General features: G+C 45.0%; 1 protein-coding gene and 1 pseudogene across 2 annotated transcripts; one reads left to right on the top strand and one right to left on the bottom strand.

The window, feature by feature from the left end:
* Positions 1-28593: 28593 nt before the first annotated feature.
* On the bottom strand, positions 28594-42195 carry CHIT1 (chitinase 1). Of its 2 annotated transcripts, XM_055234077.1 has the most exons (11): positions 42134-42195; positions 41055-41084; positions 38190-38391; positions 37561-37617; positions 36013-36178; positions 35653-35777; positions 34716-34839; positions 32177-32362; positions 31731-31844; positions 30252-30378; positions 28594-29646 (listed from the first exon to the last, which is right to left on the bottom strand). In XM_055234077.1, exons 1-11 carry the CDS (start codon positions 42186-42188, stop codon positions 29402-29404), a joined length of 1431 nt encoding a protein of 476 aa, XP_055090052.1. In that variant the 5' UTR covers positions 42189-42195; the 3' UTR covers positions 28594-29401. The 2 variants fall into 2 exon arrangements, with proteins under 2 accessions (XP_055090052.1, XP_055090053.1); XM_055234078.1 differs by lacking the exon at positions 37561-37617.
* A 25959-nt stretch (positions 42196-68154) lies between these two features.
* LOC129458372 (nucleophosmin-like) lies at positions 68155-70018 on the top strand (annotated as a pseudogene).
* The last annotated feature ends 1504 nt before the right edge of the window (positions 70019-71522 follow it).

Here is a 71522-nt window from a genome sequence, read left to right as displayed (position 1 = left end):
AGAACATACAGGCCCTGCGAGGCGGCTGCACTGAGCATCTCACATCAGTCAGCTCCCCTGCTCTCTCAGTGAGGCTTTGGAACCCAAGCCTGATGATACAGCCCCTCTCTAAATCCTTCAGTGATCTCTCATCACTCCTAGGATAAGAACAAAACTTCTTAACGAGGCTCTCTGCTTGATTACGTCCCTGTTTGTGGATACTTTTTTTTTTTTTTGGCCAAATATCCAGGACAACTCCATTCTTTGCAGGCTTAACATTAATTAATAGGCAGTGAGTGAAAAGTTCAGAACTCCAAGAGCCAGAATGGGTCCGAGGGCTTCTCAAGAAAGTACCTTTATTTTTCACTAACGTTAGGTAATACTCGAATTTTTCCAGGCTGGTTTTGCAGCTCTCTCTTGGTGAGGTCTCTCTCCTCTCTCCCTCTTCTCTCCCTCTCTTCCTTTCTCTTCCTTTAAAACTCAGCCAGTGCCTTCCCTTCATTGTAAGAGGGGTGGACAAAAAGTGGCTTGTCCAGAATCATGCTCGGTGAATACTAAAGGGGCATCACTTTTCCTTTTTAAGATGACTGCCTCCATTTGTACCCAAGATGATTGACAGCAATGACAGTCAATGATAGCTTCTTCTTGTTCATTTGGGGCACTGAGAGGAGGACTTCTAATTTCTAATAGTGATATTATGAAGTGGCATGCAGATGCAAAATTTTTCATCACAGAGCACAGGATGTTAAGAAAACACCTCCTATTTTCACTGTCTCCCTTTGTTAAAAATTATTTCATAGGCTTAGATTGGCCCAAGCCTTGTTGTCCTATGCTCCCTCAAGCTCAGTTTATTAATTCCACATGTTCTGCCTCAAGGCAGCTTTGTAACAACAAATGGCCAAGATATCCCCTGGGCCTGTGTTAGCAGGATTGGCCAAGGGTCTCATAGGCTTACCACCTCCCAGCCTTATCTCAGGCCATGACCCCCACACTCCCTATATTCCACTGATGCTTGTATGTCTTCTTTTAAATCCTTATATTTGCTCTACTGACTCCCGCCACAGGGCCTTTATATATGACATCCACTTGCCTGTAAATAACGATGAAAGATCTGAGATTTTATGCTACTTGCAAATTAATGAGATAGCTACAGTTTCGTGGATGTTGGTAGAAGACACGAGACTCCTAGGTCAGAGACAAAGGACTTTATTATCCATGGCACAGCAAGGAGCATGAACTTCATGTTTGGATCAGTTCCCCTTAGCCCCCAAGTCTCACAAGAGCAGTGTTGGAGGAGCCCAGGTAGATGCCGTGAATTCAATGAGTTACATCACAGCAGAGGAATCCCTAGTTTAAGGAATCCAAATCTTTCATGATGAGCAGTAAGCCTTCTCACCTTGGCCAGCCCAAGATAAGGGAGACATTATCTTTATTACTGGACAGTAAACAAATCTGCATTTTGGTCTGGAGGCGGACACTATTTCTATCTTCCAACGCTGTTTGCTGTACAAACATCACTAAAAAGATTGCCTAGAACAAAGAAGCCAGTGCCTCTGCCCATAAGCTGTGCAGGAAATGCAAGCAACCCATGGAGAACTGCGGATGGAGAATTGCGGCCTAACACTGCTCTTCTTTGACTGCTTTATTCTTCCTCATCCTTCAGATTGCAGCTCAGCAGCCACCTTGTCTGCAGAAAAGGCAGTCTCCGGGTGATAGAAAACCCGCTATAGGGCTGTCAGAGCACTTTATACCTCTCTCCTTAACACCTGACTCAGTTGTAATTTTATATATTGTGTGTGGGAGTGGATGTTTTATTGTTTGCCTCCCTCACTAGACTATAAACTCAGTAAAGGCAAGGGCTGGGTCATTTCGTCCACCTTTGTATCTATCCCCAGTGCTTGAGACATAGTAGATGCTCAGTAAAGTACTTGTTGAATAAATGAACAAATGAGCTCAAAATGGTGCATAACTTCACACTCTTATATGTTGAGTTTAAACCTTGATGTTCTCAAAATTTCATCTCATTCAATCGTTTTTGTTACCCTGTGAAGAACTGACTCAGGAGGTGCCATAAAACCACAAAACAAGCTTCCTGACTTAATTTGCCTAATCAAACATTTCAGGCCCCACAGTACACTGATAGCGTTCAACCAATGCTTATTAAGCAAGTGTACTAGACTAGTTGCCTTCCACTGAGGTAGACAGTAGAGACCGAAAGGTGAATGGGAACAGAGAGGCAGTCCCTGTCCTCATGAAGCATACAGTCTGGCAAAGAAGATGGACATTAAACAAAGAAAAACAAGTAATATATTACAAAGGAAGGGCAGGTGTTAGCCTGCCCCCCGCCCACCGTCCCCTACACACAAAAATTTGTGCAAAAACCTGGGGCAGGAAGAGGCTGTTATGTTCAGGAACCAGAAGAATTCAAGAGTGGTTGAGGCATGGAATTAGCAGGAGGGAGCTCGGGGGAGGCACAAGATGAGGCTGGATCAGGAGCCAGAGGGTGGACATTACCACCGTTCAGAAAACAAGTTCCTGGGAGCTTGGGCTGGCCCCTTGGGCACAGTGGTTTTGAGGATTCCTTCATTTTGCATGGCGTGTCAGAGCAAACAGAGGTGGTGTTGATGCCCCACCAAATACTTGAGGAGAATTCTCTCTTTTACAAGTAGTCTCTTCCTCCAGAGGGTGGACTTCTGCCAGGCAGGAATTCAAATCATCTCCAAATCCTCAGCTCGGTGGTGGTGCTGGCAGACAGTAGAAGCTGTCGAAGACTCAGAGGCAGAAACACTTAGAGAAGAAAACAGTTGCTTGTGAAAAGCGGAAGCGAGTCAGATTTCAGAATGACTGGCTCGTCAAATACAAAACGCAACAAGTATTTGAAGGGGGAAAAAATGACCCAAGGTTATCACGTTTGGTGGAGATCAGCATCATTTTTACAACACATCTTCACTTATCAGCATAGCAAAAATCAGGGATGAAATTGTTTTTTTCGGGGAATTTTTTTTTCTTTTTGAGACAGAGTCTCACTCTGTCACCCAGGCTGGAGTGCCGTGGCGTGATCTGGGCTCACTGCAGCTTCGACCTTCTGGGCTCAAGCCATCCTCCTGCCTCAGCCTCCCAAAGTGCTGGGATCAATGGTGTGTGCAACCATACCCAGCTGGGAATACAAATTTATGGGAAATAGCCAAGGCTTATTATTTTGGTGTCTTAAACCAGTCAGGATAATCTATTATTTTCGGCTTATCTCCAGATGCAAATTATTCCCATCCCCACCCCGCAGTGGTACTTGGTCATGAATGAAGCCAGCAGAGTGAAGAGTTGGGCTTTGCGTCTACGGATTTTCCTTCCTTGTGGGCAAGTCCTTGCCATTGAGGCATGAGTTTAACCGTATATGTTGCTTAATAACTTCTTGATGCAGCATTGTCAAATAGATATGTTGTTTTATTTGACCAAAATTTATTTATATTGACATAACAGGAGATGTTGATGAATAAATAAATACTTTCTTTTTGCTTGGCTAGCGAAACCAGAGCCACATTATATTAATGCTTTACAGTGAGCTTCTGTCTGGAGGCTTTGTAAAGCCCCTAGGGCTGGGAAGAAATTATTTTATGTGTGAAGTATTATATCAGCACCATTTTCTCTAAGATTCCCATATGTGTAAATATTCCCAGACTGCCAGGAAACGTAGGTTTTATTTATTTATTTATTTTACTACCTCTAAGGCTGGAATTTCATCAGTTCTAAAGCCATACCAGAGTTTTCTAGAGGACTTCATAGGTGTCATTTCCACATGTAAAATGTAGTCTTTATTCCTTAATAGTGGCTTATCATATAACAAAAATTCTTTGCTTGGCCAAATTTCAGTCGGGCTTCTGAATCTTCTCCTAGGCCCATCTGTGCACTTCCTTGTAAAATCCAGTTTTAGCAAAGAGCCCTGCTAAGTCAATTTAGCAAGAACCCTGTACTCTCAACATCTGAATACCCTTGACATCTGACCAGGTTTCTTGTCCTTCATGATGCCCCAGGGGATGTCTGACCACCCTGGCCTGTCTGCAGCAAGAATCCTGTTAGGTCTGTTTAGCCAGAATCCCCCTTACTCCTGTTTCCTCTTAGTAACTTCTGTCCACTGACCCCCAAGTCCTTAGCTACTGGTTTCCATTTGCCCATGCTGTATTCAGAGTTGAGCCCAATCTCTCCCCACAACTGCAAGATCCCACTGCCCTGGTTCCTGTACCTATCATGAAGATCTCGGATAAAGACGTCCTTACATACTTCAACAAGTGGCATTGGATAATTTTTTTCTTTAACACATACCTAATTAAATGGAATTTTGGCATGATCAGTATCCAATTATTTTCTGGCAAGAAAAAGGACAGATTCTCATTGGATCTATATAAATAACATGATCATAAACATTCATTCTATCTAGAAGTGAATAAGCTATATTAATTTGTTTGGTTCCAATTTTCCCCCCTCAAATTTATAACATAGGATATTTGATCATAAAAAGTAAAGGAACTTGTAAAAGCACTGATAACAGGAAAAAACATAAACTGTGCTTGTTCTGTCCTCTCACTCAATACAATGACCACCATCAACACAGGAGACTTCTGCCACCAAATATGTGGGTCTCTCCCCATCACCAAGCAAGCATTTGCAATGGATACCAGCTGGGTGTCCTCCAGTTCAATTCTGATGCTCTCGGCCTGCAAAGAGCATCAGATCCCAGAGGTTGAGGGCTCAGTCCTACAAGACTGCCGCCCCTTCAGGCACCAACCACAAGTCTGGGCCTCTGGAACTTTTGACCGATCAGCTTCAAGTTGGGGTTCCCACATTCACCTCTTTAGGTTTAATTTGTTAGAGTGGTTCACAGAACTCAGGGAAACACATTTATCGGTGCATTATAAAAGATATTACAAAGTACGAAGATGCTGAGATACACAGGGCGAGGTATGGGGAAGGGGCTTGGAGCGTTCATGCCCTCCCTGGGGGTGCCGCTCTCCAGGAACCTCCACATGCTCAGCTACCTGGAAGTGCTCTGTACCCAGTCATCGTGGGTCTTTATGGAGACTTCACTGGGTAGTCATTATTGACAACCATGTAGAAATGTGATTGGACAAGAAGGGTGTGGTCTAATACTAATAGACGCAATAGGGAAACCCAGCAAGGGCTGTCTGTTCAGCTTCTTATTGGCCTCTGTGCGGCATTCCTTCCTCCAGGGAACTGGGCAGACTCTCTTTTGAAACAGGGGTCTTAGGACCTACAGTCTGACAAGGTAGGTCAGGGAATTTCTTTATGATCAGAGAAGGGGAAAGGTTAGAGTATATTTTTATTGTCTAAGGCCTGCTTCTGAGGCCTAAGACACCCCAATATTAAACACAAGATTGTAACAAGAGCTGCGGGAGTTATGAATACTCTTCTGTAGACAAGTCCAATCAATACAGGTCATTATAATCTGATTAGGCTGTACAGTGAACTTCTGTCCGGAGGCTTTGTAAAGCCCTTAGGGCTAGGAAGAAATTGCTTTTATGTGTGAAGTATTATATCAGTGCTATTTTCTTTAAGATTGCCGCATTTGTTAATATTCCTAGCCTGCCAGGAAATGCAGATTTTTTTCTTATTTTAAAATTGTCCTGATGATATATTAGTTTATAATCTATATTAAGATTTCCCATGGGATTTCTTTCCTTTTGAAATTTGAAAGTTCAATTGGGACGAAGTGACATTTAAAGAATGCTCCCATGTGCTGTATGTATAAAAACCAACACCGGATTTGAAGACATAGGTTAGAAAAAAAAAGGTTAGCTATCTCATTAATAATTTGTAGATTGATTACGTGTTGAAATGTTAATATTGTGGGTATATTGGGTCAAATAAAATATATTATTAAAATCTTTTAAAAGAGTGCCTTACTCCAGTTTGTGTAGGTATAATATGTTAAATTGAGAATGAGAGAGTAAGCAGATTTTTTTCTGATCTTAATTAAAATAAAATATCGATCATAATGAAACCAATTCTTATTCCACTTAGTTCTAGGTAATTCATTTTTGTTTTGTTGGTCTTGGGTTAGGTAGACCCAACCTTCTTCTATAAAATTGTATGCTTTCTGATCAGCTGCTCTCACGCTGTATGCAACTACTCAACATGGCCCATGTAGCAGGAAAGCAGCCGTGAGAATATTGACCTAAGGAGCATGACTGTGTTCCAGTGAAACTTTATTTAAGGCCGGGCGCGGTGGCTCAAGCCTGTAATTCCAGCACTTTGGGAGGCCGAGACGGGCGGATCACGAGGTCAGGAGATCGAGACCATCCTGGCTAACACAGTGAAACCCTGTCTCTACTAAAAATACAAAAAATTAGCCGAGAGTGGTGGCGGGCGCCTGTAGTCCCAGCTACTCGCGAGGCTGAGGCAGGAGAACGGCGTGAACCCGGGGGGCGGAGCTTGCAGTGAGCCGAGATTGTGCCACTGCACTCCAGCCTGGGCGACAGAGTGAGACTCCGTCTCAAAGACAAAAAAACAAACAAAAAAACAACTTTATTAAAAAAAAAACGTGACAGCCAGTTTTCTGACCCCTATTCTAGAGTCTAGACCAAAACCACTCTAGGGAATCTGAGTTAGTCCCTTGGTTCAGTCTAACAGGTCCAATGCCAGCTTATAGACGGAAGCCCGTATCCATGGGTGTTTATGTCCTGTGATATCAATAGTCCTGATCTTTAGCTTGTAGCAGGAACCTTTAATATATGGAAAGAAAACGGAAACATCACCCATGTGTAATAAAATTAAATGGTTCTGGTTAATCAGCTAGAATGGAGTCTTTTATTAAGGTATAATGTGCAATCCATTTGTATGAGAGTGGGACATTAACAAATCTCCAGGGCCTTAATTTTATCTTTATGGGTAAGAATGTCACCAATTGACAAGGATATTTAAACCTAGAGACAACATTTGAAATAAATGACATATGATAAGACACATAATTAAGTCCCATTAGGTCTTTTAAGAAGAAGCATCATTGTTGAAAATCTGAGTAATTTGGAGATCTCCTTCTGAATTTAGCAGCACAATCTCTCTCTTTTTATGTCCATATCCTTGCAATAATGCTCCCTTTTTAACCTCATATAAAAATTTCTGAAGACATTATTTTTAAATCATTTAATTGATTTATTATTATTATTATTATTATTATTATTATTATTATTATTATTATTTTGAGACAGAGTCTTGCTCTGTCACCCAGGCTGGAATTCAGTGGTGTGATCTCGCATTACTGCAGCCTCCACCTCCCAGGCTCAAGCAATTCTTGTGCCTCAGCTTCTTGAATAGCCAGGATTATAGGTGTGCACCACCACACCTGGCTATTTTTTTTTTTTTTTTGTATTTTTATTAGAGACAGGGTTTTGCCATGTTGGTCAGGCTGGTCTTGAACTCCTCCTGGTCTCAAGTGCTCAACTCACGTCAGCCTCCCAAAGTGCTGGGCTTACAGGAGTGAGCCACCATGCCTGGCCTAATTAATTTTTGGGACAGAGTCTTATTCTGATGCTTGGCTAGAGTGCAGTGACACGATCACTGTTCACAGCACCCTCAACCTCCCAGGCTCAAGCGATCCTCCCAACTCAGCCTCCTGACTGGCTGGGATTACAGATGCACCGCCCCCCCCTGCCGCCTGGATAATTTTTAAAACATTTTTTTGTAGAGAGGGGATCTCACTATGTTACCCAGACTAGTCTTGAACTCCTGAGCTCAAGCAATCCTCCTGCCTCAGCCTCCTAAAGTGCTGGGATTACAGGCGTGAGCCACTGCACCCAGCATCATTTAATTATTTAGAGAAATTAATGAAAGCTGATTTTCCTTTTATCTTAGCTATAGGAATTTTACCTTTGTAGCTATCAAGAGCTATTTGGACCATAATAACTTTAAAAGCCAGAACTTAGGGATGAGGAAGGAAGCTCTGAGCTTGGAATGAAAAGAACCTACTGACGCCAACATGAAACACATACCACAGAGAATTCCAACAGTCACAGAGATTTCAAACAACTTCTTCAACCCTGTATTTTCAAACTCCAAGAAATCTCAGAATCCTTGGACAAACACATTCACCCAGAAAATACTACCAGGGGAGTCAGATTCCAGAAACCCCATCTGCTGCACCTGACAGAAATCATGTCATGGTCAGGCCATATCATCAAACCCAGATTCCACTCCTGCTGCTACCAATGCGGGCACAATTGGCCATGCACCATCAGAACCAGAACCAGAAACAGACTTGGCAAGAATCAATTTAGCTCTATTGTTGCACAGGAGACATTTCAGAGGAGCCAGAGGAGGGTAGGCTGCAGATCAGATCCAAGGGGTAAGGTGCACTGTGAGCTCTACCTCTCTACCTGCTCCCTTGGTAGGAGGCAGGCAGCCAATAGCTTTGTAGAAACTCCAGGAATAAGCTGTCAAAGGAGGACCAGAGACTAATACATTTAGGAAAGAGAAGAAAACAATAAACACTTCAAATCAACTCTTCTAGCTGTTTGGAAATATACAATAAATTATTGTTAGCTACAAAAAAACAAGAGAGAAGAAAACAAACTTTCACTCGCAAAGACGGGAAGGGAGTCAGCTTTCAAACAAAACTGGCTCACCAAATACAAAGCACAAATGTTTAAAGGAAAAAGTCCCAAATGGCCTAGATGACCGTGTTTACATTGGTACCATTTCTTTACGGTGGAAAACAGCAACTTTCTCACATGGTCATCAGAGTCACAACGTATCCTCAGACTTCAGCAGAGCAAAACTCAGGGATCAAGTGGTTTTTGTTAGAGAGGCCAAGTTTCTGGGAAATAGTCAAGCCTTCTTTTGGGGACCAGAACCAGTCAGGGCGACCCTCTTGGTTTTTTTTTCCTACTGTGGTATGTGAAGTGCTTAGTCATGTTGGAAACAGGGCAGAGTGTCAGCAATGCTCAACGCACATTTGTTAAGCTAAACTGAACTGAAGTTGACAGTCCCTCACGGGGCCATGAAAACCTGGTCTCTCTGGAGAAGCCACATGAAGATAATAGACAAGTGATTGTACAAGGGTCCCCTTAGCCAGCCTGAAATCAGTTTCCTGGTTAGCAGACAGAGTGGAACGTGGTGCTGTGCACCATTTCTGCCTGGATGTGGGACAGCTGTGCTCAGGCGGCCTCTCCTGTAAGGGAGCAGTGGCTCCGAGGGTCTGTGCTTTCTGGCACACAGCACCCATGGGCAGGGGACTGGGAGTGAAAGCGGGGTAAGGAACCACTCTAGAAGTCGGGGCCGGCAGTCTTCACCCCTCTGAAGGCACCTGGAGCAGCCATGTGAGTATTTATTTTCCGGATCCTGGTTTTGGCCCATCTTGTTAAAGAAGTGATGGCCACTCAAGCTGACCTGGGTGTCCCCCATCCCAGGGATTGACTGGCTTGCTCCCGACTTCACAGAGTACCTCCCATTCTGGTGCCCACTCCTCACTTCAGTGATTCCTCTTTCTATTCCAGACTCATCTTCTGGAACCTTCCCTCTTTCACAGGCTCACATCTAATTGCTCTATCCTCTGACTGTGTACTTACAACCATAGGTTCTGTGAGTTTGGGGAACACCTGTGTCTATGGTGGTGTTTTAGTGCCCGTGTGTCTCATCTTACCTCTCAGACTGGAAGCTCCCTGAAGGCAGGACTATCTCTTTTCCATCTGCCACACACTTTAGGATCTCCCTGAAGGTAGGGGCTCTCGCCTCCTTTTCTTTTCAGATCTGGTGCCTCCTGAGGGCAGGGGTTGTGTCTCTTTCTGCTGGACTTTCCCATAGCCATGTTTGGGTAAGGGCCTGACTCTCTCAACAGATCTCTTCCACCCAAGGACCCAGGTCTCTAACACATCTCTCTGGATGGTGATTGTGATTTCAAACCACTGTTTTGAGGGATGCTTTGCACTTATCCATAGGGCATGCAAAAGATGTTCCTACTGATGTCTTGTTGACAATCTTAAACTCCAATCCACTGGATGATCCTCCTTCTCCTCTCCATTCAGTATCCAGAAGTAAGTGGAGATTAATGACACACACACACACACACACACACACACACATACTCCTTCTCCATACATTCTAAATCTCATCTACAAATGTACACCTCTAACCTCTCTAAATAGCCCTGTTCACCATAAACAACCAACCTCTCCTTAGAGTTGCTTTTGATGCCAGGAGAAAAGAAACACTGGCAATGTACAAAGCCAGAGCCTAGGTGACCCCAACCCCACGCGGTGCTGTGGTAGAATCAGAAAAAGTCCCCAACCGCCATTCAGCTCTGCCACTTACTGGCCTTTTTAGCACGACTCAGCCCCCTTGAGCCTCAGCTCCTCACAGGATTGTGGTAAGAATTCAATGAGGTATGCATGTGAGGGTCTGGCGTGGAGCAGATGCTCTGAGGAGGCCGGTTCCCCTTCTCCAACCCCACCTTCATTTCTGGCTCTCCCATGAGATTTCCACCCTCTGCAGTTGAGATGTTTCTGTGGCTCCCCCACTAAACACTGAATTTGGAAAACGCATACAGCAGAGCTACATGGATCCCTTTGGCCAGAATGGAGATGGGTCAGATAGCAGTTATAACTCCCTTTAAGAGCCTTCAACATTAAAACAGGCAACTAGCCTGGGCGTGGTGGCTCACACCTGTAATCCCAGCACTTTGGGAGGCCAAGACAGGCGGATCACCTGAGGTCAGGAGTTCGAGACAAGCCTAGCCAACATGGTGAAACCCCGACTTTACTAAAAAGGCTCCGGTGTGGTGGCACACACCTGTAATCCCAGCTATTTGGGAGGCTGAGGCAGAAGAATCCCTTGAACCCAGGAGGCAGAGGTTGCAGCGAGCTGAGATCTTACCATTGCACTCTAGCCCGGGTGCAAAAAAAAAAAAAAAAAGGCAAAACCAACCAACCAAACAAAGAAAACAGGCAAATAAAGGTATCTACAGACTCTCCATCCTTAGGAATACTTAGGAGACCAGGCCTCATCCTTAGGGGACCAGGCCCTTTGGCCTGCGATGAGATGAGAAGGTCCTTCCTGAAGCCTGGAGATGGATGTGATTTGAGAACAGCTTATGTGGTAAGGAGGCTGTGGTAGAGAGAATAATGGCTCCCCAAAGATGTCCATGTCTTAGACCCCAGAACCTGGGAACATGTAACCGCACATGGCAAAAGAGACTTTGAAGATGTATCTAAGTTAAGAGTCTTAGTTGGGGAGGTTATTTTGGATTATCTGGGTGGGCCCAATGTAATCACAAAGGTCCTTATGAGCTGACGATGGAGAATCAGACACAGAAAAGGGGATGTGGCAAGGGCAGCAGAGGTAGGAGTGATGTGCTCTGAAGATGGAGGAAGGAGCCACAAGCCAAGGGATGCGGGCAGCTTCTAGAAGGTTAGAAAGGCAGGGAAATGGATTCTGCTCTGGAGACTCCAGAAGGAACACAGCCCTGTGGACATCTTGATTTTAGCCTCATCAAACTTATTTTAGGCTTGTAACCTCAAAACAACTGTAAGATATTAAATATGTGCTGTTTTAAGCCATTATAATTTGTGGTAATTAGTTACAGCGGCCACAGAAAACTAATACAGAGATTGTTTTCTCCATTGACAATGAGGAAGCAGAGAGCAGGTGACCTTTCCAAGTCACTTGGCTGCTAAATACAAAGCCTGTTCTGGAGCCAAGTCTCTAGGCTTCCTTTAACCAGGCATGGCCCAAGGCAAACCTGAGTGCAGGGAGTGTGAGGACATGCCTGAAAGTGACCTTTCTCCTGCTAGGCAAGGGCCTGGAGGAGGTGAAACCTGCATGGTCTGCAATGCCCCTGACATTTGAAAGAAAGTACCAGCTCCCTCAATAAAAACATGCTTGAGGCAGACCTACCCAGGTTGGCACTGGATGAAGACCTCCCTGGTGGGGAGAAAGAAGCAGCTGGATTGCATGATCGCTACCCTGTCCCTCGGATTCACCAAGATGCACCTTTCCCTTGAGAGGTTGTAGCCAAGGTGGTCTCAGGGGCACTGGTCACCCCTTAACACTCTGGCCCAGGAGGTGGCACAGTCCTCCCCCTGAAAAGCGGAGCCTGAGCCAAGGCATTCAGATAAGACTCAGGGGAGGCTTGAGGGTGAGGCAGGGGAAGTGCACGCTTCGAGGTGGTTCCCGGACAGTCAGACGTTCAAGCTATGCTCGACTCTTGATTCCATACGGAGGGCGCCATCTGTTCAGGGACCCCTGTTGAAAGATGCACCCCTGCTCCCAAGTCGGAGCCCTCTTCCGTCTCCCTAAGGCTTGTTTTCTGAGCTCTGGTTTCCAATAAAGATACAACCTTTCCCCAGGGATTGGAGCTGGGCACCTCCTCTTTATGGAGACAGAGCTCTGTATCTACAGACATGACCTGACTCATCATTCAGGCCACAGCTGAACCAAGAGAATATAACAGTCCCCCAACATCCACATCACTTCCACACTTCCACTGTTTGGGTAAAGCATTGCATTACTCTCTGGAGCCCAGAGTCCTTTGGCTGAAAGACTAATTCACTCCATTATTCATCCTCAGGGGCAAGGGAGACTTACTATGGGTGCCAAGTGCTCAACACATGCTATTCCAGTCACAACCCCCCCTGCCAAATCCTGGAATGGAGCTGTTGGCCTTATCCCTCTCAGTAGGTGAGCAAACAGAAGCTGAGAAAGGATCAGTGCTTTGCCCAAAGTCGTGCAGATTTTATGTGGTTGAGCAAGACTTGAACCGAATTCAGCTCTTTCAACATTGAGTGCGGGGGTTGTTTAAGTAAGGCTGCCCTCATGGGATAAAAGGAGAGTGGGAGGAAAAAGAGAGAGGGCCAATATTGTAGGAAAATTCATGATACACAGTGGGACAACAGGACAGAACAGTTGAAATTGGGACTGTCCTAGATGGCTGGTCTAGATCTTGCCAAGAAAGGAAGTCAGAAGCTAACTATAGACTGAGGACCACGGGTGTAAGAACACGGTCAGTCCCTGGATTCTGCCACTTCTCCCTGTTGGTAATTTTCCATTGTCCCCACTGCTCCCCTGCAATGACTAGCACGTAAACCCTGAAACTGAAAGGGACAGCTAGGAAGTGGATAGCCAGTCTTTGTCCAGTTCTGCAGCTATTTTAGGGGGAGAAAGAAACTCAACAATATGGTGTTTATGAGGGAAGTTTTGAGAAAACTTAAAAATAAGGGGAAAAGAGAGTGAATCCTTGGTGGCTTAGAAGGAGAAACTAAATTGCTCACAGGAGTCTGCCTGGGACTAAGGGCAGCATCTGTTCATTCTTTCAGGAAAGAGTTACTGAGCCTCTATTTGGTGCCAAGTCCTGGGCTACGGTGGGGAGAGTGAGGAGAGGAACCTCCTCTAGTTAGGATAGTCAGGGAGGCTTCTCCGAGGAGGTGATCTTAAACAGAAATCTGAGGGATGAGAGGGAGTCATCTACCTCAAGAAGAGAGAAAATGATTCAGGCAGAGAACACCATATGCAAAGTCCTGGAGGTGAGAAAGAGCTTAGTGTGTTAAAAAAAAAAAAAAAAGAGAAAAGTACAAGCAAGCTGACCAGCTGGCTAGAGTAGATTGGGGATGTGGGGAGAGACAAGAGGCCCAGGGGAGAGAGGCAGGTCTGTGTCCTGGGGCCTGTGGAAACCACAGAGGGGTTTTGTCCTCTGTGCAATGGGACACCACTGGATGTTTAAGCAGGCAGTCCAGGATAGAGTTTATGTTTTGGGAAGTCACTCTAGTGGCTCTGTAGAGAATAGATTTGGGGTGTGGCAAGAGTGGAAGAGGCATGAACATAAGCAGCTGTTAAAGAGGTCCAGGCAAGAGATGCGATGGCCTGCCCTGGGCTGGGGGTGTGGAGGTGTAAAGAAGGGTGGACTATAGACATTCCTTTGAGGGAACATCCATACACCTACTGATGAGCTGGATGTAAAAGGATGAGGGAATAGAGGGACCGGGAACCACCCAGGGGGTCCTACCTTTAGCAAGGTGGACAAGGTTGTGCTAATTGTTTAATGTGAGGAATTTGTGGGGTGGGGACAAGTTTTAGAGTAGGGGGTCTGTCTCAGCCATATTAAAGAACTGTTTATGCCTTATCTGGGTAGAGAGAGCAAGCCGGCTGGTGGATACATGCATCTGGAGCTCAGAGGAGAGGTCTAGGCTGCGGATAGAGTCATTGGTGTCAAGATGCTATTTAAAGCCATGGGAACGGATGAGTTCACGTAGAGCAAGAAGGGCAGAAGCCCATGCCCGAGCCCTGAGGCATCCTGACATTTAGAGATCAGGTGGTGGAAAAGACCCAGAAGGTACAACAGCAACTACATAATTCCGCCCGACATCCACAGGCCCTGCAGGTTCAGCCCCACTCTGCCAGGTGCTAGGGCCAGCAGAGGAGGGGGACAGGGCCCTTGCCCTCAAGGGGCCCAGAGTCTATGTGGGAGGCAGTTGTTTGAGCCAATACTTACAATATAATATGGTAAAGATGGGCCCAGGATAAGGAACTAGAAGAAATGACTGTGGTCCCAGGTCCCAGAAGCTAGGGCTATGACTGAGTCTGGGAGGCGCCATGAGCCTCAGAAAGATGGAAAGAAAAGATGCAGAGGGCTGGGTGTGGTGGCTCACGCCTGTAATCCCGGCACTTTGGGAGGCCAAGGCAGGCGGATCACAAGGTCAAGAGATCAAGACAATCCTGGCCAACATGGTGAAACCCCGTCTCTATTAAAAATTCAAAAATTAGCTGGGCATGGTGGTGGGTGCCTGTAATCCCAGCTACTCAGGAGGCTGAGGCAGGAGAATCGCTTGAACCCGGGAGGCAGAGGTTGCAGTGAGCCGAGACTGCGCCACTGCACTGCAGCCTGGGCGACAGAGCGAGATTCTGTCGAAAAATAAAAAAGAAAAGAGGCAGAGGCTGGGAACTATTCCAGGTCTAGCATCCTTCCCTGAGACCTCCAAGTCCCCTTGAAGCTTGTCGCACCTCCTTCCCTTCCGCTCGTCGCCAGCCTCCCACCCCACCTCCTAGTCCGCCTCCAGTTTCTCCACCCCCCCCATCTTCTTCCAGCAGAGCCCCTACTCTCATGAGTAACAACAGGGAGCCCTGCTCTTTTCTCATTCCCATTCCTACCCCAGGCCTCCAGGTCTCCACCCCTTCCCTCACAGGCCAGCCTCCTCAGGAGAAGTGTTTTCTACAACCAGGATGAACTTGTCAGGAAAATGACCACAGCCTGAAGTCTTGCCCTCCATCAGGGAGGGATGCTGTCTCAAAAACAGTTGCTTCATTTCCTGCTGTTGAGAAATCATGCCTGTTGACCAGCTTACATTTCACATTACTAAGAAAGGAGAGAAATCTGCCCCGCTGAACTTCTCAGACAGGAACTTGGTTAACCCCCTGGGTCTGTTGATGAGGGTCCTGCACGAACCCCTTTCCCTCCCGTCAGCTGCAAGTGCAGCAGCTGGGCTGCTGGTTTACTTTGCTGCCTGGGTCATGGTGCCCACGCAGTTCGCTCTCTCCCATGGCTATGTGCAGTTCACAAACCTGGACAGTTTGGCCTCAGCCTCTCTCCATCCTTATCCCCTCCTTCCTCCCTGGTCTTCGCGTGCCTGGTCGAGTCTGGACATACCCTGGCCCTCAATCTGAGGTCATGGCTCTGAGTCTCATGGCTCACTGCCTGAGACTACAATGAGGTCTGAACCCTCATTCAAAGCTCAAGCTCAGTTCTGTTGTTTCTTTAAGTTAGAGTCCCCACGGATCATCCAACCAGAGGAAATTTCCTCTGAACGTATTTAATTTGTTCTTTTTTAATTGTTTATGACTCATTTAATCTTGAATTATAATACTTTGTGGGCATGCCTTATCCCCTCTATTCTAGACTCTATAAACTTCAGAAGCTCAGGCCTTGAATCTGGAGTCAAATCTCATTTATCTTCATCCACAGTCTCAGCCAAGAGCTTGGACATGCTTGTGGAATGGATGAGTTTTGATTAGAGTTGTAGAAGGAGAACTTGAGCTGATTGATATGGGAAATGCAACCTAGGGATTGATTTGTTGGTTCTGTACAAAAATGCACCACTAACAGCTAACAGCAGAGTCTATAAAGGGGATAGAGAGCAGTTCATTTATTCACTCGTTCATTCAACAAACACATATTAAGCATCTACTATTTGCCAGAAGTAGTATTAGATTCTGGAGATATAGTAACAAACAAGGCTGATAAAGTCCTGGTCACATGGAGTTTCTCTTCTAGCCCAGAAAGATGCATAGTTAACAGCAAACAAACAAACAAAAAACAAAACAAAACAAAAAACACCACGCAGCAGTAAGTGCCATGATAATAAACAATTTGGAGTGATGTGAGAGAGTGACAGGGAGGTGGTTGAAAGGACTCTCTGAAGAAGTGATGCTTAAGGGGAGACCTGAAGGGTAAGCTGGGCAGCTATGGGAAGATCTGGGCATGGAAGTCCAGGAAACGAGAATAGATCAGACCAAGCTTTGAGGTCAGGGCAAGTGGGGAATAGAGATGGGACGAGTTTAATGGGTTCAGAAAACAGAAGGAAGGAAAGAGTAGCTGGATCATTTGTTCATTGCCTCATGGTGATCAAGGGGGCAACGAACAAAGATAATCAACAGTTCAATAGGAAGATAATGGCAAGGTAGACAATATAAATGGTATAGTGTCAACAGCAGAAGCTTTGATCTGCGGATGAATTGCAGTCCTGGCCAATTGTTATGGTGTGTGAGCTTGGGCAACTTTTCTAGGTCTTATTTTTCTCAAGCCTACTTTTTAGAGTTCTTGCAAAGATGAAATGGTCTAATAGAAATGAGCATCTACCAAGTGACTTTGTGTAAATGGTAGCCTACAATCCAGGTAATAATCTGAAAACCAGCCTTACAAGATCAGGGTTGACCAGAAGCATGGAGCAGAAAGTAATGACCCAGCAGCTGGGCCTACAGAGTCCTCCTTGCTGCTCCTAACCTCATCGCCCTCTTTCCCTCTCCTTTCCACTGGCCTGCCCTTTCTCTGCTCTTCACATTTTCCTTATTTTTTTTTTAGTCTTTCTCCTTTTTCTACCACAATTTCTCACTCTTTCTTTCCTCTACATTCTTTTAAGTCACATCATCTCAACTGCCTTAAATTTGGAAAACATATTTTAACATATTGGTCATGTTTATTTTGCATGGTTTTGTCTTCCTTTAAAAATCAGGTGTTCTGAATGTTTTATACATCTTTCAAACAGCAGCAGCCACATCAAACTTCAGTAATTTTATACAGTGATGTGGCCCTTGTATGATTATGATTTTCCACTGAGGTCACTGTCCCTTAATAGAAAATGGCTCCCACCACTGGATTAAGGGATTAGAAAGAGATTGTCTCAAGGCATTTAGGGTCTGGTGTGCCGGCAGATCTCTCCACTGGCAGGGAGGGGAGGTCTGGATGTGTTCAAAGGTCAGTGGCCTCTGAGTCACTGCAGGGATGCTCTGGAGCACAGCCTGGGCATCTGGCTCCACCGCTGGCTGGCTGCAGCTCAGTGGCTGCTGCAGATGTGGAACCCGAAAGGTGGAAGGGCAGGGAAGGCCTGTGGGGTCAGCTAGTGCAGACTGAGACCCTGAGGAATCTGTAAGGACAGGCTCTGGTGTGAAGTGCAGTGTAAGACACCCTCCTTCCCATTGTTGCAGTCCCCTGTGCTTGCCCAAGAAAGGACAAGTTTCCTCTGCAAGCACGTGTGTTGCACAAGGGTGGGGTGTGTGTGTGTGCTCACGCACATGCATACACGTGTATCAGGAGGAGGAAGCCATAGAGCAAGTCCCTCACATTTAGCTCAGGATGATATTGCAAGGAGCCTCCTGGTTGGGGGCTCAGGGTGAAGAAGTGATGCTTGATGCCAAGTGGGGACTCTGACCCTCCCTTGCTTTCCTTATTTTCTGAGAAGAGGTACCCAATGGCTGGCGGTGGCCAGCTGTGGCCAGTAGGTCATCTAGTCCAACCTGCCCACTGTACAATGGGACACGGAGGACTTGGGATGAGAAGTGACTTGCCTAGGGGGTAAAGACCTCGTGCTCTTCCTTCCATACCGAATCACCTTTGCGTCCAGGTGATGGCAGTAGGAAGATGGTGGGGTAACATTCCTTCTGTACTCTGACTTTGGGGGTCCCAGATGTTGACCATGAAGCCCTGCTCTGGCTCATGTTATGGAGCCAAGTCCCTTCATACTCCAGGGTTGAGTGAAGTAGCTCTGCGTTGTGCAGCAGAAGGCAGCCTAGGACTTAACCGTGGGCACAGATAAGCCACATGTGGCACACAGAGAGCTAACTTTAAACATGGAGAGGGTGGAGATTTCCACCTCTAAGGAGGCCCAAGTAAGGTCATACGAACTAAGGCTACAGCTCGGCCATCTTACACTAGATGCCAGGAAGGAGCTTAGGGAAACAAGCGCACGAGCTGGTGGTCTGGGCTGGTTTCGGTGGCCTGGGTCCCCCGTGTCCCTCCCACTCTTCTTTGGACGAAGGTCAAAGACAAGCAGTGGTAATGGCAGTAGTCGTGGACACTGGGTCCTTGTCCCTTCCCTCTAGATGCCCCCCTTCTCAGGTGACCCCTTTACTGTCCCCCCTTGGAGTGTGATCTCCAAGGGTGGAGCGGCTGAGTGGGTGGGGGGACTGGGAGGTGCCCTCACCTAAGCCTGGGCTTCTGCTTGCCGGGCCTCATCAGTTTATTATTGGCCCGGGTGACAGCTGGGAATGGCAAGGACACCCTGGAGGAGGGAGTGGGTGGGGCTGGGGCCATCCTAAGCCCCCAAGATCCCACATGCCTGTGGTGGGGGCCAAGGAATGACAGGAATGTCTGCATGCTCTCCCTTCCTCACTCCCACCCTGAGCAAAATGAGGTGAGGCCCAAGACAAATGTCAATGTGGGCCTTTGGAAGGGTTGTTTCTTTCTTTGAGATATATTTGAAATACATTTGTTGCCCTAATGCCTGAATTAATTAAGAGGGATCTGGCTACTTTCTCTTGGCACCAAGCTCTGAACAAGGGGAAATGGGCTTTACTAACAGGAAGAGACTGAATGAGCATAAAGAGCGCTTGTTAGTAGTTAATCTACCCTAGACCAGGTGGTGGCATCTGGGGAGGAGGCCTAGGAAAAGCACGGTGTGGAGGAGGGGGTTGCTGGGAGACCCTGCAGCTGCACCCAGCTCCACCAATCTTTCAGACGCACCCCTGTCTACTGCTTTGCCACCTTTTCCATTCTGCATCTCTGATGGAGCTGCTCTCTTAGCCAGGATCCCCTTCAGTTCCCCCCAAACTCAGCGACAGCAGGCCCTAGAGTCAAGGGACATGCATTTCCCATGTGAGAGCCTTATACTGTAGGAAAAGTGGCATCTTCAATGGCATTTACAATTGATAAAAGAAAAACTTCAGCTGGGCGCAGTGGTTCATGCCTGTAATCCCAGCACTTTGAGAGGCCAAGGAAGGTGGATCACCTGATGTCAGGAGTTCAAGACTGGCCTGGCTAACATGGTGAAACCCCATCTCTACCAAAAAGACAAAAATTAGCCAGGTGTGGTGGCGTGCACCTGTAATCCCAGCTACTCGTGAGGCTGAGGCAGGAGAATCACTTGAACTTGGGAGGTGGAGGTTGCAGTGAGCTGAGATCATGCCACTGCACTCCGGCCTGGGAGAGAGAGTGAGACTTTGTCTCAAACAAAACAAACAAACAAACAAGCAAACAAGCAAACAAACAAACAAAAAACAAACTATAGCCGAAGGAGTTTAAGGAGTTTAATTGAGTTTAATTGAGCAATGAACGATTCACAAATTGGGCAACCCCTAGAATCACAGCAGATTCAGAGTCTCCAGGGGTGCCTCGTGGTCAGAACAAATTTACAGACAAAAAAGATAAAGTGAAGTATAGGAATTGGAAAGGAAGCACAGAAACCGCGAGATTGGTTACAACTTGGCGTTTGCCTTATTTGAATGCAGTTTGAACATTCAGCAGCATATGAGTAATTGAAGTATGGCTGCTGGGATTGGCCAACACTCAGCTATTGTTACAAGTGCACACTACTAAGTTAGGTTTTCAATTTTGTCTGACTATTAAGCTAGATTACAGTTCACCCACAAGGACCCAAATATGGAAGTATGGGGCCCTTCTCAGGCTGTAGTTAGTTGGCTTTAACACAATGTAGGGAAAAGCTGTACCTGTGGGAGTGGACATGGAGCCGGGGGAGAAGAAGGAAGGAGGGAGGAATGGAGGGAGCAGGTTTATTGAGCCTGGATCCTCTGGAGATCTGTGGGGGAATCTGTGGATTCCTTCAGTGAGAGAAGTGAGGGCAGTGCCTCAAGATGAACAACCTCCCCAGAAGGTTCTTAATTATTCGTGGCACTTTCAACAATCTGGTCTCACTCAGCGACTTCTGGGAAAACCACAGGTTTATGGCATCTGATCTATCCCTCTCCAGGGACACTTAAGAGGGACAGATGGGAGGGAGAGAGCACTAGCAACTACCTTGATTTTATGTCAAGTAAGGGCTCTTGCACAGGAAACAGATGCTGAGTTCTGAGTAAGACAAGAGCAAGCTCTAATGCCACTTCCTACCACCCTCAGTACCATTTGGGGAGAAAGAGGAGGATCTTGGCCTAAGAAGGGACAGAGAGTTTCAGCTTTCTACCTACTAGAGGGAAAATAGAAAATGCAATAGTCCTGTAGCCAACAAAGACACTAAATCAGTGGTTAAAAATTATCCTTAAGAAAAGCATTGAGCTGATGGCTTTACTGGTGACTGCTACCAAATGTTCAAGGAGCAGATAAGTCCTTGTAACACATCTATCAAAAAATAGAATGAGGGGACCTTCCCAGCTTGATATGCCAGAACCTTGATACCCTAGATCAGTTTATTATTGGCCTGGACAACAGCTGGGGATGGTGAGGACTTCCTAGAGTATAAGAAAGAAAACATGCAGGTCCATCTTACTCACTAATATATGTGTGAAAATGTGAAAAAAATAAACCAATCCAGCTAAGTACAAAAAAAATTAATATAGCATGACCAAGCTGGCTTAATCCTAGAAATGTAAGATGAATTTAACAGGGGAAAATGAATATGATTTATTTTATTACCAGAATAAAAGCAAAAATTTATAAATGGAAAACCACATGACAAAACTCATATCCATTCTTATAAAAACTCTTGGCAAATTAGGAGTAGAAAGACTTCTTTAGTCTTGTTAAAGGCATCTATGCAAAACCTACAATAAATGGCATATTTAACATTGAAATATTGAAAGCATCCTCTTTCAGGCCAAGAACAAGACAAAAATATCCATAATTATTGCTTATACTCACCACTGTACTGGATGTCTTAGAGCAGTTTGCAAGACAAATAAACAAAAGGTATATGCTTTAGAATGGAAGAAACAAAACTTATTTCTGCATATGATATGACATGACTATCTACATAGAATGCTGGGCAGAATTTGCAGAATAATCATCAAACTTAATCAGAGAGTTGGAAAAGTTGCTGGATACAACATCAACATACAAAAGTGGCATTACCATACACCAACAACACTTAGTTCGAAAATTTAATTTTTACCATGGATAAAATTTATAACTGTAATAAAAAATTTAAAATACCTAGGAATAAATCTAATAAAAGATGTATGAGAACTTTAAGAAAAAATTTATAAAATTTTATTAAAATATATTTAAGAAGACAACTCAGGCCAAGCACAGTGGCTCACACTTGTAATCCCAGCACTTTGGGAAGCTGAGGTGGGAGGATTGCCTGACGCCAGGAGTTTGAGACCAGCCTGGGCAACATAGGGAGACCCTGCCTCTATTATAAATAGAAAAGATTAAAAAAAGAAGTAGAAGACAACTAAACAGATATACCATGTTTTTAGATAAGGAGACTTAATATCATACAGATGCCAATTCTTCTCAATCTATGGATTCAATGCAATTATAATCAAAACCTGGACAGAATTTTTAATGGAATTTGGCAACGTAATTCTAACATGTACATGGAAAAGTAAGCGCTAAGAACATCTAAGACATTTCTGAAACAAAGAACACAGTATAAAGATTTGCTCTAATAAATACCAGGATTTATTATAAGGCTTTAGTAATTAAGATAGTGAGTTATTGGGGCAGCAAAAGAAAAATACACCAATGCAACAGAAAGATTCCCATGTGTGTACAGAAACATAATTTGTTTCAGGGATGGTATTGTAGGTTAGTATGAAAGGGATAGATTATTCAATAAATAGTGCTGGAATAACTGGTTATCCATATAGAAAAAAATAAAATTAGATACAAGCTTACAGCATATTTAAATGGCAATTTCAGTATGACTAAAGGCTTAAGTGGGAAAAAAGCTACAAAACTTTTAGAAGATAATATAGGAAAATAGCTCTTGACTTCAGACTAGAGAAAAATTTCTCAAGATGCAGAAAGTAAAAACCATAAAGAATAAAACTGGTAAATCTGACTACATTAAAAGACACCTAAGGAGAATGAAAAGCCAAGCCTCAACCCAGAAGATTTAGCCAAACCTGCAACTATGAGTGGATTTGTGTTCGGAGCATGGAAAGAACACCTACATTTCAGTAAGAAAGATACAAACAACCCAACAGAAAAATGACAAGAGACACATAGGACTATTCACAAAAAGACAAACACATATTGCTTATAGGTATAGGAAAATATGCTGAAACTAATGAGTAATTAGGACAATACAAGTTTAAACTCTAACGGGATACCATTTTACACTTCTCAAACTGGTATAAAGTATGATATGGTAATGGTGAGGATGGGATACAAGAGAATTCTCCTGACGGGAGGGAAAAGTTACACAGCCACTTTGGGAAAACACTGTTGCCTGCACCTGGTAAAATTGAACAAGCACATAATTCACATCCCATTAATTCTACTCCTAGGCATATTCTACACGTATGCACTAGGAGACATGCTCAAGAGTGTTTATAGCAATATTGTCCACATTGGCCACAATCTAGAAACAACCCAAACGCCTGTTGACAGTGAAATATATAAGTCGTGGCATACTCTTATGATGGAATACTATACAGTAGTGAAAATGAGTTACAGTCATGTGGAGCATTGGGCCACAGAAGATACCATACATTATGATTCCATTTATGTAAGTTTCAAAACCAGGACAAACTAAACAATTTTATTTAAAAATGCACACCTAGCTGGTAAAACTACAAGAAAAACAAGAAAAGGAATAACAAAAATCTAGAGGGCTATGGGGATTAGGGAGGGACACATCAGTCACTGTTCATCAGATGCTGATAATGTTGTTTCCTTATCTGGGTGACGGATTCGTAAGAGTTCCTGAACATATATGTTTTGAACACTCTTTGGTATAATGTGATATATTTTACAATGGAGATAAAATTAAAATGATGTAGAGTTTCAGCTCTCACTGCTCCAGGTAGGGTGTGATGGACAGTTTGGTGCCCGATCTGACCAGCCAAGAGGGGAGTCAAATTTGCCTGGGGTTCCAGCAGGTGTATCAGATGTAACAATGAATGCTATGAGAGAGAAGAATACAGGGGCCTCCTCTTTACGGGCGAAGAGTGGTCATCACTGTTAAGGAAGGTGGCCAGACATTAGTGGGTTAAGCCACCAAAAAGTAAATAGCCCCAAATTCCTTTCAAACTGTATTGCTCAATGCCAAACACACTGTAACAGTTCAAGCAGCATTTGTGCCTGTCTTCAAAGGCCATGCAAGCTTACATGACCTAGTTTATAATTAAAGTGTGTGGGGCTGACAGGGCAGTCTGGTGGGCACAGAAAGTCTTGTCATAAAAAGTGGTATTTGCTTTGCAGTAGATGCTCAAAATTCATATGTCAGATTGTCTTGGGCAATGAGAGCAAGAAGTTCACCCTAGGTGGAGGCAATAAGAATGGCTTGTATGCAGAGAATTTTTAAAAAACAAGAATAAAGCCAGGCTTGGCCTGTTTTTTATTATCCCCTTGAGCCTGCAGCTCCAAATAGCATCAGTAATGAAATACCTGTACCTTCTCTCTGGGTTGATTTTTTTTTTTTCTTTTGAGATGGAGTTTCACTCTATCACTCAGGCTGGAGGGTGCAGTGGTGCAGTCTCGGCTGACTGCAACCTCCGCCTCCGGGGTTCAAGCGATTCTCCTGCCTCAACTTCCTGAGTAGCTAGGATTACAGGTGCCTGCCACCATGCCCAACTAATTTTTGTATTTTTAGTAGAGACAAGGTTTCACCATGTCGGTAAGGCTGATCTTGAACTCCTGACCTCATGATCTGCCCGCCTCAGCCTCCCAAAGTGCTGGGATTACAGGCGTGAGCCACTGCACCAGCTGGGTTGATATTTTGACCCTTGGTGCTAAGCTGATCCTGGAGACCCCCCACCAACAGTCCCACCAACTGGAAACACCATGAGGGCAGGGTTCATTTCTGCATTTCCCTTAGGCCCTAGCACAGCTCCTGCCACATGGCAAGTGCTCAAGCAATGCTTATTGTTTTAAGCATTATTAAGATTTCATACTTAGGTAAACCATAAAATCAGGTATTATAGAGGACAAGAGCTGAGGCATGAAGGAGGGTGCACCAGGGAGAGCAACCAAAGACATAGGTGGGCCTGGGTCAGGCCCTGACTCCACTGCTGGCTTGACTTGGCCACCGTGGTTTCTGCACCTGTGATCCCACGGGATTGACAGCAGAGATAAATGGACCTGAACATTAGTGTATGGCTGGACATAGAGGAAGTGCCCAACACTCATGACCTCTGAGGTCTAGACACCAATAGCAGGGTGAGGAGATAAAAGAAATGCATATGATTTTAACTTGGGGGAGGAAAAGCCAGCAGTGTTCTAGAAAGCAAACTCGGGCTCTGGGTCTCATCTAGACTGGCATCTAAATGGAAGTTTTAGGCCAGGCGTGGTGGCTCACGCCTGTAATCCCAGCACTTTGGGAGGCTGAGGTGGGCAGATCATTTGAGGTCAGGAGTTCGAGACCAGCCTGGCCAAAATAGTGAAACCCTGTCTCTACTAAAAATACCAAAAAATTTAGCTGGGTGTGGTGACATGCGTCTTTAATCCCAGCTACTTGGGAGGCTGAGGGACGAGAATCACTTGAACCCAGGAGACGGAGGCTGCAGTGAGCTGAGATTGCACCACTGCACTCCAGCCTGGGAGACAGAGTGAGACTCTGTTTTAATAATTAATTAATTGCAGCTTTGCCACATACTGCTTGTGTAACCCAAGGGAAACAGAAAATGATACGTCCTTTGCAGGGGTACAGTGAGGATTAAACGACACAGATTAATTCACTCACTATTCATTCAGTAACTATTTATTGGATGTCTAATACATGCTTAATATGGTCTCTGGTCATGCAACAAATGTTAATTCCCCTGTCCCTTTGAAGGACAGGACTAATGGCTGGACACTAATATTAAAAGAGTCAATGGTATTCAATAGAAGGGCTTGGGAGAGTAGTGCTCTTGTCATGAAATAGCACTTCAGTCTGGAAATCCTCTAAGTGATTTCTGCACCCGAGGGTAAAAGAATAAAAAAAGTCAGAAATTATGTGATCCAACATTTACTGAGCCTCAAACATGTGTCATGGTTGGAGAGGACCACTTAAGACATTGTACTTGACCTTAGGAGCTCAGAACCTAGGGGAGGAGTGTAACATCCACACAGATCACGGCGGCAGCATATGTCAGTGTGGTGGCCCAGTGTTCTAGGGTGGCAGGGAGGCAGTCACTGATGTCCAGGGCGCCCGAGGATGTTTCCTGCAGCAGTAACCCAGGAGTTGACTGCCTCAGGGTGACTGGCAGTGGCCTGGTGGGGAAAGGAGGGATGGCACAGGCAGATGTGAAGCACAGGTGGAGATGCACTTGAGGAAGGCATGGCCTGTTTGGAGACTCCTGATGGTCCCCTGGGATATAGGTCAACACACTGGATATGGGACACCAAGGGTGGTTTCCTGGAGCAGAGGAGAGGGAGGGTGTTGTACTGGACCATGCATACGGACCATGCACTGGGCATAAGGGCATGACAGAGGCTGGAGCAGTCACCAAAGGTTGACTCTGAAGGTAGAGTCCACAGGCTGGATCAGTGGCCAGGAGCCTTAACCTCAGTCAGTATTACCTAAAAGGCCACCAGGCAGGTGGGGATTGAGGTGACAGTTGACATAAGGGATAGGGGAGCAGTCATTGCTCTGGAGGACTTGTCCATGGGGCCATGATCACCGCCATCAGACTAAGGGCCTACACGAGGCACCTGTGCCAGGGGAGAAATGGGGCCAAGGCAGGGCCTCTTGGGGACATTTAGAAGAGGGGACCAAGGCAGGACCCTGTCCTATAAGCTGGGTTAACAAAGGCAGCCAGGGAGGAATTGCACCCAGGTTTACCCCTGAGGACTGTGGATCTCAAAAGTGTATGGGCAAATCTTCTTTAGACTTGGGATCTCATCTCAAATGTGGCCTCCACTGAGCCTTCTCGGACCACACTGTGCACAGCAGCCCCCTCACCCCCATCCTTCACTCTCTAGCTGTATCTTGTTTCCTTTTCAGCACTCATTATTGCCTGGAATGGTCTTATGTGCACATTTGTTCATTGTCTTCCTCCCCCAACAGAATGTTAGCCTCAGGAAAGTAAAGCCCTGGCTCTTGTCCCTGCTGTGTCCAGCTGGACACCAGGCCTAGCATAGACACTTAGTATGTGCTGAGAAACTCAGCAGCAGCAGGAAGACTCCAGCCACGTGGGGCTTAAAGGCCAAGGTGGAGTCAAAAGAGACAATCTGGCTGGGCACAGTGGCTCACCCCTGTAATCCCAGCACTTTGGGAGGCCAAGGCAGGAGGATCACTTGAGCCCAGGAGTTGGAGACCAGCTTGGGTAACATGACAAAACCCTGTCTCTACACAAAATACAAAATTTAGCAGGGCATGGTGGTGTGTGCCTGTAGTCTCAGCTACCTGGGAGGCTGAGGTGGGAGGATCACCTGAGCCCAGGAGGTCAAAGCTGCAGTGAGCTGTGATTGTGCCTCTGCACTCCAGCCTGGCTGATGGAGAGAGACTTTGTCTCAAGCAAACAAACAACAGCAACCCCGTCTCTACTAAAAATACAAAAATTAGCCTGGTGTGGTGGCAGGTGCCTGTAGTCCCAGCTCCTTGGGAGGCTGAAGCAGGAGAATCGCTTGAACCCAGGAGGTGGAGGTTGTAGTAAGCTGAGATCGTGCCACTGTACTCCAACCTGGGCAACAGAGCGAGACTCTGTCTCAAAAAAACAAAACAAAACAAAAAAAAACAAACCAAAACCCAAAAAACAAAAACAAAACAAACAAACAAAAAACAAAACAAAATGAAAACAAACAAAAAGAGTCAATCTGAACACAAATGGCTTTTAGAGAACTCTCATTGTTCCTGTCCTGGACAGGATTCATTCAGAAAATGGCATGGGCCTGAGCTAGCCGGGTGACAGAGGGCTGTGGGGGTCCCACATGCGGAGCTGGCATGAAGGTTGAGGTTAATGCTGACATCAGGGGTACCCAGCAACTGAACTGGGGTGGGAACGGCAGGAGATGTGACCGGAGAAGACACGAGGGCCTGATAAAGGGTCTCAACCCTGTGCTGATGGGTGGGGACTTTCTCCTTTGGGCAGGGGAAGCCTGTCACTGTCACTTCCCTTGCTTAGTTTTTAAGCAAGGGAACTGACAGCCTTAGATCTCTATTTTAGAAAGATGAAACTGGTTGCGATGTGGTGGCTGACTGGAAGAGGGGGTGGGCAGGAAGCAGGGAGGCCAGATAGAAGGTGGGTCCAGGTATAAGGTGATGCTGGTTCTAGCTGAGGGAGTGGCCATGAGTTTGCAGGGGAGCAGGGTGGATGTGAAGACCAGAGAGAGGCTGTAGCTAATGCTTTCCTGAGGGTAAGACTAGCGCAGGTGTAAGACTGCGTACTCAGGGAGGACTTTGGTTATTTGGATGCTTGTAGGAGGGCGCATTCTGCTAGAAGGAGACTACAGTATTTGCTAAATCCTTGACATACCCAGCTCACAGAAGATGAAGAAAGGGCTGAGAAGGGAAGAGGGAGGGAGGGAATAAGCACTGATCATAGGGCAGGCGTGCACGACTTCACTGACTCCTCACATTTCTCCCATCCTACAGCAGAGGACTGAGGCTCTGCTTCTTTGCCTGAAGTCACACAGCTGGAGTGCAGCAGGCCAGGAGTCACCCCTGCACCTGGACTCCACTCCTAACAGCTCACTGGGATGTGGCTGGCGTATCCCTCAATTGAGACCTCAGGGGGCACAGCATGTGCTCAAGCAGCTTGTGCTCTGGACTGAGGAGAGCAGATTTCAGAATGCCCATGGACAGGCAGGCTCCCGGAGTGACGGGGACACTGTTCCTGTGCTCTGGTGCTGGGTGTACTCACGTGGGGGGCGAAGCCACCTCCGCCTCATCTCACGTGTCCCAATCCCCAGCTGCCTTCCCAAGTCCCACCCAGAAACCAGCTTGGAGTCAATAACAAGCTGGACCATTAGGCTTTGTGCAGAGTTTCTTCAAACAGAATGACCAAGGTGCAGCCCAAAGCAGCCAGGACTGTCGGGATGACTTTATTTAACCAGGACACCGTGTGCATGCCCTCTGGCCCGTTCCAGGCCTTGGTTCTAGACTCAGAATTGGTTAGAATTAGTCTTCAGTTTAAACGCTGTAAAGTGAGAATAATCATTGTTCCTTCTTCATTTGGTGAACGGGGGCAGTAGGTGAGATAGGGCCTGCAAAGGGCCCAAATAGGATTTATCTCGAAGACCACTGAATACCGGGGGTCTGAATTCTTAGTGTAATGCTGAGTGGCTGCTCACGGAGCACTTAAATCAGGGAAAAGTTCTTCTCTGCTGCCATCTAGTGGCATTTTGGGAATAACACGTGCGTGAAGGTCCGCAGAAGCTCCTGTTTCCAGGCTTCTGGGCCAATAACCAAAGAACGTGTTGCACTTGGGGCCGTGCTCTGGTTGCCATCACCTGTGTACTGGAAACTGCCCACTGGCATATGGACTCATGAGGCAAGACCTGCCACAGGGCCTGGCACATCCTGCACGGACCACCTTCCCACCTGGCTCTGACCTGCGGATGTTTTGGAGTCAACAGTGTGCTTAGAGAGCCTCTTAAGTCACCACATCTTTGGGGAGAGGGGCACAAACCAAAGATTTATTTTGCAAGTGAAAGGGGCAGCCCAGGAGACCCAGAAAAAAGGAGGCAAGGCTGAGAGCAGAAAGCCTGGATAAAGGAAGACCACAGAGAGGCCTGCAGGAGCCAGATGGCAGCCCCCAGGGAAAACCCAGGAGGCAGGCTGTAGAGTGATCCTGGGCCCAGCCTCAAAGCTGGGACTGGAGGGGCCTTAGGGACTCAATTCCAGGTGCAGCATTTGCAGGAGCTGCTGAACACCAGGCCTGTCGGGCAGCTCTGCTGGAACAGCCGCCCCCCTGCACAGCTGTAGAAGCTGGACCGTTCCCGAGGATTGGGATAGAGCCCATCAGCTTTGCCCTGGCAGAACGTGTCTTGTCCAGGGCTGGGGCCATGCTCAGGTTCAGAGGGCTGACCTGGTGTTGGAACTTCAAGCTCTGGGGTGCCTGAAGGCACGTATGGAAGACCTGGGAAGACAGTGAAGATTCAACCAAGGCTCCCCCCAAGAGATCCCAAACCCACAGGCAGAGCACACAGGCAGCAACCATTGGCTGGCAGCAGCCCAGTACCACATGCCCTACAGACTGAGTATAGCCAGATACCCCAGGCAGAGAACAGCCAGACAACAGCCATACCTACAGCTGAAGCACAGTGCCACAGACAACACCTGGCTACACATGTGACAGGCAATTAAGGCTTTACCCATCTGCAAGCACAACCATATACTGCTGAGGGCAGGTGGGGGTGCCATGGTGCAGGCTAAGGGGAGGCTTTCTCCCAGATAAGAGAGGAACAAGGTGCTGCTCCCAGTCTGGGGGCCCTCTGGAGGGAAGCCACGGTTACAACAACCCTGGGCAGGCATTGCTACAACCAGGAAGAGAAAGAGCGCAAAAAGGAAAATTGTTTTGACAGTTTCCTTAGCTCCTGTGGGTGCATGAAGCTTGGGAAATTACAGTATTGGGGCAAAGTCATTTCCTCAGAAGGACCCAGGACCTACAGTTCATTGGATGCATGGAGCTGTGTTCGTACCCCACCTCTAAATTCTGCCACTGGCCCCAGGCCCCTTACTTACTCAGTTCCCGCTGCAGTGTCTGGATGAGGGGGTATCGGCCCTGGTTGCAGGAGAAGCTGGCAAAGTCATCTAAGTCCAGTGCCCAGACCATGGCCCCGCCCAGTCCCTTCTGCTTCAGATAGCTGACCTGTGCAGGGAGGGGATGCAGTGGAGGAGCCCGGGGAAGCCCGGCCCGGCCAGCACCAGAGCCTGGCTACCTCATCTGGACAGGGTCCTTTTTTCTCCAGCAGCCTCAGGCCTGTGAGTGGCTGTAGGTTCTGGAGACAGCCCTGGGCTGGGAGCCTGGGTGCTGAGTCCTCATGCTGCTGGGACATCAGTTATTTTGCAGTCTCCTTGTCTTAACATAAGCATGACCTGGGGTGGGGTGGGTGCAGCCGGAAGGAATAGCGTCAGATGTGTGCACCTCCCTAAGTGGGAACCCTTCACAGCTTGGTCATGTGTGGGCTGAGCTGCTTTATTTAAGGGTATTGTATGCTGGTCAAGGTAAGTCCAGTTACCACAGGGAACAACTCAGATTTCCAAAAGATCTCAATCAAGGCTTGCTTCTCTGTCTTCATGTCTTTGTCTTCCCTGAGAGCCATCTTCCCTCCACCAGATTCCTGAGGCTTCCTGAGGGTATGACTGTGTGTTCCCTCAGAGTGGGATTCTCTGTTCTCTAACCCTGCCACGGGGCCATGGTGCTTGATCCCTTGCTGGCCCCAGCCTCCCTTTCACCTAACTCCCTTCCTCTACCTGCCCTGCTTGGGGGTCCAGCTATGTGGGCCTACACTTTGTTCTGAGTCCAGCCTCTACTTTCTCCACACCTGCGTCTTTGCTTGTACAGTTGCCTGCTCCCTCACCCCTAAGAATGGCCACCTTCTATGCTTTAGGACTTATCTGAAATACCCTTCCACCACGACCCCTTCTCCCATCTCCCCAGCCAGGATCGTGCCCCCCTGCCATTCTCCACCTCTAGAAGCTGCCGCTGTCAGCCACACAAGATAGTTGATGTGGGATGTACAGATAAACTAGTGAAGCATCCGTCTTCAGGAGCTAACAGTTTCACAGGGGAAAGGGCATGAAACCAGGTAAATGCACTAACTCTTCAGGCCACCAATGTTGGGCAGGAGAAGGTGGTCCTATAAGTAAAGCAAAAGGTCTGTAATTTGGACATGCACCAGCTATTGCCAATGGGCTGAATAAAACTATATGTCTCACCATGTGTATTTCTCCTCTTCATATGTCTGTAGAATTTGTATGGTATTTAATAAAATAGAAATACTTTCCAGAGTGCTACTAAATGTAGAGCAATGTTTTGTCATTTTGTCATTTCTGAGTCAATAGATAGTAAAGGTACAAAATACTGTCACGTGGAGATTTATGAAATGTTGGGACATTTAAAGGAGACTCACCCTTGAGGTCCTGAACTGTCCTCATTCCATGTCATTGACAGGACTTGTTCACCAGGACCACCCCTCTGCCAGCAGAGCTGGGCCTCACCTTGGTTTTGAAGCTCTCCACATCATCAAAGCCCACCCACTGGTTGTCCCGGAAGATGTAGGGCACCTCCTGGTCCTTGATTCTCTGTTTGGTGACCCCCTTCCAGGAGCAGACCTGTGGGAGCAGAAGGCAGCACTGGGGAGGAGGGAGGCTCTTGCAGGCACCTTCCCTTCCTCACCAGGAGGAGACTAGAGATTGGAAAATTCCTGTCTGAGGAAGCCTGGAGAATCAGGAGGTTCTTTGCAGTGACCTAGAATGCTGGACTCAGCTTGAGGCACCTTGGCTTAAGGGTAAATTCAAGACGGCATAGATGGGATGGAATTTACCTGGCCAGAATTCTCTGCACCTGGCATCCTTAACTCAGAAACGGTGAGAGAAGGAAACCTCTGCTCTCTCAGGCACCCCCTGACCCCTACAATACCCAGGGTGGTTATGGGTTTTCCTACCTCATAGTAGGCCAGCATGCCTCCTTCCTTGGTGAAGGGGCCGGGAGTGCCAGACCCTGTGGCTGGGGCCCCCACTCTGGTGTCTGATGAGGAGGCCAGGGTGAAGGAGCGTCCGTAGGTAGGCATGCCAAGGATCAGCTTGCTGGCAGGGGTCCCCTTCTGCAGCCACAGTTGCACAGCAGCATCCTGGTGGCGAAAGAGGGCAGGGCTAATTTTCTCAGCCCTCAGCCTGGTTCTGATTATCTAAGTCTGGGGGATCCAGAGGCAGAGCTAGGAGGGCGGGAGCTCCTCAGCTGGAGCTCCACGGGCCTTCGTTAGGATTCCAGCCCTACCCCACCTTCTTTAGAGCCTGCCTTAGACCTGTGACCCCAGTGAAGAAGCTGCATGGCGTGATAACCAGAGAGCGTGGGCTTCGGACGCAGACAACCATTCACTGAACGAATGTGTACTGATGGCCCACTGTGTGCCAGGCGTTGTCCATGGTGCTTCAGACACATCAGTGAACAAGGCAGACACAGACCCCTGCCTTACCCAGCAGCTTATTTAACCTCACTGAGCCTTGGTGTTCTGTCTGTAACATGGAAATAAGGAAAATATCCATCTCTTAGGGGCATTGTGAGAATTAAAGGTTATAATGCATGTAAAAGGTCAGCACAACACAATAAAGGGTCGCTATGGTCATCATCGTTATCATGATTGTTGTCTTAGTTTTACCCTGAGTACAAAAGCAGGGAATTGGGTCTGCTTTATTTATCTCCATATCCCCAGTGCCTGGAATGACACCTGATGCTCAGATAGAACAAAAGCTTCCTTACCCATCTCTGAATAAGGCCTTCCCCCGATCATGTATTACTTGATGTAACACCCCCAGGCCTGTGACGGGAGAAGGTTCCCGATACAAATACGATAAATTAATGAATAATGAAGCCTCATTCCTTAAGCCAAGAGTATGGTTCACTTTCCCCCAGAAGCTGCCCTAGTTTTGTCAGGTCTAGTTACTCTGAGCCCACTTAGCACTTAGGTAAAGAACAGCTTTCACTAAATTTATTTAAATATATTTCTTTTTGTCCATCTATACAACTTATCTTTGATCAGACTGGTGCTTTCTGAAGGCAGAAGTCGGGGCTTCTCTTGATCTGTCATAGCACTTTTGTGCAAGTTGGGAAAAGTCACCCCTCTGGCTAGAAGCAATCCCCGGGCACACTGTGTGGTGAGTAGAAGGACTCTTTGTAGGAGTAAGATGGCCTCCATTCCTCGGTAGATTCAAGGTACACGGTGTGGAAAGCAGGGTGCTGGAGGGACTCCAACCCCACTCACCTCTCAGCTAAATTTCTTTCTGTGTCTCCCCACCGGTGCAGGGATACAGCTTCCTCCAAAACTCACACAGTCTTCCAGACGGGGATGGAGAGGCCAGGCTCAGTGTGAAATGTGGGTGCCTGGCTCACCGGCTCAAAGAGGTGCTCTTTATTCATGAAAGAGCCAGAAAATCAAAGATGTCCCACTCCATCTGACATACAGAGATGTGGGCTTTCCAAAAGTAAAAAGCATTTTAATTTAGGGCTTTTTCTTTGTTGTTTGGTTTTGCTTGTTTTAAGAAAGAAAAATAATATAGTTATTATAAGCCCTCTCTGCAGGGTTTTATAAACCCTCTCTATATTTTAAGATATAGAGAGGGCTTATAAAAAGGATCTAGGCTGGGCATGTTGGCTTGTGCCTATAATTCCAACACTTTGGGAGGCTGAGCCAGGAGGATTGCTTGAGGGCAGGAGTTCGAGACCATCCTGGGCAATATAGCAAGACTCCATCTCTACAAACTTAAAAAATTTAGCTGGTCATAGTGATCCCAGTTACTCAGGAGGCTGGGGCAGGAGGATCGCTTAAGCCCGGGAGGATGAAGCTGCAGTGAGCTATGATCATGCCACTGCATACCCCTCTTGGTGACAGAGCAAGACTCTGTCTCTTAAGAATAAATAAATAAAATTAAAAAAAAAAAAGTGTCTTGATTGCTCAATGAGGAAAAGTTAGGAAACCCCAACCTACCCTAGTCTAAAAACCAAGCCTGCCCTTTGCAGGTGCTGGGGGTACTTCCACCCTGAGTGACATCCGTGGAGATGTTATCAACTTGGGAAAGCTCCTACCCCTGAAAGCACCTTCCAGAAGGTCAACCAGTGTGACCATGGAGCACGAGTCTGCCCACTCTCTTGAAGGAAATGGAGTGGGGGCGTGTGAGGGAAGCAGCAGGCCTGCTGGCTGGAGACTCAAGCTCAAAGTGGGCTTCCCCACTGGTCACTTGTTTGTCATCAAATTGATTTGCTGTGTCTACCATCAGCCAAGATGCTCCACAGAAGTGAGGTTTCCTCTCAGCAGGGGCATAGACCAGGAAAATAGAACAAAACGAGCAAGCTAAGAAACAAAAAAGTTTCTGGTTTCTCAGTGCCCTGTGTTTTTTTTCCCATGAGGGCCTCGGGGTTCAAAAAAAGCCACTAAACAGGGCCTGCTGGACAGGGGAGTCCTGCCTCAGCCCTCTGGCCACACGTACCACGTTGAGGCTGGCTGCTGCACCACTCTCCTCTTGCCTCTTGTAGAGGGGGCTGTTATGTCCCGTGACCTTCTCCCAAGAGCCATGGAAGTCGTAGGCCATAAGGTTGACAAAATCCAGGTTCCTGCAGGAGGCATGGAAGAGGAGGTGAGGAACAAGGGATTGGGGGTGGGGATAGCCCTTCTTTCTCACTCCTACCCCCTCAGTGCATGGCCCAGGGAGGAACCACTGGGGTCAGAGGCAAAGGTGGCAGGCTCACCTGGCTCTGCAGAAGGTGACCCAGACAGCAGTCCCAGCCAGCCCCCTTATGGAGGCCATTCTCATTCTCATTCAAACTTGTCACCCTCACCCCACTGTCCCCTCAGCACCCCCAGACCCTCCCTCTTCCACTCAAGAAACCTCCTGCTACATTGCTATTCTGGAGAGAACTCTAGCTCAGGGTTTCTCCCACTTCAGTGTGCACACGGATCGCCTGGGAATCTCATTAAAATGAAGGTTCTTCTTCAGAAGGCCTGGGGTGGGGCCTGAGAGTCCATAATTCTAATGAGCACCTGGTTTTAATGAGGGCTGTGAGTCCACATGCTGTACTTTGAGGAGCAAGGATCCAGAAAAACCATTTTCTTGAAGACAATGGCTTCACTACCCACTCAGAGGCATTTTCACCTTAAGAATGAGTTCCCAAGGAAGAGGGCAGAGATCCAAAATGAAGGATCTGGAACAGGGCAGCAGCGGACACTAAGCAAAGCCTTTCTGGATGTGTCTTGGTTTTACCCTGAGTACAAAAACAGGGAAATGTCTGCTTTTGTTTTGGTGTAAGGATGGGACTTTCCGAATGCCTTGTAGCTGAACACCTGCTCTACCCATGGGAAAGCTCAGTCTGCCCTTGGCCTCTCTTCCCTCAGATAGCACAGCTCCAAGCCATCTGCCTGAGACTCACTGGGCGATTTTGTCCACTTCGTATCCAGCATCCACATAGGTCCGCCCAGCTGGAACCGCTGCACTCAGAAGAAGGCGTTCCTTCCCTGAGGTCTGGGCTTCCTGTTGGAAGGCATTGGCTAAGTCCTGTGGGAGTGGAGCTCAGAGTCAACACAGGGGCACGCACCAGGCAGGCAGCCCCTGTGAGCCCCAGGTAGATGTTCACTCGTAGAAGTCTGAGAGCTGGCCACAGGGCTGATCTGTGCCACGCAGATACTTGAAGCAGCTGGCTCTGGGGGCAGAGCAGCCCCCACATGTGCTGTGGGGGCTCCAGCTCTGGGTCCCTGCACAGACTGGTGATCCCCGCCCCGCCCAGCCATACCTGTACCAGGGCTGTGAAGCGCTCCTTGTCTACGGCAGGGCTCCCCCGGCTTCCTGGGTACTCCCAGTCAAGGTCAAGGCCGTCAAAGCTGTATTTGCGCAGAAACCTGATGGCTGAGTTGACAAAGGTCTGACGGTTGTTGGCCGTGGCTACCATATCTGTGAACCTGTGAGGTGATGAAGGGGAGTAAGGGCCAGCCTTGGACCAGACAGCAGGCCACTCTTACTCAGAAGCAGGCGAGAAAACACTCAGGACAGTGCGTCTCTGTGTCTGGGCTGGGAGGGGCACTGGGAGGGTTGCTTCAGAGGCTGCAGGGATATTTGCTGGTGAGTTATGGTCCGGGTTGAGGGAAGGGGACCATCCAGAGCGCTTTCTACCCCCAAACATCGACATCACCAGGGGCACATGGACACCCTAGGAGCCTTTCCCAAAATTCCCTCCAGAGGCTTCCTCCAAGCCCCTGAATTGTCCCACCCCATGTCAGAACTAGTTGACACCCTCAGAATGGAGGTTTAAAAAGAAAAGGAATTAGTTTCTCTAATTCCTCTTGTGAGCTTTTTCTTTAAGTAGGATTTTTCTCTAATTAGAATTTCTCTAATTCCTTTACCAAGGTTAGTAAAGACCTGGGGAGCCCACTGTTTTAGTTTCCTGGCAGGTTAACCTGGTCATCTTTCTTCTAACTCACACCTGTAGAGTGCTTTGTGTTTTTATTACTATTACTAGTCCAGAGTTCGTCAAAATCCCCAAGCTGCCCCAAGAACCACCTCTCCACATCTTCCTTCCTTAGTGGGAAGTCCCTGAACTTCTTGGGGGGTCTCAAGTTCTTTACAGATTGATCCTGTTTTATTTTTATTAATTTAGTCTGAGGACACCAGGCTAAAAACTCCTGCATTTCAATAAACAATCTGTATATAAGCATTATTTTGGAAGATGAGTAATCACTTTCGTCAGATTCCCAAAAGGGTTCATGATCCAAAAAAGTTTTAGAAAGACTGTTTAGAGCTTTGGGAGCCCTATATTCTGGATTTTCTAGAAAACACCAAGTTTCAAATACTCCATTCCATTATCTCCATAAATCATTAAAAAAATGTCTCCCAAATGCCGATACTTTGGCATCCAAGCTCAATCTCACAGATTACGTTTTACACTCAGAAGTGGAATAAACATTCTTTCTGGGACAAGATACCCCATTTCTGAGCTCAGAAAACACAGACACTGCATGTTGTCAGGATTAGATGGGACCCTCCCTCTTCTCATTTCATGGGAGATGAGACTGAGGCCTGGAGAGGTCTGAGCCCTCTGCTGTGTTTAGACCTATGCTTCTGGCAAGACTGGAGCTGAAACAGCCTGGAGCGAAGCTCACTGTGCTGCCCTCATGCTGGGGTGCAAGAACCCAGAAGGAAATTCAGCCCTCAGAGTTCAACTCCTCTCCCCTTTCCCCTGACCACACCTCAGCCTGGCCTGATTCCCTGACCAGGGCTCCCTCTGGCCAGTGCACCAGGTTCCCATCCAGGAGCTTTACCACACAGGTGACCGCAGTCAACTAACTTCTGAGTGCCGAAATTCCAGCCTCCGATGGCTAACAGGGTCTTCAGCTTGGGATTCCTGGGACAGACAGGAGACACAGCAGGATTTACTCTGCCAGCTCCCAGGGCTCCCTGGCAGGGATGTTACAGTGGGGAGGAGCAACAAGGGTGGGGATGTGTCGAAGTGTCTATGTGCAGAGACTGTATTAAGCATTCTGGGGACAGTGTAGATTGGAAAAGGGAAGTCACATTCCTGACTCGCAGGACCACCTGTCTAACTGGGGAGACACAACTGTGTGGGCTCAGGAAGCAAGGATTGGGGCAGATTCTCAAGAGGCTTTGTGAAGGCGCCCAGAACACTGGAGCTGAAGGGTGGATCAATTTCATAATGAGGAAGGGGCTTCATGGGAGACAGAGTCTCACAATCCTGATCCCACTTACACCTAAACTGGAGGGCCCTTTAGGATCCCCTAAGCAAACCCTACCTCTTTCATTAAGCACGGGAGAGCCCAGAGAGGTGATACAACTTGCCCAAAGCCACACAGTGGGTCTGTGGCAGGGCCTTAGTGCTGGAGAGGTGTCTGGCTCTGGGAAGAGGTTATCTGTCCCCCCACCACATCCCGCCCACCCTGCTCCTCTGCTTCGGCTCACATCTTCTTCAGGCCATTGAACTCCTGGTACAGAGTCTCGTCATTCCACTCAATGGTGCTCAGCTGGTGGTTGGTCATGCCAGCGAAGGCGTAGATGAGGTGGGTGCAAAGGCTGGGGTCCACGTCCTTGGGCAGGAAGTGAGCCTCCCCCTGTCTGTACTGGGCCCAGTTGGTGAAGTAGCAGACCAGTTTTGCAGCACAGCCTGGCCCATTGGAGTAAAGAAAAGAGACAGCTGTCAGCAGGGCCTTCTGGGGACTGGTCACCCTCCATCTGGGGCAGGCAATGTCCTTGGTCCTCCCCTTTCTACACCTGGAGTCAGTGGAGGGACCTGACAGGCAGAAATGGCATTTGCTTTTGTGTGGGTGGAGCCTGGCAGTTGGGAAAGCATTTTCAGAGGCCAGACATGGGATCCTCAGAACATGAATGGGCAGGACCATCATCTTCCAAGCCTTGTTTTCCTGGGAAGCAAGTTGAGTCTCACGAGCTTGGGGCCTGTCCTCATCAGCACGGCTGCTAAGAGGGCAGAGCAGCAGTGCTGCGATCCAAGTCTCTTGACTCCTTGACATCCTTGAAAGTTGCTAGTCTCAGAGTCCGAGCTCCCAGGATCAGGGTCTGGCAGGCAGGTCTCTCCACCCCCAGTTAGGGTCTCCCCTCCAGGCCCCGAAACCTGACAGAAGGTAGCCCCAGGCAGCCCCAACATGAGGCCTAGAGGGAATTAGACATGGCATGCTCATCTGCAGAAGGCAGGCAGGCAGAACTTTCAAAAACGGTTTGGAATACCTCAGAATACTTCATTAAAATGCAAACAGATAAGTAGCAGAGAGGAGGCCCCAGTTACAGGCCTGGGTTTATGTTTCTTAAGTCTTGCATTAAAGCCATTTGCATTTGCTTGTTATCCCTTGTAGATAATCTATGTTTGTCAATATCACTGCTGAGATTCTAATAAAAGCTAATTTTATCTAGGAGAAGGCATCTTGTCTCTAAGTACCCCACACACTGTAGGGTACTTGTCTCTAGAGTACCCTATAGTGTGTGAAAAGACTTTGCAAGGAGTGGGATGGTCAGTTCCCAGTGAGGGCTCAGTGGTGATGACCCCCACTGAGGTCAGCCCTATGCATGGTTGACCAGGACACCAGGAAGCAAGAATGCTAGTCTTCATTCCAGCATCTGCCAAAAATAGACTTTGGGTCCATCTCATCTTCAATCCTGGCCCCATCTGACGATGACTGTGTGGTCTATTGGGTCTCTTCCAGTCTCTCAATCTATGATGGTGTGGTTTGTATGAGCCAACATTTTACGCCAAGATCTTGATGGAGCAGTGAGTTCGGACTGGAGCGTGTCTGTGGCTGGTGTCTAGAACCTGGGACTTCCCTTTGCCCCAGCAGGGCCTCTCTGTACCCCCTCCAATGTCCACCTGGACAGGGATGGGGCGAAGAAGAGGAGGAGTGCAAAGTGTCTATAGGAGAGTTTTGCGAAGAGACTGCTCAGGCAGGCCTCAACTAGAACCCGAGAGCATGGAGGGCTGACCCTGGGCATACACGTGGCCCCGGAGTGGTCACTGTCTCTAACCAGAGGTCACCCAGGAGCTTGCTCGTGGGGTGTAGCCTGCAAGGATACAGGAGAATTGGTGAACTCCCCAAAGCAAAAGAAAGGAAGGAGGGGATGAACCCAGATAACTCATCCCCCAGGCCATGTAGGAAGGAGCTAGGAAGCTCTTTTTCTATCATGTCATGCTGTCGCATATCAAATATTGTTATGAATTTCTGTACTATAGAGAAAATAAAGTGCAGTGGTTAACAGCAGGGACTCTGGCATGTCAGTGTCTAGGTTGAAATCCCAACTTTGCAACTTACTTGCCGTGTGACTCAGCTTCCTCCTGTGTGAAAGGGGGAGACCATTGGACCTTCCACAGTGTGTGTCACAGGCCCCCGTGTGGGCTAAAGTTAATACATGTAAAACACTCAGAGGAACGCTGCATGGAAGAAGTTCTGTTCTAGGTGCTTCGCATATATTAACCCTTAGTCCACACAAAGTCCTACTATTATTACTATACTGCAGAAAGCCCAGAAATAGCCTGGACTAAAGCTTTTTGAGAAATCTCCCACCTCTCATATTCCTCATGTTTGCTGTTTCTGTGCCCCTGGCTGTTCCCTCCTATGAGGCTGAGAGGGAAATGTACCTCTATTGCCACAGCCCAGCGTGAGAGGCACAGTCACAAGACAAGGTCTGAAAGGCCAGCATTCCCAGGCCACTGATGCCCAGGGAATGCGGTGGGACAAGAGGGGGACGAGGAGTCTGAGTTGCTGAAGATCCCCCAAGGTCTCTTTTCCATTTGACACACCAAGGAGCTCCCTCCTGCCTCTCTCAAGCTCCACATCTGATCAGTTCAACAGACGAAAAGCAAGTGTGTTGTCCTCACAGAGCTAAGGGGCTGGGGATGCTGAGCCAGATGAGACTCAGGGTCCTTATCTGCAGCAACTTGGAGTCTGGTGTGGAGAGACATCTAAGCCAATAATGAGAGGCAGTGTGAAATGTACTGTAAAACACACAGGTGCTGCAAGAGCACAGAGCGCAGAGGAGGGAGCCAGCAACTCCAGGAAAGGAAAGCCCTGAAAGAGGCTGACGCGCAAGCTGGCCCCACAGATGTGCAGGAGCTCAGCTAGTGGATAAGGAGGCAAAAGCCTTCCTGGGAGGGCTGGTAGTGGACGGGGACATTTGCAGGGGTCTGAGCTTTGGAAGAGAGTCCCCACTGAAATCTGGAGCTCTTGAGGAGGTCTGGCGGGGAAGGTGTTTTGGGACATTAAGCAGAGCCCAGGGAAGGGGCTGAGGCAGTCAAGAGCTAACTCCAGGAAAGAGGCCACTTACCCCATGGGATCATCAGCAGGACCATGAAACCTGGAGCAACACAAGAGAGAAGGCCAGGGTTATGCTGCCATTCTCACCTTCCCAGGCCCCACAGCTTACGGAAGCACAGGAGGTGGTCAGGGAGGGCTGATTTCATACAAATCAAGCTTTCTCCTTTCAGAAGGGACCCAGGAGGGCACTCTGCCCATCCCTTCATGCAGGCCAGACCATGGGAGTCTCTTTCTGGCCTGGGTTGGTCCTAGAAGCTGATGGAAAGTTTCGTGGGCTGAGGCTGCCCCCTCTCTATACCTCAGTAAAGGGCAGTGTGGATTCAGGAAGATTGTGGAAAAACTGCTGACTTGTGCGTTATTCAGAGAGATAGTTTCTCTTTCAGAACAAGAAACAAGCCTGTTCTGGGGCTAGAAAGAATCAATCTGGAAGGGCTGCATGGGGAGAGTTCATCTCCTGGGGAGGGCCTGTGCCTCTGCTCCCATTGCTTATGGCTTCCTGTTGCCTTTCCGCTACCTGGCTGTGGCAGGCATCCATAGCCTTGGAGACCTAGGGCCTGACAGGACTCCTTCGAAGAGATCTCTTTCACCTGGTGACCTTGGACTTCTCTGTCAACCTAATAGAACCTCCATGAAAATTTGCAAGGATGCCCAGGATCTTGGCCCCAGGCTGCCCTCTTGCAGGACAGACAATATGAGGTTGGAGAAGAGGCTCTTGGCAGTGGGCGCTTCTTGGATAAGGCCAACAGGAGGGACCTAAGAACATGGGAAAGACACAAAGACCCAGTGCAGGGGCCTCATTGACTCTGGGCTTTCAGGACAGAAAGAGGAAAGTCAAGTCATCTTCAGCCTGTTGAGAAAAGCCTTCCCTTGCAACACGAAGTCTCTTGGGCTGAAAGAGCCTGAGAGGGAGCCCACAGGAAAGGTAATCAAGGGACTGCGAGCCAGGAGGCATGGAGAGGGATAAAATGACCCTCTGAAGTTCTCCGGAGTCCTCCTGCTTCCTCGCAAAGGGTAGCAAGGGGTCCCTGGACATCCACATCCCCACCTCCCCACAGCTCCCGAGACCCAGCCCACTATCCGACAGCTCACCTGCCCAGGCCACAGACCGCACCATAATGCAGCTCAGCAGCAGGCTGCAGCCCATACAAACCAGGTTTCCAGGTCCTGCTCTGCTTTTATCTGGCCACCCTGTCCCACCCCAGCCAGGAGTGTTGCAATCAGGGGCACTAGGGGGAGGGGGGTGGGAGCAGGGTGGGGAGGGGTAAGATGTCAAGTAGCATGAATTGGGCAAACTTGACACAATGTCCTTTAGCAATTCTTGCTTTTCTGGAACAATCAGAGGATGACTCTTAGTGTTGCCAAACAGAGGAAAGCGGGAAGTGGCCCTGAACATTCTGATGGATGAGCATGACCCTGACTTTCTTTGTGTAGGTGGTGAGGACCATAAGCAGCCCCAGACTTAATAGGGCTTTGGAGGAAGAGAAATGACTCACAAGTCAGGCAGCTGGGTTCCAGACCAGCTCTCTTGCTTCTCCACTGCCCTCTCTCAAACTGTTTCTCCATCTAGAAGACAATGGGGTTGCAAATATAATTTATTTTTCATGATAGTAATATTTTCATATCCATTGATGGAGAAAAATAGATAATGATAAATAGTGACTATAAGTTTGATAATAGCTTGAAATGCCTATGTTTCTTATGAAGAATAATAATGGTGGACATTTGGGCCAGGCATGGTGGCTTACACCTGTAATCCCAGCACTTTGGGAGACCGAGGCAGGTGGATCACCTGAGATCAGGAGTTCGAGACCAGCCTGACCAACATGGAGAAACCCCATCTTTACTAAAAATACAAAATTAGCCTGGCGTAGTGGCACATGCCTGTAATCCCAGTTACTAGGGAGGCTGAGGCAGGAGAATCGCTTGAACCCGGGAGGCGGAGGTTGTGGTGAGCTGAGACCGCGCCACTGCACTCCAGCCTGGGCAACAAGAGTGAAACTCCGTTAAAAAAAAAAAAAAAGAATGGTGGACATTTGTATTGGTTTCCCAGAGCTACTGTAACAAATGGCCACCAAACAGGTGGTTTGAAACAACAGAAGTTTATTCTTTCACAGTTCTGGAGGTCAGAAGCCTGGAAACAAGGTGTTGGCAGGGCCATGCTTCCTCCGAAGGCTCCAGGGGCGAATACTTCTCAGCAGCTTCCAGCTTCTGATGGCCCCTGGCATTCCTGGGCATGCAACGGCATCACTCCAGTCTCTGCCTGCCTCCATTTTTACATGCCCTTCCTCGCTGTGTCTCTGTATGTCCCCTCCTTTCTGTCTCTAAGAAGGACATTCTAATCCAAGATGATCTCATCTTGAGATCTTTACCTTCATTACATTTGCAAAGACCCCTATTCCAAATACAGTCACGTTCTGAGATTCCAGGTGAAGTTATCCTTTGCGGGGGTTGGGGAGGGGTCACCATTCAATTCACCACAGGACCCAAGTGGGTACATATTACTGTAATGTCTGCAGACGATGCCTGGTGCATGCATGAACTCCGGGGTCCCTGAGAAAGCTCTGCAGTTTCTAGGGGATCCAGTCTTTGGCCCGTGGGCTTAACATGAATGGCCTGGATGGCCATGTGGGAATATTGGGTGCGGCAGTCTCTGGAGTTAGGTTCCTGGGTTTGAATTCCTCCTCTGCCATTTACTATCTGTGTAAACTCAAGTGAGTTCCTTAATTTCCCTGAACTCCAGTTTCTTCATCTGTAAAGGCGAATCCTCAGAGGACTGTTGGGAACGCATTCCATGGTGGCTGCTATTATTCCTGGTTCTGCCAAGTGCTGCCACTTCTGTCTGGTCTAGGGGTGTCAGAGGGCTCTAGTGACCTCTTTGAGGCCCCTGAGAGGGTTGGACCTCAGCACTCAGATGGACCAGCCCTGAGTCCTCCCTTTCCCTGCTGCAGTCATGGCTTCTGTTTCTGCTGTGTTCAGCCCTTTCTCTTGGGGATGCTGCAAAGGAGCCTGTTCAGGGTCACCTGAGATGTGCAGAGGTGCCTCAGCTCCTTGGTGGTGGGGGAGTGAGAGTGGGATGCAGGAGCGAGGACTGGGAGGCCCTGAGCCTCGGGGAGGAGAGGCTTCCCTGGAGAGTTAGGGGCCTCCTTATCTCGCCCCCACCTCCGTATACACAACTGACCTGTCTGCTTCATGCATTTCTCGCTATGCCTCATGACCCCAGGAGGACCTGCACTGCAGTGCGCAGGTTCTAAGTTTCTCCAAACACTGCCCCATCCCCTATCGTCCTTAGGTTTTCTAGAAAAATAGATAAAAAATAATAACAGAGTTTGGTAATATGGCTGGATTTAAGGTGAATGTACAAAAATGAATAGCTTTTCTCTATATTAGCAATAACCAATTAGAAATAGAAGTGAAGGAAATGTCTGATTCACAGAAGTGTCAAAATCTATAAAATATTTATAAATAAATTTAATAACAATAATAAGTTTAATAGTAGAATCTATAAAACTTGCCCACAGGATATAAATCTGCAATAGGATCTGAACATGTTCTTGCACGGGAAAACAATATCATAACAAATTTCAATTTTTATCAACTAAAAATAAAAAACCAGTAATGATGGTGACACACTATACAAAACTTATTATAATTCCATTGGGATTAAAATAGCATGGAATTGCCACCAGGACAGACAAACAGAGGTAGGTCTGAGCATATATGGAGAGGGCATGTGCAACGAAGGTAGAAGTTCGAATGAATAAGAAAAAGATGTTTTATAAATGCCAAAGACTTAATTGTCTACCAATCTGGAAAGAATCAAAGTTGGGCCCCTCACACCATATACAGCAGAAATGACACGTGGCAAATGAAGTGGGGCACAGGGAGCAAAGGAGCTCAAGGAGAAACACCAGCCAGGACGGGGTGGGAAAGCCAGCGGATTGATGCTTGAACAGAGCTTTGAGAACAAGTACATTGCCAGACAAAGAGAGACAGGGAAGGAAGTTATAACAAACACACCAGATGTTCACTGATGGAGCCTCTCCATGAGGAAACTGCCCATGATACATGCAGGGACAGCGGGACATCATTAAAAGCTCTGTGTCCTGTCGGTTGAGAACCACTGGTTGAGGTAGGCAGGTGGGGGTGGTCTTGCTGAGGGGCTCTGGGTAAAAGGGCACTGGACAAGGCTGGAGGGAGAGGAGAGAGGTACAATGCCTTGCCAGCCTGGGTTTATTTTACAGTATGCCTCAGTCTAGGTAGGGAACATCCTGGGCCCACCTGATGGCCAGACCTGAATTGCAAGATTTCAAGGAATAAGTCTCTGCCTGGAGCCTGAGACCTGGGAGCAGAAGGCAGGCCCATGTCCACCAAAGCTGGGGAGGAGCCTTCCCCAGGGACTGACCCAGAGTGCCCACCTAAGTAGGCAGGTCCCAGCCACCAGTACAGATTGCCCATGTGTAGAACTGAGAAGTCTCTGATGCCTTTAGCAAACTTCATCTAACAGCCCACCATGCCTTTGCTCCTGAATCGTGTCACTCCTGGGGCTGCCCTCCCTGGACCTCAAGTCCTACAGAGATCACTCTGAGTTAAGCCTTGCCTCTTCTGCAGTCAATGTACTCCATACTACCTTCTGCTATCTTGGAACAACTCCTTCCATCCAGAATAGGAAAGAACCCTGGCTTGGAGACAGAGAGAACTGGGTGTATCTCAATGGATATCCCCAATAACTTACTTTTATAGATTTTATACTCTCCTTTCCAGCCCCATTGGCTTCTCCCACCCCTTTCTCAGCCACTGCTGAAGCCCAAACCAAGTAAAATCAGTGTGGTTGATATACAATGAGGCTTCAAAGCAAGTCCCCGTCCCACCCTACTGCAGAGCAGATGCCTGCATAGAAATTCTATAGCTTCTGTTGATTTGCATCCAATCTGTCTGGCTGAGCTGGGGCTAGTCACAGCCTCTCCAAGCCTCAGTTTTCTCATCTGTAAAATGGGGATAATACTACCTATCTTATTTGGTAATGATGTGGATCGAACAGATAATATGTGAGAGGGCTTTGTAGGTGGGAGGACGCCAGCCAGATCTCATGGGACTACATATTGATGGTTGATATCACACCGTTCTCTCTTGCTTCATGCAAGCACCTCATCTCTGTAGCTGGACTGTCCACAGCCAGCCAGAGTGGGGCCTCTCTCCACACCTCTCTATGTGTCCCTCAGTGCAAAGCATACAGGGGGCCTTCAATTAATGTTTGTTAACTGTTCCTTCCCACATCCCACCCTGTTCTTCCCCTTAGAAGTGAAAGACATCACCACCTATCTTGGTCCCCAAGTCACCCAGGAAGTGTCCTTGATCCTTCCCTTTCCTCACCCTCAATGATCAGGACCTATTAGACATCCTGCCTCCTGCTCCATCTCCTCCACCTCCTAACCACCATCAACTCCCACCCTGTCCCCAGAAGAGCCTCCTACCTGCCTTCCTTCCTAATTCTCTTGCCTCTGCAATCCATTCTCCACATAACAGCCAGAGTGCAATTTGAGAAACTTAAATCGGATCCTGTTGCTTTCCTGCTAAGACCTTGCAATGGTTCCCACTTAGAATAAAATATCAACTCCTTAACTCTACCTCTAGAACACTCTAAGTCTGTTCTTTCATTAGGACAATGTTCTTTCAAAGGACACCTTCTTGGCAGGGAAGATAATTTATCACTGGACATAACTAAATTAAAAAAAATTTTTTTGAAGCCTCTCAGGCTCACTTATCCATTGTGCCTGGAGCTGAGGCGTTAGATCAGGTGGCAGAAAATCTTTATGGACTAAACCCCACGACTTTGATTAAGTCTATTGGAGGCCCCACTGTAGTAAATTTTGGAATTATGTTTCTCTGTTTAATTGGCTTGTCTTTAGTGTGCCAGACCAGTCAAAGAATCCTGCATCAAAATTGATAGAATGAAAAAGCCTTCATCGCCGTGGCACATTTATATAAAAAGAAAGGGAGAGATGTTGCGGGAAGTCAGGGACCCTGAATGGAGGGACCAGCTGAAGCCATGGCAGAAGAACATAAATTGTGAAGATTTCATAGACATTTATTAGTTCCCCAAATTAATACTTTTATAATTTCTTATGCCTGTCTGTACTGCAATCTCTGAACATAAATTGTGAAGATTTCATGGACATTTATCACTTCCCCAATCAATATTCTTGTAATTTCCTATGCCTGTCTTTACTTTAATCTCTTAATCCCATCATCTTTGTAAGCTGAGGATGTATGTCACCTCAGGACCCTGTGATGATTGTGTTAACTGCACAAATTTTTTAAACAATATGAAATCTGGGCACCTTGAATAAAGAACAGGATAACAGCTATGTTCAGGGGACAAGGGAGATAACCATTATGTCTGGCTGCCTGACAGCCAGGCGGGATGGAGCCATATTTCTCTTCTTTCAAAAGCAAATAGGAGAATTATCGCTGAATTCTTTTTCTCAGCAAGGAACATCCCTGAGAAAGAGAATGCGTTCCTAGAGGGAGGTCTTTAAAATGGCTGCTCTGGGGACGTCTGTCTTTTATGGTTGTAGATAAGGGATGAAATAAGCCCCAGTCTCCCATAGCGCTCTCAGGCTTATTAGGATGAGGAAATTCCCACTTAATAAATTTTGGTCAGACCGGTTGTCTGCTCTCAAACCCTGTCTCCTGATAAGATGTTATCAATGACAATGCGTGCCCCAAACTTCATCAGCAATTTTAATTTCACCCCGGTCCTGTGATCTCGCCCTGCCTCCATTTGCCTTGTAATATTTTATTACCTTGTGAAGCATGTGATCTTTGTGACCCACACCCTATTCGTACACTCCCTCCCCTTTTGAAAATCACTAATAAAAACTTGCTGGTTTTGTGGCTTGTGGGGGGGCATCACGGAACCTGCCGACATGTGATGTCTCTCCCGGACACCCAGCTTTAAAATTTCTCTCTTTTGTACTCTGTCCCTTTATTTCTCAGACCAGCCGACACTTAGGGAAAATAGAAAAGGACTCCCATTGAATTATCAGGGGCGGGTTCCCCCAATACCCTTGCACCTGCCATTGCCTCTGCCCACAATGTTCTTCTCTGTGATCTTCACACAGCTGACTCCTTCTCCTCATTCATGCTTTTCCTGACCACTCATAGAAAGTAGTGCCCTCCCCTCAAGTCACTCTCTGTTCTCTCCTGATGATTTATTTTCTCCTAAGTACTTTCATAAGCTGAATTCATTCATTCATTCATTTGTATGTAGTGTCTGTTTCCTACCACTAGAATGTAAGCTTCATGAGAGGAAGGACTTTTCTTGTTTAGTCCTCTTTGTCTAGTACTAGAATATTTCCCAGCACATAGTAGGTGCTTAATCCATACCTATTGAATTAATTAATTAATTAATTAATGTGACCTCTCTGCATGATCTGGCCCACTATGATATTGTGATGTAAGAAATGTATATTTGGTCTTTGTCCCCAATTTCTGGCACAGGGCTCCTAAAACCCTTAAAATTTCCTGAGAAATAGGGGTTCTAGGTGCACTTCTTGTTCTAATGTTTAGCCTTTCACCCTGGTTTTGACACAGAACTCCTAAGCCTTTGGAACTTCCTGGGTACTAGAAGCATCTTTTGTTCCAAAGAGGTGCCTCTTTGTGGGCAGCTGGAGGGGGGTTGGTCACCAGAAAGACCAAGCCATGATGAGAAGTTTGGAACCTTCAGTTCCACTCCCCATCTTCTGGGAAGGGGAGTGGGGCTGAAGACCAGGTTAATGATTAATCATGCTTATGTGGGGAAGCCTGCATAAAAATCCATTAACTAGGCTGGGTGCAGTGGCTTATGCCTGTAATCCCAGCACTTTGGGATGCTGAAGCAGGAGCTTTGCTTGAGCTCAGGAGTTTGAGACCAGCCTGAACAACCTTGATCTCCTGAACAACTAGGTCTCAACCTAGTGAGACCCCCTCTTTACAGACAAACAAACAAACAAACAAAATCCATGATCTATGGGGTTTAAAGAGCTTCCAGGCTACTGAACACATGGAAAGAGGAGAGCACCTCCAAGCCACTTCCCATCTTCCTCGCACTATGCATCTCTTCCATCTGGCTGCTCCTCTGTATCCTTTGTAATATCCTTTAAATCAATGGGTCAATGTAAGTAAGTGTTTCTGTGAGTTGTGTGAGCTGCTTTAGCAGAGGAAGAGCAGAGGAAGGGCATCATGGGAACCCCAGTTTTTAGCTGCTTGATCAAAGCACAGGTCACCACCTGGGACTTGTGATTGGCATCCGAAGTGGGGGCAGCTTTGTGGGACTGAGCCCTCAGCCTGTAGATTTGACTCTAACTCCAGATGGATAGTGTCAGAATGGAATTAAATTATAGGATACCTTGTTGGTGTCTGCTGGAGAGTTGTTTGGGTGTGGAGAGAAATCCCCACACCTCTGGTCTCAGAAATGAAGTATGGAGAGTGAGTGTGAGAATAGTAGGAGAATATAGTCAGTTTGTGTGTTTTTCCGTTAGGCCACCTGCCTACCTCTCAGCCTTATGCTGGTCACTCCACCCTGAGCACCCCATTCTATTTCATGAACGTGAGTGTGTCAAGCCCTTTCCAATCTCAGGGTCTTGGCACAGCACCCTTTGCCTGGGATGTGTTCCCCTTCTCCTTCTCATCCTCCAGGGCTGGTCTCTGCCATCACCTCCTCAAGAGGCTTCCCTATATCTGCATATTTCTCCATGGCAGGGCAGTCCTGCTACTCTCCCCTGAAAAGGTGTTTCTTTTTCCTCCCCAGACCTTATCCTAATTTGCAATTATATATTTATTTTGTGAGCTTACATACTTAATGTCTGTAACTCTCTCTAGACTGGAAGCCCCAAGAGCAGGGACTGTGTCTCTTTGTCCACTGCTGTGCACCAACAACCAGGTGCCTGTATAAAGAACTGACCTCAGTAGACATCTGTTGAATGAGTTGATTATTGAAGGCTATTTCTTCAACATCCCTTGTAACTCAACGTCAAGTGCTTAGTAAGAAGCTGGTTGATGTGAGAAGTGCAAACCACCCCTTAAGACCTCTTAACGTATTAGCAGAAGCTATGCTCCCTACATTGCAGTGGAAGAAAGAGAAGCCACAGAATTTGCAAGCCTTCCAGAGCTAAAGTGGAGGCTTCCAGGTTCTTCCCTTTCCATTTGGTTATCTTTGCACAGGCCTGGCTCCCAGGCAGAGGTGGAGCTAGTGGCTACAGGCTGGTGTGGGCTTCAGTCATGCTGAAACTCATATCCTGGAGTCAGGGCACTCTCTGGGGACAGACAGCACCTTGAATCCTCTCTGGCCATATGGGTTCTGGCCTTGCATGTCTAAACGTCAGCCTGTTTCCTGTTTCCAGTGGACCATATCCCACTGGTAGTTGTTTCTTTCACCATTAACAGGTTTGAGCCTGAAGCAGTTGGCATGTAGTGAGCAGTAGAACTAGAAGGGGAGAGTCAGGCCTAGGTGGTGAACGTGAGCCAGGACTGGAAGTACAACCCATTCAGACTCCCACACCTCCCCCTGACCTGCTGTCTTCAGATACCTGACATTCTGCATGGACTCCTTCCCTCCTCCCCATCTCCTTCTCTCTTTCTCACCCCCTTTCTCTCTGTCCCTCTCTTTTTTCTCTCCTTTCTTTATTTCATAATGTCCCATTGCAGTATTTCTTAAAATAGCATAAACCTAAAACTGCCTTAAGTGTCACCAACTGGAGCCTGAAATTCCATACTTCATTAAAATGAAACAAAAATGTCCTCAATGTATTGTTAAAGGAAAAAAGCATGGTGTACCCATTTCATGTGGCAGATTGAGCACAGGTATTTATTTCCACTCTCTCCTGAAATCCCTTGAAATCACAGTTAAAGGGATAAAATGGTATAAATCTACTAGGACAAAGCAAATAGGAGAGGAAACTAAAATATGGGGATGGTCCAGAGGGACTGAAGACTCGGTAATACCTGGCCCAGCAGAGGATGGTGTGGGGGCTGTGGTGGGTGGGGAGGGTGCTACACTGAAGATGAGAAAAAGGACTGAGGAATTAAATGAAAGTCCGTACATGGGATGCTCCGAACTTCCAGCCTTTCCCCCCACTAGGCTCCCAGAGCCCCAGGCAGAGAATTGAAAAATTCCTCTCAAGGAAAGCTGGCCAGCCTAAGAGAAAAGTTACCAAAACTCAGACTACCAAAGTCAGATGACATTTGAGGGCCCCCAGCAGACCAGCCAGGTTCTTCTCCATCACCCGAAGGTGGGGACCTTGGATAAGAAGCCCACCAAGCCTCTAGAGCTTCCAGTGGGCTTCTGTTGACTCACATGGAACAAAAAGCCTGGTCACCAGACATTCAAGGAAAGAGTCCCCACATGAAAGACCGAAATAAAAAAAGAAGGAACTCAGAGAAATCAGAGTGGGCAGCTCCCAGGGATTCTGACTTTCCAACCTTTCTAATGACTATATTCTGCCCATTAACAATGCATTACTTTTATTCTTAAAAATTACTTTATGCACACTTTCTAGGTAACAGGTGCTTGCCAGGCACTGGGGACCCTGAGATGAATTCACAATCTCTGTCCCAGTGGGGTTTACAGCCTGCAGGGTTAAGCATTGCTTTTGCCTGGAGTGATTTCTCAAAAGGCAAATCCCCTGAGTGGTGCAACCCTCTGAGTCACTCACACCTCAGCCTCTTTTCACCAGGAGGAAGAATTTTTGGTCTCCACCATGGGCCCTGCAGTTTTTCTTATCTTCCCCCACATTTTTTGAAGCTGAGACTCCTCATCACTCAAGGTTTTAAACATGCTAAGGCAGGGGGCTTTAGCTTGGGGCCTTGGGCCAGGGCCTGCTGGTCCCTGTGAGGTGGGTTCTACCTGGCCTCTGGGGACCCGAGCAGGGAGGACTGGTCTAAGAAAAGACCCTTGTGGGGGCATCTTGTCCCTAGGTTTTCTCAACCCCCACTCAGGGACTGTGCCCAGGGTTCTATTTCTGGGCTTCCACCCACTCCCTGCCTGCAGACTGAGTGACTCTAAGTAATCTGTTTCCTCTCCCATGGGTTCCCCAAAATCATCATGGGATGTACTATCACAGGGTCTGAACTGGGCTGGGCGGGGCTGGGCCTGACGGGACATGCTACACATTGTGTCCTTGTGTACTTGTGTACTTGTTTACTCTAACATCTAGGTATTTGAGGGTTCTTCTTTTAAAAATTAGCATTGTCAAAGCTTTGTCTGTTTCATTCATCTTTTAAAGGAAAAAGATCATATATTTACTAAAGGATTCTATAACTTTTAATAAACTGGCATAAATACTTAAATGGTGACAGTGATGAATTGCTTGAGAGTTAAAAACTCCTGGGTGCCCAGTCTAAAAGAGAGAGAAACAGTTTTGTGGATTTTACCTCTAGAAGTCCACCAGGTTCTCATGTTGAAGACTGGAAAAAAATATCCTCATGTTACCCGCAAGAGGGAGGGGGAAAGTAATATTTTAAAATATTCCCAGAGCATCTTGTGTAACAAGGGCTTGCCCTCTAAGGGAAATTACTTTACCAGACCCTTATCTTACCTGGGGAAAAATCCACTAGCCCCCTGTAGCCATCCTGTATCATGTAAGGATAGAAAACACAAAGGTTAAGAAATTATTTTGAAAGTCATGGCCCAGGGACTTAGGTCCAGTAAAATACTGAGATTTAATCACAAGATTATAGAACTCTTGACCAGGTATGTTGGCTCTCGCCTGTAATCCCAGCACTTTGGGAGGCCGAGGCAGGTGGATCACGAGGTGAGGAGTTCAAGACCAGCCTGGCCAACATGGTGAAAACCCTGTCTCTAATAAAAATACAAAAATTAACTGGGCATGGTGGTGCACGCCTATAATCCCAGCTACTCAGGAGGCTGAGGCAGGAGAATCACTTGAACCCGGGAGGCGGAGGTTGCAGTGAGCAGAAATCACGCTATTGCCCTCCAGCCTGGGCAACAGAGCGAGACTCCGTCTCAAAAAAAATTATAGAACTCTTGCCCTCTCCAACAACTTACCACTACATCAACAAGACTCCAGCATAATAACTGGATAAAAATTCAGAAAGCTGCAAGACATAGACTTTATTTTTTAAAGAAATACTAAACAATGTAGAACCAGTTTATAGAAAATTAAGTTGGAAGTGTCGTTTCTCAGCCTTATCTTCCTTTACCTCCCTGTATCATCTGCACTATTAGCCACTCTTGTCTCAGCAGAAGGTCTTCCCTTGTCTTTCATGACTTTATATTCTCACCCTGGCTGTTTCTCCTCAGATATCACTTTGGGCTGCCTTTCTTTTTACAATCTCTTTTTTTTTTCTTCAACTTTTATTTTAAGCTCAGGGGTACATGTGCAGGATGTGCAGGTTTGTTACATACTGTAAACATGTGCCATGGTGGTTTGCTGCACAGATAATCCCATCACCTAGGTAATAAGCCCAATATCCATCAGCTATTCTTCCTGATGCTCCTCCTTCTCTCAGCCCCCAACCCCGGCAGACCCTAGTGTGTGTTGTCACCCACCCCATGTGTCCATGTGTTCTCATCATTCAGCTCCCACTTATAGGTGAGAACCTGTGGTGTTTGGTTTTCTGTTCCTGTGTTAGTTTGCTGAGAATAATGGCTTCCAACTCCACCCATGTCTCTGCAAAGGACATGATCTCATTCCTTTTTATGGCTGCATAGTATTCCATGGTGTATAGGTACCACATGTTCTTTATCCAGTCTATAATTGACAGACATTTAAGTTGATTCCATGTCTTTGCTATTGTGAATAGTGCTGCAATGAACATGCATATACATGTATCTTTATAATAGAATGATTTATATTATTTTGAGTATATACCCAGTAATGAGATTGCTGAGTCAAATAGTACTTCTGCTTCTAGGTTTTTGAGGAATCGCCATGCTGCCTTCCACAATGATTGAACTAATTTACACTCCCACCAACAGTGTAAAAGCCCTCCTTTTTCTCTGCAACCTCGCCAGCATCAGTTTTTTGACTTTTTAATAATAGCCATCCTGACTGGTGTGAGATAGTATCTCATTGTGGTTTTGATTTGCATTTCTCTAATGATCAGTGATGTTGAACTTTTTTTCATATGTTTGGTTGGCTCCATGTATGTCTTCTTTTGAGAAGTGTCTGCTCATATCCTTTGCCCACTTTTTAATGGGGTTGGTTTTTTTTTCTTGTGAATTTGTGCAAGTTCCTTGTAGACTCTGGCTATTAGACTTTTTAGTCAGATAGATAGAATGCAAAAATTTTCTCCCATTCTGTAGGTCATTCACTCTGATGATAATTTCTTTTGCTGTGTAGAAGCTCTTTAGTAAGACATAGACCCTATTTTAAGAAGGAAATTCTAAGGGAAACCCAAAGATAACAGGGAAGGATAAAAAAAAAATTAACCAATCCAGAAAACTGGAGGAAACAGGAGCCTCTGGCACTTACAGCTCAGGAAACTAGGGAAAGAAGAGCAATATAATCCTAAAGCAAGCAGAAAAAATAAATAAAAATTAGGGCAGAAACCAACACAATTGAAAAGAGGAAATCAATGAAACCCCAAGCTAGTTCTCAGAAAAGATCAATAAAATTGATAAACCTCTAGCCAGGTTAATCAAGAAAGCCTAGATTACCGGTATCAGAAATGAAAAACAGATAATCACCACAGATTCCATGGAAATTAAAAGAATGATGAAGGAATATTATGAACAACTCTATGCCCATAAATTTGATAATTTAGATTGAGTCAATTCCTTGAATGATACAAACTAAAACTCACACAAGGGAAAATACATAATCTGAATAGGCCTATGTGTATTAAAGTAACCGAGTCAGTAATTATTAATAATAACGTCCCAAAAAAGAAAGCTCTGGGGCTGGATAGGTTCACTGGTGAACTCTAACAAATGTTTAAAGACGAAATTACGCTAATTCTCTATAATCTCTTCCAGAAAATAGAAGCAGGGTAAACACTTCCTAACTTATTCTATGAGATTTGCATCACCCTAATAGCAAAACCAGATAAAGACATTAGAAGAAGTAAAATTATAGGCCAATATTTCTCATGAACATAGACATAAAAATCTCCTAAAAAATTAGCAAAATAGTATAAACCACAACCAAGTGGGACTTATTCTAGGTATGCAAGGCTGGCTCGACATTTGAAAATCAATTAATGTAATCCATCACATCAACAGGCAAAATAAAGAATAAAAACCATATGATCATATAGACAGATGCAGGAAAAGCATTTGACAAAATCTAATACCCATTCATGACAAAAACTATTAGCAAAGTACAAATGAAGAGGCATTTATTCAACTTCATTTAAAAATATGCAAAAAACTACAGTTAACATATTTAATTGTGAGAAACTAGGCGCTTTCTCCCTAACAAAGGGGAACAAATTGGGAACAAGCCAAGCATATCCTCTCTCACCATTCCTATTCAGCACTGTACTGGAAGCCCTAGCTAATGCAATAAGAAAAGAAAAGGTATAAAAATTGGAGAGAAATAACTAAAACTGTTTTTGTTCAAAGATGACATGATTTTTCTGTGAAAACATTCCACAGAATCGAAAACAACAAAAACAACAAGCTCCTGGAACTAATAAACAATTATAGCAAAGTTGAAGGATACAAGTTTAATATACAAAACTCAATTGTTTTTCTGTATACCAGAAATGAACAACTGGAATTTGAAATTAAAAACACAATACCGTTTTACATTAGTATCAGAGAGAGAGAGAGAAGAAGAATAAGGAAGAAGAAGAAGAAAGAAAAAGGATAGGGAGAAGAAGAAGTAGAAGGAGAAGAGGAAGGGGAGGAAGGAGGGAAGAGAAATACTTAAATATAAATCTACTAAAATATGTACTATGTCTATGTGAGGAAAATTACAAAATTCTGATAAAAATAAATCAAAACAGGTTTAAGCAAATGCAGAGACATTCTATGTTAATGGGTAGGTATAATCAATATTGTTAAGATGCCAATTCTTATCAGTTTGACCTATCAGTTCAACACAGTCCCAACCAAAATCCCAGCAAGTTATTTCATGGATATTGATAAACTGATTTCAAAGTTTATATGGAAAGACAAGAGGCCAATATTGAAGAAGAAGAAAATCAGAAGACTGACAATACATGACACTTATTTGGAAGATATAGTAATCAAGACAGGGTGGTATTAATAAAAGAATAGTTGAATAGATTAATGTATCAGAATAGAGAGCCCAGAAATAAACCCATACAAATATAAAGGAGCATAGGCAATTCAATGGAGAAAGGATAGGCTTTCCAACAAATGGTGCCAAAACAATTGGACATTGTGCCGGGCATCCCCATAACTACCCTCAGTTTCAATGATTCACTAGGAGATCTCAAAAAACTCAGAAAAATTGTTATAGTCATGGTTATTACATGACTACAAATTTATTACAGAGAAAGGATACAGATTAACATGGGCAAAGGAGAAAAACACACAGATCAGAGTCCTGAGGAGACCAAGATTACGCTTCCAGTGGTCCTCTCCCAGGGGAGTTGTACGGGCGATATTTATTTCCCCCAGTAATAATATGTGACAACACGTTGGAGGTATTACCAACAAGGGAAGCTCACCTGAGTCTTGGTATCAGTCACATAGGCATGGAATATCCATGTGACTGACCTTAGGTACTCAGTCTCCAGCCCCTACAGAGGTCAAATTGATACAGCATTGCACAAGACTTTCACATAAACCACATTGTTAGCATAAGCTATGGCATGGCCCAAGGCCCCACGTATGCAAAGACAGGCAGGATATCCCAATGGTGTAGAGGTTAACTGTCAGAAGCAGGTCAGGAGCCAGTGTCTTCTTTGCAATGTGCAGCCTGCTTAGTTAACCTTTTGCTGCACAGGCATCTAGATGCCAAGAAAAAGAAATCTAGACACAGATCTAGCACGTTTTATAAAAATTAGCTCAATATGAATCATAAATCTAAATGTCAAACACAAAACTATAAAACGTATAGAAGATAAGAGAGGAGAAAATCTAGGTGACCTTGGAGATGAGTTTTTAGGTGCAGCATCAAAAGCACAATACATGGAAGAAAAAAATGGTAAGTTGGAATTTACTAAAATTTAAAACTTCTGCTTTGTGAAAGACACTGTTAAGAGAATAAAAAGACAAGCCACAGATTGGGAGGAAATATTTGTAAAACACATATCTAAAGAAAGATTTATGTTCAAAATATACAAAAAACTCTTAAATGCACAATAAAAAAAACCAATTAAAAATGGGCAAAAGATTTAAACAAACACCTCACCAAAGGAGATATATGGATGACAAGTAAGTATACGAAAATATATTTAACATCTTATTGATAACAGCACAGGCAAGCCCCCAAATTGGGGATTATCTAGGGAGGGTTCTTGGCTTTGCCTAGGAAAGAATTCAAGGGTGAGCCGGTGGTGTTAAACAGCAACTTTTTTTTTTTTTTTTTTTTTTGAGACGGAGTCTCGCTGTGTCACCCAGGCTGGAGTGCAGTGGCGCAATCTCGGTTCACTGCAAGCTCTGCCTCCCGGGTTTGCGCCATTCTCCTGCCTCAGCCTCCCGAGTAGCTGGGACTACAGGCGCCCGCCACCATGCCCGGCTAATTTTTTGTATTTTTAGTAGAGACAGGGTTTCACCGTGTTAGCCAGGATGGTCTCGATCTCCTGACCTCGTGATCCACCCACCTCGGCCTCCCAAAGTGCTGGGATTATAAGCGTGAGCCACCGCGCCCAGCTAAACAGCAACTTTTATTGAAGTGGCAGTGTACAGCAGCAGCAGAGGTACTGCTCCTTGCGGACCGGGGATATCCCATAGACAGTGTGCCCAGAATAGCAGCTCAGAGGCAGGGCCGCACTCATATTTATACCCACTTTTAATTATATGCAAATTAAGGGGAGGTTATGCAGAAATTTCTAGAAAAAATGTGGCAACTTCTGGGTTGTCAGGGCCATTGCCATGTCATTAAGGAATTGCAAATTAAAACAATAATGCATACCTGTTAGAATGGCTCAAGAAACAAGCAAACTGGACAATACCAAATGCTGACGAGGATGTGGAGCAACAAGAATTCTCATTCATTGCTGGTGAAAACGTAAAATAGTACAGTCACTTTGGAAGACAGTTGGGCAGTTTCTTACAAAGCTAGTGTTAACATACAATCTAGTAATCATGCTCCTGGGTATTTGCCCAATGGAGTTGAAAACATGTATACACAGAAACCTGCACACTAATGTTTATAGCAGCTTTATTCACAGTTGCCAAAAACTGGAAGCAATCAAGATGTCTTCAATAGGTGAATGTATAAACAAACTGTGGTACATTCATACAATGGAATATTATTCAGCAATAAAAAAGAAATGTGCTATCAAGCTACAAAAAGACATGAAGGAAGCTTGAGTATGTATTACTAAGTGAAAGAAGCCAGTTTGAAAAGGCTAAATACTGTATGAACTCAACTCTATTACAATCTGAAAAAGGCATATAGAGACAGTAAAAAGATCAGTGGCCTGGGTGCAGTGGCTCATGCCTGTAATCCCAGCACTTTGGGAGGCCAAGGCAGGCAGATCGCTTTGAGCTGAAGAGTTCAAGACCAGCCTGGGCAACACGGCAAAACCCCATCTCTACAAAAAATATAAAAAATTAGCCGGGCTTGTAGCCCCAGCTAGCTGGGAGGCTGATGCTAGACAATCACTTGAGCCCAGGAAGCGGAGCTTGCAGTGAGTTGAGACTGTGTCACTGCACTCCAGCCTGGGCAACAGAGTGAGACTCTGTCTAAAAAAAAAAAAAAAATCAGCAGTTGGCAAGAGGAAGTAGGGAGAGATGAACAGGTGAAGCAGCACAGGGGATTTTTAGGGAGTAAAAACTAAAGAAGGGCACACGACATTAAGCAAAACCCATGGAACTGTATGTCACAGAGTGAACCCTTAATGTAAACTATGAATTTCAGTTAATAGTAATGTATCAGTATTTGTTCGTGAATTATAATGAATGTATCACACAAATGGGAGATGTGAGAAAACTGGAGTTCACATGGGAGAGAAAGGATTCGGAAACTCTTTTGGACTACTGGCTCCATTTTTAAATCTAAAATTGTTCTAAAAGTAAAGTTGGCCGGGCGTGGTGGCTCACGTCTGTAATCCCAGCACCTTGGGAAGCCAAGGCAGGTGGATTATCTGAGGTCAGGGGTTCGAGACCAGCCTGGTAAACATGGTGAAACCCCATCTCTACTAAAAATACAAAAATTAGCCAGGGGTGGTGGTGCTTGCCTGTAGTCCCAGCTACAAGGAAGGCTGAGGAGGGAGGATCACTTGAACCCAAGAGGCAGAGGTTGTAGTGAGCTGAGCTCAAGCCACTGCACTCCAGTCTGTGTGACAGAGCAAGATTCTGTCTCAAAAAGAAAAAATAAAAAGAATAGAATAGAAGTAAATTCTATTAATTAAAAAGAATTATATCTTCCATAACAATAGTTTAAAACCTTAGTTTCTAATCTTCATACTTGTATAGTTTTCTGTTGACCTCCATTACAGTAGTGAACAGAAGTCATCATACAAGGCATCCTTGCTGTGTTCACAATCCTAAATCTTAAAACTTTCAAAATTTCACCATTGACAATGGTGTTTTGGGATACTCTTTCATATCAAAAATGTTGCCTTATTTTCCTAGTTTGTTAAATTTTTTTCAAATGATAGGTAAAGAATTTTATCAAATGTATTTTCTCATCTAATGAGATTATCATACCTTTTGTTTAACCTATACTCTTTGTGTGTGTGTGTGTGTGTGTATTTTTTTTTCCTGACCCAATAGTAAGTAAGCAACCAATCCTGTACTCTGCTAATACGGTGAATTCTACGGATTGATTTTCTATTGTTAAGCCAAGGATGTATTACAGCAATACACCAACTTGGTCATGATGTATCCTTTGCATACATATTGCTGGATCTTTTGTTAATATTTTGTTTAGGACATTTGCTTCTATATTCTTCAATGAGATTAATCTATAATTTCTTTTCTCATAATATCCTTGCCAGATCATGCTAGCGAGTTAACAATAGCCCCATAAAATGAGTTGGGGTGAGTTTTTATTTTTTTATACAGCGTATCACTCTGTCACCCAGGTTGGAGTGCAGCAGTGTGATCTTGGCTCACTGCAACCTCGGCCTTCCAAGTTCAAGTGATTCTCGTGCCTTAGCCTCCCGAGTAGCTGGGATTATAGGCATGTGCCACCATGCCTGGCTAATTTTTGTGTTTTTAGGAGAGATGAGGTTTCACCATGTTAGTCAGGCTGGTCTCCAACTCTTGACCTCAAGTGATCCGCCTGCCTTGGCCTCCCAAAGTGCTGGGATTACAGGCATGAGCCATGCACCCAGCTTGGGGCGAGATTTTTATTCTTCTATTCTTTAGAAGAATTTGAGAAAATTTGGCATTTGGTAGAATTTGCCTATGAATCCACTTAGACTTTTGTTGAGGAAATTACAGATTCTTTAATTAATTTTACTTATAGGACTAGTCATCATTTTTATTTCTTCCTGTGTAAGTTGTATTTTATTAAGGAATTTGTCCATTTCATCTAAATTTACAAATATATTTGTATATAATTAATTTATATAATATCCTTCTGTTATCTTTTTGGTGGCTTTATGATCTATAATGATGTGCCTGTTTATACTGCTAACTTAAATTGTTTGTATCTTTCTTTTATCTAATATACGTTAGCAATACCTCTCTAAGCCCTGTTTAGCTCCACCCCACAGATTTTGATTTCCAATACTTTTCTAATATTTCACTTCAAAATATTTTCTTATTTCCATTATGATTTCTTCTCTGATCCAAAAGGTTTTTAGAAGTGTATTTCTTAATTTCCAAACATATGAGGATCTTCTAATCATCTTTTCTTGTTGTGATTCCTGGCTTAATTACATTGTGGTCAGAGAACGTTCTCCATATAATTTCAACCCTTTGTGTTCATACTTGCTTCATGGCTCAATGAATGTATAGTAAATTTTTGTAAATGTTTCATGGATGTTTGAAAGAATGCGTCAGTTAAGCTGTTCGTTAATAGTGTTATTTAATATTTTGTATCCTTACTAATTTTATGCTTGTTTAAACCATCTATTATTGAAAGAAGGGTGTTAAAAATCTCCCATTATGGGGCCCACTCATGCCTGTAATCCTAGCACTTTGGGATGCCAAGGCAGGTGGATCACCTGAGGTCAAGAGTTCAAGACCTGCCTGGCCAACATGGCGAAACCCCCTTTCTACTAAAATTACAAAAATTAGTTAGCCGTGGTGGTGCACACCTATAATCCCAACTTGGGAGGCTGAGGCAGGGGAATCGCTTAAACCCAGGGGGTGGATGTTGCAGTGAGCTGAGTTCACCCCACTTCAGCCTGGGCGAAAGAGCAAAGCTCCATCCATCTCAAACAAACAAACAAACAAACAAACAAACAAAAAAACCTCCCATTATGACTGTAGATGCATCTATATTTCCTTGCAGTTCAATTCATTTTTTAAATTAGATAAACTCCATGCTTTACTTGTATTTCACTGTTTTCTCCCTAACATCATTTTTAAATTCAGGGTCCCATCTAGGATACCACATAACATTTAATTGTCGTGTCTCCTTTAGCCCCCTCTTGTCTGTGACAGTTTCTCAGACTTTCCTTTTTACCTTTTCCAATACTTTGAAAGTTTTGATGAGTATTAGTCAGGTATTTTATAGAATACCCTTCATTTTTGGCTTGTCTAGTGGTTTCTTCATAGTTAGACAGGGGTTCTATGTTTTGGGGAGGTAAACCACAGAGGTGAAGTGCCATTCTCATTACATCTCATCAAAAATGGAGGCATTATCTGCTGGGCACAATGACTCACACATGCAATCCTAGTACTTTAGAAGGCCAAGATTGGGGGGATCACTTGAGGTCAGGAGTTCGAGACCAGCCTGGCCAAATGGATTCATAGGCAAATTCTACCAAATGTCAAACTTTCTCAAATTCTTCTAAAGAATAGAAGAATAAAAATCTCACCCCAGGCTGGGTGCGGTGGCTCATACCTGTAATCCCAGCACTTTCGGAGGCCAAGGCAGGCAGATCACTTGAGGTCAAGGGTTGGAGACCAGCCTGGCAAACACGGTGAAACGCTGTCTCTACTAAAAATACAAAAATTAGCCAGGCATGGTGGCATGCACGTGTAATCCCAGCTACTTGAGAGGCTGAGGCAGGGGAATCGCTTGAACCCAGGAGGCAGAGATTGCAGTGAACAGAAATCTCACCACTGCACTCCAGCCTGGTGACAGAGCGAGACCTTGTCTCAAAAAACTGAAACTAAAAGTTAGGTATTATCCACAAAACTAATCTTTTTAACCTTGATCACCAGGCCAGGATACTATTTGCCAGGTTTCTACTTCTCCACCTGGCTTCCATATTCTACTCTTTGGAAGCGAGTCAGTAAGTGCAGCCCACACTCCAAGGGTAAGGAGTTAAGCTCCACTTCCTTGGGGAAGAAGCAACTACATACCTTTATTATATAATTCTGTATGGGACATTTGTCCCTTCTCTCCCATTTATTTACTATATCATTTATTTATATCCATATGGACTCATAGATATTTATTTGTTTTGAGTTATAATCAAATACTATTAATACATTATTCATTTTGCTGCTCAAATTTTTCCAGCTTTGGCCACTGAGAGTTCTTTAATGTTGGCTTGTTTCAGTCAGCATAAAGTTTTTGAGACTCATCCATTTTGTTGTTATCAGTAGTTTGTTTCTTTTAATTGCAAGAAGTATTGTATTTTATGAATATATCCCAGTTCATAAACATTGGGTTGTTTCCAGTTTTGGCTATCAGAAATGCAAAGCTTCTATGAACAGTTATGTATACGTCTCTTCGTGGACATATGTTTTCATTTACTTTGAATAAATACACAGGTGTAAAATTAGAGTCATCAGCTAGCTTTATGTTTAATTTTATAAGAAGCTACCAAGCAAGCAACTTTTCAAAGTAATTGTGCCATTTCACACATCCAAGAGCAACGTGAGAGTTTTCGTTATGTCAAATACTTGCCAACATGTGGTGTTGACAGTCTTTATAATTTTAGACATTCTAGTAGGCATGTAGTGATTCATTATGGCTTTAATTTGCCTTTGCCTGCTGAGTAATGATGTCGAGCACTTTTTTATATGTCTTTGTCCATTCATATGTCTTTGTTTGCTTCTGAAAATGTTGCTCAAGTCTGTCATCCACATTTTTATTGTGTTAGACGTTCTTTATTAATCTGGATAGAAATCCATATTCAGATATATGTACTGTGAATGTTTTCTACCAGCCTTTTGTTTTGCCTGTTCATTTTCTTAGCTGAGTCTCTTTTTTGTATTGTGGTAAAAACCACACAACATTAAACCATCCTAAACATTTTTAAATGTACATTTCAGTACTGTTAAGTATATTCACTTGTGCAACAAGTCTCTAGAATTTTTCTTCTTGCAACACTGAAACTCTATACCTACCAAACATGAATTCCCCATCCCACCTCCCGCAAGTTCTTGGCGACTACCTTTTACTTTATGTTTTGAGGATTCTGACTAATTTAGATAGTTTATATGAGTGAATTATACAGTATTTGTCCATTTGTGACTGGCTTATTTCACTTAGCATAATGTCCTTAAGCTTCATTCATGTTGTAACATGCCCTTTTTTAAGGGCACATAAAATTCCATTATGTGCATATACCACATTTTCTTTATCCAGTCACCTGTTATTTCCTCCTGTTGGCTATTGTGAATAATGCTGCAATGAACATGGGTGTGCAAATGTCTCTGAGATCTGCTTTGAAGCCTTTTGGATATATACCCCAAAAGGGGATTGCTAGATCATATGATAGTTCTATTTTTAATGTTTTGAGAAACTCCATACTGTTTTTCATAACATCTGCATAATTTACTTTCCCACCACCGGTGCACGAGGACTCAAACTTCTCTGCATCCTTGTCGACACTTGTTATTTTCTATTATTTTTATAATGGCTATCCTGATGGGTGTGAGGTGATATCTCATTGTGAGTTTTATTCACATTTCCCTAGTGATTAATGATGTTGAGCATCTTTTCATGTACTTAATAACCATTCATATATCTTCTTTGGAGAAATGTCTGTTTAAATCCTTTGCCTGTTTTTAAATTGGATTATTTGGGGGTTTTTCTTGTTGTTAAGTTGTCCAAGTTCCTTATATATTCTGGATATTGACCCCTTATTAGATATATGATTTGCAACTCTTTTCTCCCATTCCATAGGTTGCCTTTTCTCTGTGTTGACTGTTACTTTGATGTGTAAAAAAATTAAGTTTTTTGTAGTACTATTTGTCTATTTTTTATTTTGTTGCCTGTGCTTTTGATATCATATCCAAGAAATGATTGCCAGATCCAATTGTTCGCATATAATTGTTTGTAATGGCATTTACATTTTAAAAAATTGCTGATAGTAAAGGACTTACTATTACCATTTTGTTCATTGTGTTCTGTTTCACTTGTAGCTTTTTTTGTCCCCCCCCCCTTTTTTCTTTTGATAATTTCTTTTGTGTTTCATTAATTTTTTTTGTGGTCACAGATTTTGATTCCCTTCTCATTTCCTTTCCTTTACAGTCTCTGTCCATTTTCTGTTGCTATAACAGAATACCCGAGACCAGGTAATTTATTTTTTAAAAAGAGGTTCGTTTAGCTCACAGTTCTTGATGCTGGGAAGTTCAAGATCAAACAGCTGCATCTGGCGAGGGCCTCATGCTGTGTCATAACATGGAGGGTGGTATCACATGGTGGTAATGCATGTGAGAGCACTGAGCAGGTACACCTGAGAGAAAACATGAGGGGTCACCTCACTGTATAACAACCCACTCTCGCGGTAACTAATCCAGTCACTGAAGAGCAATAATTCACTCCTGTGAAATGGCATTAATCCCTTCATGAGGACAGAGGGCTTATGATCAAAATGCCTCTTAAAGATCCCACCAGTTCTCAACACCATTACATGGGGAACAAGCCTCAACATGAGTTTCAGTGGGGATAAACCATATTCAAATCATAGCACTTATATTCTATAGTTATTGTCTTTGTGGTAACCATTGCAATTACATGAAACAAAACCTCTTAATGTTTTAACAATCTATTTTTAATGAGTACCATGTGGTGGTTTCCTGATTAAAGCCCCTTAATTCGGAAAAACTGCTTGCTTGCTTACTTGTTTGCCCGTTCTCTTACATACGTGTGTCTCCATAGATAAATTAGGGGAAAATATGTCCCTTTGTATTTCAAAAAGGACAAAGAAAGTTGTAATTAGATTTCTCCATAGACACACTCTTTCCTCCCTGGGGGGAACTAATAAAAAGAGGATATAACACTTTCCCTAGCTAGAATTTCCCACAGAAGTTTGCCTTTGGACTGCAAACAAAACCGCTCTTTCATTCTTAATCATCAAATAAGTAATTCAGTACCATTGGGACAATTGTAGATTCAGATCTTTAGGCAGAAGACTGGAAGAATATGGGTAATATCATAACAATCTATTTTAAACTGATAACAACTTAGCTTCAATTGCATCTAAAACTCTGCTTCTTTACATCTCAACTCACCCCACTTTTATGTTACTGATGACTCAAATTACCTTTTTTATATTGCATATCCATTACCATAGATTTAGAATTACTTTCTATGCTTTTGTTTTTTGAATTCTATGAGATTTAGAAGAGATTTACACACATTACAATACTACAAGATTCTATATTTCTCTATATATTTACCAGAGAATTTAGTATTTTCTTTTTTTTGGAATTGCATTTTATCCCTTTACCTCAACTTCAAGGATTCCCTTCAGCATTTCTTGTAGGTCAGGATTAGTGGTGATAAACTCCCTCAAATTTTATTTATCTGGGAAAGTTGTAATTTCATCTTTGTTTTCAAAGGACAGTTTTGTTGGATCTAGCATTCTTAGTTGGCAGGTTTTTTCTTCCAACACAGGCATATCTCATTTTATTGCACTTTGTTTCATTGTGCTTCACAGATATTACATTTTATACAAATTGAAGGTGTGTGGCAACCCTGTGTCAAGCAAATCTTTTGGCACCAGTTTTCCAACAGCACATGCTTACTTTGTGTCTCTGTGTCACATTTTCATAATTCTTAAAACATTTCAAACTTTATTATTAGTAGTAGCATATCTGTTATTGTGATCTGTGATCAGTGATCTTTGATGTTACTATTGTAATTGTTTGGGGTGCCATGAAAAGACAAAAAACTTAATTGATCCATCTTGTGTGTGTTCTCACTCCTCCACCAACTGGCTGTTCCCCATCTCTCTTTTCCTTGGGCCTCCCTATTCCCTGAGACATGAAAACATTGAAATTAGGCCAATTGATAATCTTACAACAATAGCCTCTAAGTGTTCTAGTGAAAGGAAGAGTCATATGTCTCTTGCTTTACGTAAAATGCTAGAAATGGTTAAGATTAGTGAGGAAGACACGTCAAAGGCTGAGATGGGCTAAAGGCTGGTCCTCTTGTACCAAACAGCCAAGTTTTAAATGCAGAGAAAAATTTCTTGAAGAAAATTAAAAGTGCTACTCCAGTGAACACATAAAGCAAAACCACTTTATTGCTGATATGGAGAAAGTTTGAGTGGTCTGGATAGAAGATCAAACCAGCCATGACATTCCCAAAGCCAAAGCCTAATTCTAAACAAGGCTAACTCTCTTCTGTACCATGGAGGAAGGCTGAGAGAGGTCAAGAAGCTGCAGAAGAAAGTTTGAAGCTAGCAGAAGTTGGTTCATGAGGTTTAAGGGAAGAAGCCATCTCCATAACATAAAAGTGCAAGTGTTGATGTAGAAGCTGCAGCAAGTTATCCGGAAGATCTAGCTAAGATCATTGATGAAGGCGGCTACACTAAACAACAGCTTTTCAATGTAGATAAAACAGGCTTCTATTGAAAGGAGATGCCATCTGGGACTTTCTTTCTTTTTTCTTTTTTTTTTTTTTTTTTTTGAGATGGAGTTTCACTCTGTCGCCCAGGCTGGAGTGCAGTGGCGCAATCTCGGCTCACTGCAAGCTCTGCCTCCTGGGTTCACGCCATTCTCCTGCCTCAGCCTCCCAAGTAGCTGGGACCACAGGCACCTGCCACCGTGCCCGGCTAATATTTTTGTATGTTTAGTAGAGACAGGGTTTCACCATGGTCTCGATCTCCTGACCTCGTGATTCGCCCACCTCGGCCTCCCAAAGTGCTGGGATTACAGGCATGAGCAATCACACCCGGCCGCCATCTGGGACTTTCATAGTTAGAGAGGAGAAGTCAAAGACCAGCTTCAAAGCTTCAAAGGGCAGTCTGACTCTCTTGTTAGGGGCTAATGCAGCTGGTGGCTTTAAGTTGAAGCCAATGCTCATTTACCATTTTGGAAATTCTAGAGCCTTTAAGAATTATACTAAATCTGCTCTGCCTGTGCTCTATAAATAGAAAAACAAAGCCTGGATGACAGGACATCTGTTTACAGCATAGTTTACTGAATATTTTAAGCCCACTGTTGAGACATGCTACTCAGAAAAAAGATTCATTTCAAAATATTATTGCTCATTGACAATAAGCCTGGTCACCCAAGAGTTCTGATGGAGATGTACAAGGAGATGAATATTGTTTTCATGCCCACTAGCACAATGTACATTCTGCAGCCCATGGGTCAAGAAATAATTTCAATTTTCAAGTCTTATTATTTAAGAAATACATTTTGTTAGGCTATAGCTGCCATAGATAGTGATTCTTCTGATGGATCTGGGCAAAGTAAATGTAAATCTTCTGGAAAGGATTCACCATTCTGGATGCCATTAAAAACATTTGTGATTCATGAGAGGTTAGAATATCAACATTAACAAGAGTTTGGAAAAAGTTGTTTTCGACCTCATGAATGACTGTGAGGGGCTTAAGACTTCATTGGAGTAAGTGACTTCATATGTGGAAATAGCAAGATAACTAGAATCAGAAGTGGATCCTGAAGATCTAACTGAACTGCTGTAAACTCATTTTAAAACTTGAATGTGGACATGAGCCCCCTGAGGTCCCAGAGCTATCTTTTTGGTTGTGAACTAAAGGTTGACAAAGATTATCACTTTAAGGTGGTTAATGATGAAAATGAGCACCACTTATCTTTAATAACGGTCAGTTTAGGGGCTGGTGCAAAGGATGAATTGCACATTGTTGAAGCAGAGGCAATGAATTATGAAGGCAGTCCAGTTAAAGTAACACTGTCAACTTTGAAAATGTCTATACAGCCAATGGTTTCCTCTGGGGGTTTTGAAATCACACCACCAGTGGTCTTATGGCTGAAGTGTGGTTCAGGGCCAGTGCATATTAGTGGACAGCACTTAGGAGGAAGATGCAGAGCCAGAAGATGAAGAGGAGGAGGATGTGAAACTCTTAAGTATATCTGGAAAGCTGTCTGCCCCTGGAGGTGGTAGCAAGTTTCCACAGAAAAAAGTAAAACTTGCTGCTGATGCGAATGATTATGATGATGATGAAGATGATGATGATTTTGATGATGAGGAAACTGAAGAAAAAGTGCCATTGAAGAAATCCGTACGAGATACTCCAGCCAAAGATGAACAGATGTCAAATCAGAATGGAAAGGACTCAAAACCATCATCAACACCAAGATCAAAAGGACAAGAATCCTTCAAAAAAACAGAAAAAAACTCCTAAAACACCAAAAGGACCTAGTTCTATAGAAGACATTAAAGCAAAAATGCGGGTCCCCGTTCCAAGATGGCCAAATAGGAAGAGCTCCGGTCTGCAGCTCCCAGCGTGATTGACGCAGAGAGGGTGATTTCTGCATTTCCAACTGAAGTACCTGGTTCATCTAATTGGGACAGATTGGACAGTGGGTGCAGCCCACGGAGGGTGAGCCAAAGCAGGGCGGGGCAACACCTAACCCAGGAAGTGCAAGGGGTCAGGGGATTTCCCTTTCCTAGCCGAGGGAAGCAGTGACTGACTGAACCTGGAAAATCGGGACACTCCCGCCCAAATACTGCGCTTTTCAAATGGTCTTAGCAAATGGCACACCAGGAGATTATATCCTGTGCCTGGCTCAGTGGGTCCCACGCCCACGGAGCGTTGCTCACTGCCAGAGCAGCAGTCTGAGACTGACCTGTGAGTCAGCAGCCTGGCAGGGGGAGGGGCATCCACCATTGCTGAGGCTTGAGTAGGTAAACAAAGTGGCCAGGGAAGCTGTAACTGGGCAGAGCCCACTGCAGTTCTGCAAGGCCTGCTGCCTCTATAGAGCCTACCCCTGGGGGCAGGGCATAGCTGAACAAAAGGCAGCAGAAACTTCTGCAGATTTAAACGTCCCTGTCTGACAGCTCTGAAGAGAGCAGTGGTTCTTCCAGCATGGTGTTTGAGCTCTGAGAATGGACAGACTGCCTCCTCAAGTGGGTCCCTGACCCCCATGTAGCCTAACTGGGAGACACCTCCCAGTAGGGGCTGACTGACACCTCATACAGGAGGGTGTCCCTCTGGGACAAAGATTCTAGAGGAAGGATCAGGCAGCAATATTTGCTGTTCCACAATATTTCTACACATGTACATGTGCACATGTACCCTAGAACTTAAAGTATAATAAAAAAAAAAAGGAAAAATGCAAGCAAGTACAGAAAAAGGTGGTTCTCTTCCCAAAATGGAAGCCAAGTTCATCAATTATGTGAAGAATTGCTTCTGGATGACTGACCAGGAGGTTACTCAAGATCTCTGGCAGTGGAGGAAGTCTCTTTAAGAAAATAGTTTAAACAATTTGTTAAAATTTTTTCATCTTATTTCATTTCTGTAACAGTTGATATCTGGCTGTCCTTTTTATAATGCAAAGTGAGAACTTTCCCTACTGTGTTCGATAAATGTTGTCCAGGTTCCATTGCCAAGAATATGTTGTCCAAAATGCCTGTTTATTTTTTATTTATTTTATTTTATTTTTGAGACAGAGTCTCACTCTGTCGCCAGGCTGGAGCACAGTGGCGCCATCTCGGCTCACGGCAACCTCCGCCTCCTGGGTTCAAGCGGTTCTTCTGCCTCAGCCTCCCGAGTAGCTGGGACTACAGGCACACGCCACCATGCCCAGCTAATGTTTGAATTTTTTTTTAGTAGAGACCAGGTTTCACCTTGTTGGTCAGGCTGGTCATGATCTCTTGACCTCGTGATCTGCCCGCCTCGGCCTCCCGAAGTGCTGGGATTACAGGTGTGAGCCACTACGCCCGGCCACCTGTTTCATTTTTAAAGATGGAACTCCATCCTTTGCTTGGTTTTAAGGACACCTCATCCATTCCAGTTTTTTATTACTTTATTAAAATACTGAGTTTTATTTCACATGTATATTTTTGTCTCCCCACCATTTCCATGTCTAACCACTGCTACTACTATGTCCTACCATAACATTCCATACATACTTCAAACCACCACCCTGATCAGTCAGCAGCCATCAACATCAGTGCAAAACTCATCAGCAAAAAGATTACAACTTGCTGAAAACTCAGATAATCATTAGCATTTTAGCAATAAAGTATTTTAAATTAAGTTAAGGTATATACATTGATGTTTTAGACATACTGCTACGGTGCACTCAATAGACTTCAATATAGTGTAAACATAACTTTTACATACACTGGGAAACCAGAAAATGTGTGTGCCTTACTTTACTATCATATTTGCTACATTGTGGTGATCTGGAACCAAACCTGCACTATCTTCAAGATATGCTTGTATTTTATTATTTTTTATTATTCAGTTTGATGTATTTTTAAATGTCTCCTGTCATGAGTTTTTGGACCTGTGTATTATTTAGTACTGTGTTGCTTAATTTCCAAATACCTAGAAATTTTTTAGCTACATTGCCATTGATTTCTATTTAATTATGTCACTGCAAAAGAACATACTCTATATGATTTCAATCATTTAAAACTTATTGATTCTTATTTTATGAACCAGTACATGGTCTATTTTGATTAATGTTCCATGTGTACTTGAGGAAAAAATGGTATTCTGTAATTGTTTAATGAATGAAAACTAGGTCAGTGGGCTTATAGTATTGCTCAAGTCTTCTATGTCATACTGATTTTTTGTTAACTTGTTTTATTAACTACGGAGAGCCAGATCCTAAAAATTTCTCCACTTACGATTGTAGCAGTTTCTATATCTCTTTTTACATTATCTAGTTTTTTTATTCAGGTATTTTGAAGCTTTATGATGAGGTGAATACACATTTAAGATTGTTATAAGTTCTCAAAAACTTTGGCCTTTTTATTATTACAGGACATACTGTTATGGACTAAATGTGTCCACCTGAAATTCATATGTTGAAACCCTAACCCCCATTATGATGGTATCAGGAGGTGGGGTCTGCGGGATGTAATTAGGTCATGAG

This window comes from Symphalangus syndactylus, chromosome 19, assembly GCF_028878055.3.
Source record: "Symphalangus syndactylus isolate Jambi chromosome 19, NHGRI_mSymSyn1-v2.1_pri, whole genome shotgun sequence".
NCBI classification, from domain to species: domain Eukaryota; kingdom Metazoa; phylum Chordata; class Mammalia; order Primates; family Hylobatidae; genus Symphalangus; species Symphalangus syndactylus.
Note: the sequence above shows the minus strand (reverse complement) of the source record. Positions and strands in the feature narration are given on the sequence as shown.

Coding starts and splice junctions, on each gene's coding strand:
- CHIT1 (XM_055234077.1), bottom strand. CDS start 42,188: ATGGGCTGCAGCCTGCTGCTGAGCTGCATTATGGTGCGGTCTGTGGCC. Junction 35,778..36,012: donor GCTTCACAGCCCTGGTACAG/GTATGGCTGGGC, acceptor CCACTCCCACAG/GACTTAGCCAATGCCTTCCA. Junction 31,845..32,176: donor GCATGCTGGCCTACTATGAG/GTAGGAAAACCC, acceptor CTGCTCCCACAG/GTCTGCTCCTGGAAGGGGGT.